The sequence below is a fragment of the Sinocyclocheilus grahami genome, unplaced genomic scaffold (genome assembly GCF_001515645.1).
Source record: "Sinocyclocheilus grahami isolate Dianchi unplaced genomic scaffold, SAMN03320097.WGS_v1.1 scaffold410.1, whole genome shotgun sequence".
NCBI lineage: Eukaryota > Metazoa > Chordata > Actinopteri > Cypriniformes > Cyprinidae > Sinocyclocheilus > Sinocyclocheilus grahami.
The window spans coordinates 1,676,963-1,748,387 of NW_015505589.1; the positions used below are offsets into that span (position 1 = coordinate 1,676,963).

At 38.5% G+C, this 71,425-nt stretch overlaps 5 protein-coding genes and 1 pseudogene across 9 annotated transcripts; 4 read left to right on the plus strand and 2 right to left on the minus strand.

Moving 5' to 3' along the window:
* The first annotated feature begins 11,094 nt into the window (after positions 1-11,094).
* On the plus strand, positions 11,095-13,089 carry aplnra (apelin receptor a). Its single transcript, XM_016232446.1, has one exon. The coding sequence runs from the start codon at positions 11,267-11,269 to the stop codon at positions 12,350-12,352; it is 1,086 nt and encodes a 361-aa protein (XP_016087932.1). The 5' UTR covers positions 11,095-11,266; the 3' UTR covers positions 12,353-13,089.
* Positions 13,090-27,680: 14,591 nt separating this feature from the next.
* On the minus strand, positions 27,681-31,438 carry orai1a (ORAI calcium release-activated calcium modulator 1a). The gene is made up of 2 exons (XM_016232448.1): positions 31,148-31,438; positions 27,681-28,498 (listed from the first exon to the last, which is right to left on the minus strand). Exons 1-2 carry the CDS (start codon positions 31,259-31,261, stop codon positions 27,917-27,919), a joined length of 696 nt encoding a protein of 231 aa, XP_016087934.1. The 5' UTR covers positions 31,262-31,438; the 3' UTR covers positions 27,681-27,916.
* kdm2ba (lysine (K)-specific demethylase 2Ba) lies at positions 31,037-50,589 on the plus strand. Of its 5 annotated transcripts, none has more exons than XM_016232443.1 (14): positions 31,134-31,210; positions 31,449-31,590; positions 31,750-31,797; positions 33,691-34,043; positions 39,163-39,429; positions 39,954-40,097; positions 40,346-40,453; positions 40,977-41,285; positions 41,371-41,946; positions 43,128-43,555; positions 46,215-46,378; positions 46,478-46,639; positions 46,765-46,983; positions 48,048-50,589. In XM_016232443.1, the coding sequence occupies exons 4-14, from the start codon at positions 33,987-33,989 to the stop codon at positions 48,236-48,238; spliced, it is 2,625 nt and encodes an 874-aa protein (XP_016087929.1). In that variant the 5' UTR covers positions 31,134-31,210; positions 31,449-31,590; positions 31,750-31,797; positions 33,691-33,986; the 3' UTR covers positions 48,239-50,589. The 5 variants fall into 5 exon arrangements, with proteins under 5 accessions (XP_016087927.1, XP_016087929.1, XP_016087926.1 ...); XM_016232440.1 differs by having other exon boundaries at positions 33,981-34,043; XM_016232442.1 differs by having other exon boundaries at positions 33,981-34,043; positions 40,986-41,285.
* A 440-nt stretch (positions 50,590-51,029) lies between these two features.
* Positions 51,030-60,533, minus strand: LOC107550922 (E3 ubiquitin-protein ligase RNF34-like). Its single transcript, XM_016232370.1, has 5 exons — positions 60,330-60,533; positions 54,827-55,045; positions 53,866-54,053; positions 53,566-53,767; positions 51,030-51,038 (listed from the first exon to the last, which is right to left on the minus strand). Exons 1-5 carry the CDS (start codon positions 60,333-60,335, stop codon positions 51,030-51,032), a joined length of 624 nt encoding a protein of 207 aa, XP_016087856.1. The 5' UTR covers positions 60,336-60,533.
* A 1,974-nt stretch (positions 60,534-62,507) lies between these two features.
* On the plus strand, positions 62,508-66,936 carry LOC107550976 (anaphase-promoting complex subunit 5-like). Its single transcript, XM_016232445.1, has 10 exons — positions 62,508-62,761; positions 62,855-62,958; positions 63,355-63,568; positions 63,668-63,728; positions 64,206-64,307; positions 64,381-64,571; positions 64,692-64,773; positions 65,307-65,399; positions 66,052-66,233; positions 66,372-66,936. Exons 1-10 carry the CDS (start codon positions 62,739-62,741, stop codon positions 66,544-66,546), a joined length of 1,227 nt encoding a protein of 408 aa, XP_016087931.1. The 5' UTR covers positions 62,508-62,738; the 3' UTR covers positions 66,547-66,936.
* Positions 66,937-67,995: 1,059 nt separating this feature from the next.
* The window catches only part of LOC107550978 (probable glutathione peroxidase 8), a 13,424-nt pseudogene continuing 9,994 nt past the window's right edge, over positions 67,996-71,425 (plus strand).

Sequence of the window (71,425 nt, forward strand, 5' to 3'; positions counted from 1 at the left end):
AAAAGTTATTATATTGCTTTTATATCTTGAACCCCAAAAACAGAAACATTAGTTAATCTCAATAGAACATCTTGTTTGTGTTTGTCTGTTTGTTTGTGTGTGTGTGTGTGTGTGTGTGTGTGTGTATGTGTGTGTGTGTGTGTGTGTGTGTGTGTGTGTGGTGGGATACAAGTGGGCATTTGTGATTTTATGATTTTAGTGCACATATGAGTTTGGACCAAAGACAACATTATGTTCTATTAAACCCTTAAAATACCTATATTTGGGCCTACTTTATCAGCAAAACTTTCCATAACAAAAACTCTAAATGTTATTTATGTTGAAGTAGACCCCACATTTGTTTGTTTGTTTGTGTGTGTGTGTGTGTGTGTGTGTGTGTGTGTATGTGTGTGTGTGTGTGTGTGTGTGTGTGTGTGTGGTGGGATACAAGTGGGCATTTGTGATTTTAACCTTGCAGTGCACATATGAGTTTGGACCAAAGACAACATTATGTTCTATTAAACCCTTAAAATACCTATATTTGGGCCTACTTTATCAGCAAAACTTTCCATAACAAAAACTCTAAATGTTATTTATGTTGAAGTAGACCCCACACAAAAACACACACAGCATCTTCCATTATCCATAGTCCAGAGCGCTTCCTGCTTTGCTTGCTGCTTTATCCATTCTGGGGACGAAGGGCAAGGGAGAGAGCTGGGGTCAGAGGTCACCAAGTCCTCAGTGCAAGCAGGGAAACACCTTGCAAACCCTCTTTGTTCCTGATTCATATTTAGAGAGAGTGTTTATGATGTAGAATGGTTTATAGATGATTCGGTTAACGATAATTTGAGATATAAGACAGAAAGACATTCCCAGATGACAATAGTCAATGGTTAAATATTAGGAAGAAAAAAAACTAATTTCTGGAGACATTAGTAGTTTTGGTATCAGTGATACTCACCTTCAGTCATAAAAAAAGATGCCATTAAAAAATATATAAAAAAATATGCTGTCTTTATGTTGTTTCTACATTAATTTGAAGATTGAATGTGAACTTATTGCAATATAAAAGTATATTTGTGACCTGTGGTGACAAAATGAGTAACAATGAGCACTTTTTTTTAATGAGTTATTTTTATTACTTACTTTTATTATTACAAGAATGACTGAGCCGTTTGAAGTCGACAAAGTAAGCAAAGTAACTTCTGAGAAAAAAACAAGTTGAAGTTTTCTGAAGGTTCCAAAGCAAAATCACCTCCACTTCCTTTCTTAATATTAATTACTATATTAAAAATCACAAAATAGTCATTTTTTATTTTATCTTTGTTATTAAAAATAAGACCAGATGTAAAAAAAATAAAAATTGTGCATTACTTTTTTCATTTTGTAACTGTAATTCTGTGTATACAGCATGTGTATGCATTGTGATTGCGTGCTGACAGAAGCACCTTTATGTGCGCGATTCATATGTCAGTCAGCGGCAATGACATTTCATTAATGAATTAATTTTGTTTTTTAACAAATCGTTTGAGTGAATGATTGAATGAACTATTCATAAAAAGGTCACTTGCTTTGTTCTGGAATGAATCAGCCATTTGAATGAATCGGTTGAGTGAATGATTAAATAACTCACTAATTAACAGTCACTTGGCAGTTTCAGATTAATGTTTAAAAGTACAGTATTATTTCAATATTTCCATATTTCTGTATTCAAAGTTTTATATTTAAAATAATCTTAACATTATTTATGCAATTGTAGCTGCAGAGTAAATGTATTCATGTCACCTCTGAGCTGCATTAAACTGTCTGTTTAGATCCATCTAAATGTAACTTCAGATGCAGCTTCTGTGCCACCTCTGAAGTGCAAAAATGGATTCGGCTGATAATGAATTTGATGGGATAATGCACACATTTACAAAAATTTGCCCTTATACGGGTAAATGAAAACAAAAATGCCATAAGTGGGCAAATATATCCCCTTAATGGAAAAGCTCCTTAGTGTCACTAGTGTGTATTTATAGTGGGGCTATCCAGCCTCTCATAGAGAATGTGTGTATAATGGTGTAATTTCCAGTACCACCCTGCTGCACCCTGCTATCACTGTACAATGCCATATACAGTAGAAACAGGTACCAGCAATAATCGATTGCTTGATGCAATAGCTTCCTCCATAACAATGGTCTTAGTTGATCCAGTGCTCCACATTCACACAGGTCTGTACTGTGTGCGGCCACTTGAGGACAAGTCTGTCAGCTCTCTGCATGTGTTCATGCACCAGCATGTGTGTCCATTCAAGATGAGCTATTTATGAGCCACATAATTTATGGATGATTCTCAGGAAATAGTGCCATTTGTGTCTTATGTGTGTGTCTCTCTCTATTTCCTACTACTGATATATTTAGCAGGATACAGAACTCAGTCAGGATACTTGAAATCATTTTGGTGTGTAACAATGAAAAAATGGTTACATTTTTAAGGTGTCATTGTTACATTTTATTATTTTAAGGCAAATATCATAAATTTGCTTGTCCCCATTCACCTGTATTGTTCAGTATTTTATTATGATTCTAATTACATTGGCCTTGTCAAGCTCAGTATAAGCTCTGTTATGGGGAAATTGTTTTCTAATTTTTTACAGAAAAGACTATTATTGTTAGAGAGCACAAGCTTACTCTCATAACATTCACCCCGTAACATACTGAATGTAACTGTTGGCACAAAACTGTCATTGTCATTTTTTCTCAATTATAATGCTTAAATTATGGCAATGTACAGCAGAACTGATTATATTTACTCAGTTATTGTTACTTTTTGACACTGTAACCACATTTTGGGATTTGGATAATGGAACTAGCCATTGAAAAAACTATATTCAATAATATTTGTTGAGAGACAACATAAAACGTGGATAAGAAAATAAAGAAATGCTTCAAACTCACATCATCCATATGAGCAGCATGGCCCAATGTACATACACTTGTACAGTAAATGATGTGGCAATACTGCTTTTGTCGAAGTTTGAAAAGTCTAGTTTACTCAAACCAGTCTTTTTCACATGCATAAAAAACATGAGGCATGTTTTACCATAAGGTAAGTCCACATGGCATTTTCATTATGGCCTGAGATTTAAGGGTGAGAAACCACTAAAAGAAACACTATTTTAAAAGTCCCTTGGCTATGTCCAGGTGAGCGTGTGCTATCAGACTCATCAGCCAGGGCAGTCTCAGGGTAAAGAGTCAAAGAGTCAGGCGGCTGCCCGCAGGCACCATATTTCAAACATGCCTTCAATAATGAGCTGGGCTGGACCGACCCAGAGCTACAGAATGGCAACTCACTTAAGAGGAGGTGAAAAAACACATTCATTGACAGAACAAGTTGTCGGTATCCTCCACTCTGTGATTACTGAGTACACATGAGAGTGAGGGGGTGAACAGACACATGTTTTGAGGGATTTCAAAGACTCACAGGACTGTCTACATCAAATCAGAAGTGAATGCTAACATGCTAAGCTAAAAGGCAAACAAAGACACATGATTGCCTTTTCAATCTCAATGAATTAGCTCACAGGCCTAAATCAACAGAAAGCTGGTGATGGTGTGTGTGTGTGTGTGTGTGTGTTGAGGACAGAAGTGGGGTGTTGAGTGGCACATGGGTGTGATATCACCTGAGGAGCATTCTTGGTGTTTAGCATACCCATATGAACACTCGGGACGGTGCTTTTACAACAGAGAGTCCAAACAACCAATACACAACATATTATCCGCTATATATTGGGAACAGTCCCTTGAAACTCACTATCCTTCCTCAACATTGCCTGAAGCGCATATGGTGACCTGCAACAGCAGAGAATCACACACACCTTGTGTGATTTGTGGGGTTTGAAGTTCCACAAATCAAGTCGTGAGATCAAATCTGACATGTTAGGAGCCTGACAGCTGTATACTTCAAACAATCCCCAGATTACAGCTAACACCCCTCTTGTAGCTTCACCTCTGCTGGCTTCAGCCCGAGCCAGACCGCTTGGTCTGTGTGTGAATGTAAGTGTGTATGCATTCAGGTGTGTGTGTGTGTGTGTGTGTGTGTTTAAATGAAATATGGCAACTCGGGAGGACCACTCTACACTCTTAAAAATAAAGGTGCTTCACGATGCCATAGAAGAACCTTTTTTGTCTAAATGGTTCCATAAAGAACCTTTAACATCTGAAGAACCTTTCTGTTTCACAAAAGGTTCTTTGTGGCGAAAGAAGGTTCTTCAGATTATAAAAAGGTGAGAAAGAGGTGGTTCTTTAAAAAACCTTTGACTGAATGGTTCTTTGTGGAACCAAAAATGGTTCTTCTATGGCATCGCTGGGAAGAACCTTTTAAGCGCCTTTATTTTTAAGAGTGCCTGCTATTTAGCAGCGGTGCAGTCAGCTGGACAGGGCAAAAAACAACACAGCTGCTATAGGTCTCACACATGCACACACTCGCTCACAGGCAAAGTTACTATTTCTTGTGTGGTCTTACTCTTCACAGCTCACAACAATGATCATGCTTATCAGAAAACTTGCATTCAGTTTAACTGCATTTTTGCCAGAACAATAATATATACACATTTCCATTCAAGAGTTTTATTCAGCAAGGATGCATTAAAGTTTATATTCATCAAAGAATCCTAAAAATATATATATCGGGGGTTTTTCACAAAATATTTAGTGGCACAATGGTTACAACATTGATATTAAAGATATGTTTCTTTAGCACCAAATCATCATATTAGAATGATTTCTGAAGGATGATGTGACACTGAAGACTGGAGTAATGATGCTGAAAATTCAGTTCCCTGTCGATACTACACTCGTACTGCATCTACTTAAGACGCTATGGGAAAAAGCCTTTTTTCTCCTAAACTGAAGCCTTTTTCAATCACGCAGTGAAACTGCACGGCCATTGGTTCGTGCAGTATATAAAAAACAAATCAATGGCTTGGCAGCGGAGCTGCACGAGCCTATGGCGACAAAGCCGCCAGAGCTCGCCAGAATGGGCGGAGCCATCTGGCTATATAAGCGGGCGTTCGCCACAGGATTCTCAGATTTCTTCTCCTTCAGCGACGACTACGGTCTACACTGATCCGAAGCCTGCTCGCCATTGACACACCTTCGCAGCTGGAACTGGGACCTCTCAGCACAGCTGACCTGCTCCTTTGCCACCTCATCGACGCAGCAGTTCCGGTCCATTTCCCCTGCCGCCATTCGGCGATTCTTAAAGAGCTTACTAAAAGAGCTTGGCGTTGTTGCAATTGCCGTGCCGCTACTGCGGCTCGTGCGGGTCTCCCCTGCACGCCGATGACAGCCACACCGAATGTGTTTCCTGCTTGGGGAAATGCGGAAGCTGCGAAATGAGTGTTCTCACTGCGAGAATGTCATTCGGCTTTCTTTTCAAAGAGCGACTCCGCACCTCGCGCCCGCCCGTTTTCTTCCTCCCGTGAGGAAAAAACAGTGGGGCAGAGGACTTGAGCGTCCCGCTGCGAGCGAGCTCACGTCGGCCCGGATCCCACGTGCCTCGCCCCAGAGAGAGAGTTCTCCTGTCCTTTTCTCCTAGTCTGACCAGAGTCTCTCTGCCGGCGCAAGCGATCTGGTCTCATTTGGAGGAAGTGAGGACGAGCTGCTGGATGACAGCATGTCATTGACAGCCTCGGACGTAGAGGAGCTGTTGGGCTCGGTGACCGACCCCACCCCCTTGCCATCATCCACGCCCAGCGCCGCCAAAGACGGAATGGATGCCGAGCTTCTCTGTATCCTCTCGAAAGCGGTCGAAGAGCTGGGTTTGGAGTGGTCTCCACCAGAGGAGCCCTCTCGCAGCCATCTGGATGAATGGTTCTTGCCGGGGCACCGCCAGGCCCCTCGTCAGTGTTCCTCTCCATTCTTCCCGGAGGTCCACGACGAGCTCACCAGATCATGGCACGCTCCCTACTCCGCCCGCATCGGTACTTCTGCTTCATCCGCCCTCACTTCTATCGTCCTAGATGAGTCAGTGGCCGCTCACCTCTGCCCGTCCATGGCTATCGGCTGGAGAGCAAAGGCCGCTCATCCGTCCAAGCCTTGTAGGGCCACTTCAGCTCTCGCTGGACGTGCCTACACTTCAGCTGGACAGGCGGCTTTGGCGCTTCATTCAATGGTGGTTCTGCAGGTCTTTCAGGCCAAGATCCTCTCATCTTCAGATGAGTCTGGCCTGAACCCCGCAACACTCAGGGAGCTGAGGAGCACAACCGACCTGGCTCTGCGCACCCCCAAGCCCACCGCTCAGGCGATCGGGACATCGATGGCCAGCCTTGTGTTGCTCGAGCGCCATTTATGGCTGACACTAATGGAAATCAAGGACACGGATAAAGTCCCCTTCCTTGACGCTCCGGTCTCTCCCAAGGGTCTCTTCGGACCTGCGGTCGAAGGATTCGCCGAGTGCTTCATGGAAGCACAGAAATAGTCATAAGGTATGCAACATTTTCTGCCAAAGCACTCCAGCTCTGCTACGCTGACTAAGCAGCCTGTGAATTCAGCACCTGCCACCCCGCTGTTCAGCCCGCTAAGGCCCAGCAGACGCAAGGACGTTCCCGCTCGGCCAGACGCTACCCTCTTCATAAGTGCCAGGGACCCCAACCCAAGATTGCGTTGGACCCGGCTCCTCAGGTGTCTTCCTGATCTGTGGAACAGGAAGAGGATGGGGCCAGGTCTCGCTACGGCCGGACCACCTCCCAAGCAGCCTCCCTTAGACGTCCTGACACCCCGTTCAACTCCAGGTACAGAGGAAAATGTGTTTGTTGCAAACAATGGGTCTGTTCAAGCGCCCAAGCAATCAGCTGCTGTTATAGCGGTAAAAATAAAACACAAACATTTTCAAAAAGAGAGCAAATTTCTTCTTTCATTTCTCATGAGTGTTCTGCCCCCGTGCGGCCAGTCACTCGAGTTAATCCAGCCCCTCGTCACGTGGGCCAAGGCCTGGCAGGCCATCCCCGGAGTGTCGAGATGGGTCATGGGGATAATAAAACGAGGATATTCACTCCAATTCGCTCGAAGACCCCCGCGCTTCAGTGGCGTGGTCCCCACCTTAGTGCAAAGCAAGGACGCTCACGTCACAGACGATTCTTGAGATTTGCTTTCGAGGGAGTGGCTTATCAATACACGGTCCTTCCCTTCGGGCTATCCCTGGCCCCCCGCACTTTTACGAAGTGCATAGATGCGGCTCTCTCCCCTCTGAGACAGATGAGAATCTGCATTCTCAACTATCTCGACGACTGGCTTGTTCTGGCCCAGTCGGAGGCAGAACTACTATCACACAGGACCCTCCTTCTCAGCCACCTAGAGCGCCTGGGACTCAGGGTAAATTTTGCCAAGAGCATGTTGTTCCCCAGCCAGTGAACATCATTCCTGGGAACAGTTTTTGACTCAACTCAAATGAGAGCTGTAGTCGTGCCGGAACGCGCTCTGGCCATACGGAGACTGGCGGCCTCCTTCGAGATTGGTACCACTCGCCCTCTCAAAACGTTTCAGAGGATGCTAGGCCTCATGGCTTCCAAACCATGGGTTCCATCCCATGCGTGGCGTCATGGACGCCTGCAGGTCAGGGTGAATCAGGCCTGTATAACAGCCCTGGCCCCCTGGAAGAGCTCTCACTGGATGGAACAGGGCGAGACCATGGGAATCTGGGGACAATATGGCACCCTCGGCCTGATCTGTGGGCTCTACACCTCTGGCCGCTCAACGGGAGCCTTCAAGCCTCCCAGAGCGAGTCTTAAACACAATTTCGGAGGCTAGAGACCCATCTACGAGACGCCTCTACGCCCTTAAGTAGTTTATTTTCTCTGCTTGGTGTCTAAACCACGGCAAAGACCCTCCTACTTCCGATCTGTCAGAGGTGTTGTCATTCCTGCAAGAGCTGTTGGATAAGGGACTGCTGGGTGCAGCTCCGCTGCCGAGCCATTGGTTCATTTTTTATATACTGCAAGAACCAATGGCCATGCAGTTTCACTGCGTGATTGAAAAAGGCTTCAGTTCAGGAGAAAAAAGGCTTTTTCCCATGGCGTTTTAAGCAGACGCAGTACTCGTTCCCGTATCTCAGGGAACCAAGGTTTACGTTAGTAACCGAGTACGTTTTGCACCACGAGAATAAATTTAATTTTAATGCATAACATTTTTATTATAAAAATAGAAAAGACTAATTTTAAATTGTAATAACATTTCAGTATTACTGTTTGTACTATATTTTTAAAACAAACAAAATGCAGTCTTGGTAAACATGTGAAATTTTCAAACAAAACGTAATGACCCCAAACCTTTGAATATGTATCTTATGTAAGCTTGTTTGCACCACAGGGTAGTAAAAGTTAATTGCAACTTTTTATCTCACAATTCTGACTTTCATTCTTGCAATTCTGAGAAAAAGATTATTTCAAGACATAAAGTCAGAATTGTATAAAATCTGAGAAAAACGAGTCAGAATTGTGAGATATAAAGTCAAAATTTTCATATATAAACTTGCCATTTAAAAAAAAAAGTCAGCATTGCCAGAATAAAAATAAAAATTGTAAGATAAAAAGTCGCAATTAGTTTTGTTTTTTTTATCCTGTGGTAAAAACAGGCTTCTATAGTACATACTTTTATATCCATGGTTTTAAAGGACATCCAAAATCATATACTCAATAACACAATACTTAAACTCAAGATTATCTTTTTATTACATTTTACTTTGGTAAAAAAGCTCTAGTGTCCTTCATGGCAGTTTGTATGCTTCATATGCTTCACTTTTGTATTAAATTCAACTTTTGACCTCTAAACCCCAATTTACCCCCTCTCCTGTTTGGCTTCACAAATCATGAACGAGTACAGTATTATCAATGTGATAAAATGTCCATGAGTCAATCACGCTCAAACAAAGCTTTCACTAAAATAGTTTGATTTGTTACAACAAAGGGCTTTTTGGTGAAGATCTCAAATTCATCTGTCTAATCTCCCAATTAGAGGTGTGTGCTGAGTGTTTGAAAGTCGTCTGGCTAATCTGACCATCTGCTTCTTATCAGCGTTTCTTTTATTTTTTAAATGTGTGGATTTATTTATTTATCTAAAGGATCTATTAGAGCAGCAGGCAGCCACATCTCTCCACAGTCAATCAGATAGCAGCCTACCAACCTGTGTGTGTGTGTGTGGGTGTGTGTGTGTTGTCTTTTTAGAAATCCACTAGAGGGTGCAGTCTCATCTGAGGGCCTGCCAGCTTGATTTAAGCAGGAACTGTCTGTTGTTTTTGTCAGGCTGTCTGCTGTGGGTGTGGGTGTGGAGTGTTTCAGTTTCTCCCGATAGGAAGCACTGAGGTCCAACAAAAACAACATGCAGAGGAAGGGGTGAGGGGCAGACTGGGGCAGGGCAAAGGATTACGGGGGCATGAAGAGCAACCTAGTCGCCTCATGTGCACAGCAGGAGCTTGTCACTGACTTTATGCAAACTTCAAATTCATACGATAATTTATGACTACAAGTAATATTCCAACAAATATAAATGGTGTGAGTAATAATGCCAAAATATGAACCATGACTTTGCTTATTATAGCTTGCCTTTAAAGTACTTTTTCAGTGAGCCAGTGAATGAATCATTTAACAGGTGCTTTGAGGAATATTCAAAACACTTCCCATGAGGAATCTGATTTAGTATATAATTTAAAAAATAAAGGTTGCAAAAGGCAGTTTTGCAGTGATGCCATAGAAGAACCAATTTGAAACAGTTCTTAACAACTGAAGAACATTTTAATAATCTAAAAAACAATGTTCTATTCACTATAAAGAACATTTTGTGCTGTGGAAATCTTCCCTAGATATTAAAGGTTCTTCCTGGAACCATCAATGCAAAAAATATATATTTTATTATATTTTATTTTATTATTTATTTATTTATCTGAACCTTTATTTTAAGAGTGTATGTAAAACAACACTATGTGTGTCAGTCTGTTTGATATATCAACATTCATTTATTTCTAATAACCAAGACCACCTGAAAGATTTTGGTTAGTATTATTCAAAGTGAGTATACTAAATCTAAATATGTTTAAGAACCGAAAAAATAAAGATCATACCACAGATGCAGTGGTCTAGAAAGCTCTGATGCCAAAACTGATCCCACAAGATTTTATTCTCATGGACATGTGCAGACAGTATCCTCAGAATAAAAAGTGAACATCCATTTATTCAAATACATGCTTTGCCATAAGTGGCACTATTCACACATTTTTTATCTAATCTGATGCATTTAAACAAATTGGTCAGAGGTGCATTACATGCCTCTGTTGTCTTTACATTAGTCCTCAGTCACACATTTACTTCACACTGTCAGTGTTATATAAGCTATAATTCATATTATTCCTTCAAAATGGTTACAATCCTGTAGTACTTGAATAGAAGACACTGGCTCATTAAGTGACTGAGAAGATCTGCAGATGATCTCATCATTGTTGTGGAGAGTGACACTCTGATAGGTTTTGATTAATGGATTTGCACACTGATCCCCCTAAATGTGATTGCACATTAATTTATGGAGTTCAGTGTGTGAAACAAGATTTGTATGTGTAAACAGTGATGAAGATATTTATGAAAACCGATTTAACACAGAGCTCATGAGAACTTCGTCTGTAGAGCATCTCAGATGTATAAGTTAGGTGTAGCCTGTTTGTTTTGAATGTGAATTGCTCCCTATTCAGCCTACGCCATTTCTCTTTAACTGCCTTTTTTCAGGTGCTGCAAATTGGGTGTAACGCGTGAATTTTTTATTAAAAAAGTTCCGTAAATGAGACGTGACGTAAAAACATTTTTTTGTCAGACAATTTAAGTTAAATCTAACTTGAAAGACGAGCGGGCCATTACTTTTTCATTAAGAAGAAAAACAAGGGTTAAGCTCACTTTGTTGACACACTCGCTCCTGCCGACTGCGTGGCCCAAGGGGGGAGGGGGGTGCCGTGGTGGGTGGGAGTGTGTGTGTGTGTGTGTGTGTGTGTGTGTGTGTGTGTGTGTGTATGGGGGCTGGCTGGAGATAAGGGGTCCGATATATGGGTCCAATGGGAGGGGTGAGAAGTCTGGAGTTTAAAAAGACAGGGCGCTTCTCTCCCTCACACAGACGCGCTTCAGCTTCCAGTGAGGGAAACTTACCTCAGACTCCTGTTTCTGACAGAAAAATCCAAACATTCCCACTGAACTCTATCAAATTAAGACCAGAAATTCGGATAAAACTGCACAAGGAAACTGACGGACTCCAAACTAAAGCGCCCTCACCAAATGGAGCCAATAACGTCGGAATACGTCGACTCCTACGACTACTATGAAGATAACGAGACTGCGTGCGACTACTCCGAGTGGGAGCCGTCTTATTCTCTCATTCCCGTGCTGTACATGCTCATTTTCATCCTCGGGCTCTCCGGGAACGGCGTGGTTATCTTCACCGTCTGGCGCGCCAAATCCAAACGGCGCGCGGCAGATGTTTACATCGGTAACCTGGCGCTCGCGGACCTGACGTTCGTCATCACGCTGCCGCTGTGGGCTGTGTACACCGCGCTGGGCTACCACTGGCCGTTCGGCGTGGCTCTCTGCAAGATCAGCAGCTATGTGGTGCTAGTCAACATGTACGCAAGCGTCTTCTGCCTGACCTGCCTGAGTTTTGACCGCTACCTTGCCATCGTCCACTCTCTGTCCAGCGGGCGGCTCCGGTCCCGGGCCACCATGCTGGCGTCGCTGGGTGCCATCTGGTTCCTCTCGTGCCTGCTGGCCGTGCCAACTCTCCTGTTCCGCACTACGGTGGACGACGCCGGGAACAACCGCACCACCTGTGCGATGGACTTCAGCCTGGTCACTCTCAATCAGCATCACGAATCCCTTTGGATTGCAGGTCTGAGCCTTTCGTCCTCCGCTCTTGGTTTTCTCCTGCCTTTCTTGGCCATGACCATCTGCTACTGCTTCATCGGCTGCACGGTCACCCGGCATTTCAGCCACCTGCGCAAGGAAGACCAGAAGAAGCGTCGTCTCCTGAAGATCATCACTACCTTGGTGGTGGTTTTTGCTTTCTGCTGGACACCTTTCCATGTGCTGAAGAGCATGGATGCGCTGTCATATCTAGACCTGGCGCCCACCTCATGCGGCTTCCTAAACTTTCTGCTTCTGGCTCATCCGTACGCCACATGCCTGGCGTATGTCAACAGCTGCCTCAACCCATTCCTCTATGCCTTCTTTGACCTGCGCTTCCGCTCGCAGTGCCTGTGTCTGCTGAACCTGAAGAAGGCCATGCATGGGCACATGAGCTCCATGTCTTCAACCCTCAGCGCCCAGACTCAAAAGTCGGAGGTGCAGTCGCTGGCCACCAAAGTGTGAGGGAACGAAATGAGAAGAACAGAAAATATGAAGTTGAAGAAAAAAAAAGCATTGGGTTAAGGGGTTAAAAAGGTGGGAATCTATTGACGGCTGGTCCGTTCTGATGTGGTGAACTGATGGACTTATGATGGAGAACATATTGCTCTATGTTTGTAAATAACACTCATAGTTTTGTGTACTCTACTGTATTCATGGATGAATTGCTGGAATGATGTGACTTTGTGTGTATGCATGTGTGAATTTATGTTCGCTGACATCTATTCGTCGACTTTGACATGCTCAAAATAAGCACACAGAACTATTCAAGCAAACAGGAGGTCAGTTTTCTCGAAAAACATTCAAACTGACCACAACGATGCTGCACTGAGGATGAACTTGCTTGTGCTGCTGTAAGAGTGTGTGACTGTGTTGAAGCCTATATACACTGGTGTAGAGATGCAAATTGTACAGTATTTTCATACTATTTTTTCTGCTAATTTGCAATGTTCACAAATGTGTTCAGTATTTGTAGCACTTGTTAAGAGGAGATATAAAAATGATAATTTCTGCTAAACTCCCTGATGTGAATGTGTGTGTTTTTGATCAGTGTGTGTGTGAGAGTGTGTTCCAGTGCAAAGGTGATGCTGCTTGATTAGATAGTTTAAAGCGCAGACAGAGAGTCGGGGTTTGGGGGGGGGGGCAGACAGACAGATGGCTGGTGACAAATGTCTCTGGGGGAAATGGAAGAGGGGGACAAATTTGGGGGTGTAAATGGATTTATATTCATGAAAATATGTTATATTTTTTGAAATTTCTGTAACTAACTACTGCTACTGTATTAAATATGTCCCTTAAATACAATACTGTCTTAGCATCATTACACATGATTATGGGTATGCATTGGTGTGTTTTAAAGGGATTTTCATTAATAGCCCATCCATCTATTTTCCAAACCACTTGTGAAAAAGAAGTGTTTAGAATTGTATTGAATGTGCACTTGTAGTGTACTTCAAATCTTAAAAGTCTAAATATCGGCAGGTTGTTTTTGGCAGACTGTCTGAAATACGCACTGTCTGGAACAAAGATATGATGAGGTAATCTCATTAACTGGATAAACCGGACTAATGATGTAATCTCAAAAAAACGTAAACCGTAGAATCCCAATGTGCTCTTTTTCCACACACACACACAAAATGCTAAGCAGCTATTTCACATTTCTGTGACATTTTACTGTAACTGTAATAGTATAAAGCAAATTAAGATTTATTAAAGTACAATTACATTTAATCAATGCTTTTATCCACAGCAATTAAAAAAAAGAGGAACATCAAAACAATTTATCTTAAGAACAAACAATATTTGCAGTGCACAATGTCAAGTGTAAGCTAGAGTTTTACACAAGCTTAAGCAAAACTGAAATGCACATCAAAAGAACATCAAGTGATGTGGTAAAAATGCATAGAAAAATTCTGTAAACGCAGGGTAATATTTTTTAAGTTTAATCAATAATAACTTAAAAAATAATCAATCTTTAAAAATGTAAATGATTATGTGTTGGAGGTTCTCAGTTTCCATCAGTTTGAATGGGAATCTCAAGTTTCAGGGTCTTTGTGCCAAACATAACAACCAAGCTTTCCAAAAGACATTTCAAATGAAAAGGAACGTGCTCATTTCATCCTGCCAATCACAACACATTTTTCTTCACTCCTTCAACAAGTCTTCCGGCACCCCTTAACCACCCCAACTACACCTCTCCTTCATTAATTAGGTCCAAAGGGAAAGAAGTCTTATGCTTCTGCCCTTAGAGACTACAAGACAAACTAGTGGATTATTATTTTCCCATAGAATAAACAATATGAATGTGTGGCCATGAGAAAAGTCTTTGATAAATCATGTCATGCTGGGCATTTGGATGATTTTGCAGTGGCTTTTTGGTCAAATGCAGAAATGTAATCACACTCAAACAGCTTCTCTGTGAAAACAGCAGCAGGTGCTGAACTAGAGTGTTGGAGTGTATAGCTACCCTTACCAAAAAGAAGTATACTTCAAGTTTATTTTATATAAAGTTCAAGTATATTTTTAAGTATACTTTATGAAGTAAGTATACAAATATCAGTGTACTAGTAGTATACTTGTAAGTGTACTATTTCAAAACTCCTTGGGACTAAATTGGCCCACTTTCTAGTATATAAAAGTATACTTTTAAGTGTACGTTAAGTATAACAGTTGTCAACTTTGAGTACACAACTAGTTTACCTCTATGTTTTTAGTTTGTACTGCGACTATACTAAAAGTGAACTTATAGGTATACTGATAGTTTACTAAATAAATGCATTTTTAGTACACTTTGAAGTATAGTCTCAGTAAACTACTAGTTTAGTAGTTTTATACTGCAAGTATACTCGTAAGTTTTCTTTAAGTGAACTTTAGATCATACTTTAAGTATACTACTATGTCCCTATTTAGGTATTAATTTGTATATATTTTGTTACATGAATATCTGAACATGCAAAACATCAAAAGAACAGGGTATCTGCTTGTAAACAAAAACGTTTTATTCTAGCTTCATGCATTCTTTTTTAGAAACACTCGAATGTGGGTAGGTTTCATAAAAAAAATAAAAAATAAAAAAAAATTTAAACAAAAAGCTGAAAAAAGACAATGAATTGGATTCAGAATGATAATCAAAACGTAGATAAAGTCAATCAACACCCCAAAGCTTAACAGTTATTATTACCTCTTCATTGGTCGACATTTGATTCCATAACGTTACACAGTTTTGATGCTGTTTTATGTCTGATGATCGTGTTAGAATACATGTGGAAGCATCTGTTGTTTCGGTTTCTTCTTCTTCTTCCGTTTTTTTGGCGTGTTACATCCTGTGTGCATATCGCCACCTAGTTTTGCTGTTATGCAGTCATGGTTTATTTTTATCAATTTATTCCTTGTTTTTGCTTTTCCTGTTCTTACACACGTATATACACAAATACTCCTACTTAAATAATTATTCGATGCTCCATCCCATTCCTTCTCCCCAGGCTCCACCTGGCGCTGCGTGTTCGTTCGGTTTCTTCTTCGCTGTTTCCCTGTTTTGGAAATTCTGTACAGAAGATGTGTAATAGCGCCCCCTACCATATAACTATGAAAACATTTGCGGAGCACAAGCATAGCTCAAATAAATCTAGACTTTTTCTAAGTATAAGTCAAGTATACTTAAATGTCATTTTAAGTATATTTCTGAGAAGTGCATAAAGCACATTTCTGAGAAGTACATAAAAAGTAGACTGAAAGTATACTTTCCTATTTGTTTAGTTTAAAAGAAGTATACTAATAGCACACTTGAATGAACTTCTTTTTCGTAAGGGCAGAGCTGTTATAAACCATTAACATTGTCACAAAGTAGATTATGATATACATGCATGTATGTGTCCCAGCTGCTAAATTTCATATAAAGAGCTGCAGTGCATACCCTCTGTCATCACTACTCACCCTCGCTAACATCCCCCAGTCCTCGACAGGTGTGGTTCCTCACTGGCTTCTGCAATCACTTGGGCATCCTTGTGTCATGCCTTCAAACTCACACTGAACAACTGTCCAAATGCACCGCAATGCACAGACCTCAAGAGGATTGGTGCACTTTATCTGACCATATTCTCATTCCAGAAAAAAAATGTTAACTAGATAAAGTCACTGTGATCCAAGGTCATTAAATGTAGGTGTGTCAATATGTTTTATATCAAAATGTTTCCTCCATGTTGTGTCAAACTATGGAAACTATTTTTGCTTCATAGTAAAAAAAAAGAAAAAAATCTCTAAAACAATCTTTAAATCTCATAATTGCAGTTTTATCACAACTTTTTTTGTCTTATAGCTTTATATTTCCCATTGTGACTCCACATGTTTCAATGACTTTGCTTTCTGACTTTCTGACTTATGATTGTTTGGTTGTTTGGAGTTCAATTGCTCCCTCCTCCACCATGATCCTGCAATATCGGAGACTGCAGTTTCAGGACAACATTTTTTAGAACTGCATTTATAGGACCTGGATTTTTTTATTTTTATGTATTGGCAGTTACTATTTTATGGCACTTGATATTCAAGTCTGTATTTGCATTGTTAGGAATGATTTACTGTTTTAATTGTCTAAATTTAAATGACATATTCTTCTAGCCAAGCCCTGGCCATAACTTTTGGTAACCCTCTTAAAAATTTGAACTAATTTGTTTAAATATATGATCTATATTCTGGTTTTAAATTCAGATGGAATAACAGTGGCTGAAATGTTTAAAATGGCCATGCTTACTCTTTTTTTATGCCTTTTTAATTATTGAGATAGGACAGTAGAGAGATGACAGAAAAGCACTGGGTGGAGAGAAGGGAGCGGGATAGGCAAAGGGATGGGAATGGAAGTTTGGTCGCCACGTGAGCACAGTTGCGATGTATGTCGACGCACTACCACGAGGCTATTGGCGCCGACAGCCATGCTTACTCTTATGTTAAAAACGAATGTTGAACGACAATAAAAATTTAATTGTTTGCTTGTTTACTGAGTTGAAGTAAAATAGGTGTCTAGACATCACTGTCGCAAAAAAAAGAGGGTCCTAGAAATATGTTCCTGAAACTGCTGTCTTTGGTATTGCAGGATTATACTATTGCCTCTATCTGCTTCCATTGGATCCCACTGGCCTTATTTTTTTATTTTTATTTTTTTTTATTTTGTTTAGTTGACAGGGACATTGTACATTAATAAAACATTCCTGTAAATGTACCAGAATAGCCAAAGGCTATTTTAAATCCGTAGTCCCTGGACAAGATGTTACAAGTCACCCTAAAATAAAATGTAATTAAAAATACATACTAAAAAGAAGTATAATTACATAGTTCAAATCATACAGTATTCTATTAAAAAACAATGGGATCAAATAAAGACAATGCAAACAAGATACAATCAATAATAGGATAGCTAGCAAATATACAATTCTAGTGTTGACAAATCTGAGTACGAATTAACCAATTCTTCAACTGAACCCTAAATAAAGCATATGTGTCTAGATTTCGTATAGTTGTCGGAATAGTATTCCATTCTCGTGCAGCTTTGACAGAAAAAGCAGACTGACTAAAATTACTTTGTCTAAGCGGTATGATACAGTCTCCTCTTAATGCACCTCTTGTAGAACGATAATCAGTTGTTCTAATACTAACTAACTGACTAAGAGGGGGAGAAGATAAACCATAAATAATTGTATACATCAACCATACATTTGCATACTTAATCATGTTTTCCCAACTTAACAAATTATATTTTTTCAGTATTAGACAATGATGATAATGTACCGATTTCTTATAGAAGACTTTAAGTGTACGTTTGTATAAGGACTGGTTTTAGAGTCACAGAACTCGCCTGAGACCAGGTGGTTAAACAGTAAGTCATGTGAGAAATAGAATACATATACATCTTAGCTGCCTCTAAATGACATATAATCTCTAATAAACTTAAAATGATAGAGATTAAACTTAACCTGCTTACAAACCTTTTTAACTTTAGCTTTAAATGTAAATTTAGAATCAATCAGTATTACCAGATATTTATATTGAGGCACTACCTGCAGCCTCACCCCTGACACGTAAACATCCGGCTCTTTAATAATACTGTTAGACTTAGAGAAAAACATACATACTGTCTTGGACACATTTAGTTGTAAGCAATTCTCTTTTAGCCATGCTGACACATTAACCATAGAATTCGTGAGTTCATTTGCAACTTGTGCTAGACTATTACCATGTATATAAATTACTGTGTCCACATACATTTGTATATTAATGCCTGGACATGCAAAATGAAAATAATTTATATATATAGCAAAAAGCAATGGACCCAAGATAGATCCTTGCGGAACACCAGTTGATGTACAGTACCTAAATCATTGGATTGGTGATTTTGTACTCTAACACATTGAAATATATCTGATAGATATGACTCTATCCAGTTAAGTGTATGTAATGAGAAATTAAAACAAGATAACTTAGACATAAGGATTCTATGATTAACGGTGTCAAAGGCTTTCTTTAAATCAAGGAACACAGCTCCAACTACACCACCTTTATCTAAGAAAGTTTTAATATTTTCTATAAAAAAAAACAATTTGCGGTTTCCGTTGAGTATTTTGCTCTAAAACCAAACTGCATTGGATGCAATGAAAATTAACTTTACTCAAGTACCTGCTTATCTGTTTTGCAACTAATTTCTCCATAACCTTAGAAACAGTGGGTAAAATACTAATTGGCCTATAATTATCAATAGAAATGGGATCTCCACTTTTGAATATTGGAACAACAATCGCATTACCCTCTTACACCCTCTGTTTAAAAAAATCCAAATATTAAATTTTTTTACATATAGTTCTATATTCATTCTTGTTTTATTGTCAGACCTAATGCTGCTGTCATACTGATTTCTCTTCCTGTTTTAAGGACAGACATATACCAATGCTCTCATAATTTACCCGCACACACTCACATATACAGAACACAGACAGACAGAGTGTGAAGTTAATAATGAAATTTGTCTGGCCTAACTGAACACCAGACCAGACTTGACAATGGTACCTCTCATCTATCAAAACACTGAGGCCATCTTTGAACAGAGCTTTGCTGAAGGACACACAGTCATGCAGGAGAACATCCTCGTGAGATAAAAAAAAACAATGTCAGGAGAGTCGTGGTGTCTGATGGAGCGCAGAGCTTGCTGAGAATGTGTATCACATTAGCTCCTGAATTTGCTTTGGCTGTGAGAATTACACAGCTGTCTATATGACAGACGAGAGTGATGTCTACACTGGGAATTTCTATGTTTGAGTGGTTTTCCCAGATAAATCACATTTGGCGTTTGGCATCAGATCAAGTCTCTAAACTAAGCCAGATGGGTCTTATTTAAGTCTTTTTGATATTGCAGGTTCATTATTTGTTTAGTCAAAAAATCATCCTTTTGGCCTCCCTCTGTTGTGATTTTTTCTCATCTATGGATAAAGTTTAAACTTCCTTCCATTCTAAAACCACCCTGTCTGCTATCGCATGTTCCATTATTCATGATTTCATAATCTCTGTTTATACCTTGAAACTCTCGTGAAACTTTTTACCCAATTTTCTCTCATATACTCTTTGTTCACCCCTGTGGTTTGGGCTCTTTTGAAGTTTAATGTGATTTCTCCTCCTCCTCTGTTTAGGCAGTAATGAGCTCTGGGAGAAAAAGAAAGTATTAGCCTAAGGATAAACATTTCACTAAAGAGAGGTTATTCACAAATAATGTATATATCTAGGATTAGTGGTTTTATAGTGCACCCATCCATTACTAAAGCCAATTTCAGATCCTTAAAAGATGAACATTTTAACTCTCTGGATTTATTGTGAATAATTCATTGAATTTAATAATTATTAGAACATGTTATTTTAAACAACTTTGCCAAAGGACCAGAGGTGAAAATCTGAGGTAAAAAAAGTCTACACAGTAAAAACAAATAATAATAATAATAATAATAATAATAATAATAATAATAAATTAAATTAATTAATTAATTAATTAAAAATTAAAAATTAAAAAATAAATAAAGATTATTGGAGTATTGAATTACAAGAAAATACTAATTCAGGCTTTCTACAACCAAATTTCACATTTAAATCAATGTGTTACATGCTATTTCTTTAAAAAATAAATTGTGTTTAATTGTTTAATAATCTATACCAAAGCCTGAAATTTGTTCATTTTACAGCTATTTTGTAGTGTTTATGTCTAAATGTTGTGTTTAATTTGATTCAGGGAAATCTATATGACTTGAGCATTTGAAAAAAAGCTTTGCATGTGAGTTTGCAGTGTTGTGTGACACAGGATGTGTATTAAACTGGTTTTTAACAGATGACATAAGAAGTTACATTCAAGTCAGAAACACGCACGCACTCTTTACACAGGTGTCTGTGATCTTTCATTCATGAATTCATATTTGGCTCCAGCTACAGATGCTGTTTACTGTCTACGCTTGTATGGCAAGTCTAAGGGGTCAAACCTGCTTTATGACGTTTCTCAGGGTCCCATCCACTACTAAAGCCAATTTCAGATCCTTAAAAGATGAACATTTTAACTCTCTGGATTTATTGTGAATAATTCATTGAATTGAATAATTATTAGAGCATGTTATTTTAAACAACTTTGCCAAAGGACCAGAGGTGAAAATCTGAGGTAAAAAAAAGTCTACACAGTAAAAACAAATAATAATAATAATAATAATAATAAATTAAATTAATTAATTAATTAATTAAAAATTAAAAAATAAATAAAGATTATTGGAGTATTGAATTACAAGAAAATACAAATTCAGGCTTTCTACAACCAAATTTCACATTTAAATCAATGTGTTACATGCTATTTCTTTAAAAAATAAATTGTGTTTAATTGTTTAATAATCTATACCAAAGCCTGAAATTTGTTCATTTTACAGCTATTTTGTAGTGTTTATGTCTAAATGTTGTGTTTAATTTGATTCAGGGAAATCTATATGACTTGAGCATTTGAAAAAAAGCTTTGCATGTGAGTTTGCAGTGTTGTGTGACACAGGATGTGTATTAAACTGGTTTTTAACAGATGACATAAGAAGTTACATTCAAGTCAGAAACACGCACGCACTCTTTACACAGGTGTCTGTGATCTTTCATTCATGAATTCATATTTGGCTCCAGCTACAGATGCTGTTTACTGTCTACGCTTGTATGGCAAGTCTAAGGGGTCAAACCTGCTTTATGACGTTTCTCAGGGTGAGACTGCTTTTCCTTTCTGCGAGATTGTATTTTGAGCGCCCACTGCAGCTATTCAGACAAATCTTGCAATTGAAGAAATGGTGATTTGGATGAGTGATATCCATAATAATGGAGGAGACAAGCAATACACACAGCTGCTGTTGATGATTCTGTTACAAAATGTCAAAACCAAAGTAAAGCATGCTGTTGAATGTGTATATTCTTTACAACTCCCGGTGACCACACCCAGAGAGGACCAAACCTGTCCGTGTGGGAATTCACATCAGACAAAGACTAAAGTGGCCCCTCCATTCAAGTGCTGACAAAAGCTAACTAAACTTGTTTGCATTGACTTTCATTCAAGTTCAGTGTATTTTCCGAGCAACATTTGAGGGTCTCATTGTATGTGCCTATATGTTTGTAAGTTTGGACAAAAGAAAAGATAATATATAGTACCAGCAAGCCAAACAGTAACCATATTGCACAGCACAATCACCATTCATTCATCCTTTATTCAGTTTCATTTGTGTTGCATGCAAGAGGGAAAAAAACTGTGGTTCTGGGTGACATAAACTGCGTTAAATCGTTAATTTAAGCAATAAGAAATTACATAATTAATTGGAAAATATGTAGATGTAAATTTGGTAACATTTAGTAACATTTTGTAACATTTTTCAAGAATCCATTCTTAAATATAAATAGACTAAAGATGCAAATCCTCCCAAAAAAGCAAAAGCAAATTTACAATTCTATCATTTAACTTATGTTTTGAACAAAATATCTCATAATTGTTCCAACATTTTTTTTATAATACTAGGATTTATTCCTAAATAACACATATCTGCAATTCCACAACAGGATATTGTGGAGGCTAAAGTTATGCATCATCTTCCAATAAAGTTAAAGGAAGCACTGATAAGTTAAGATGGAGATTTTTCTAAGAAGGAGATTGATGCCTCGTAATATTGAAATATTGCTCCAAGCAGTATCATTTTAGATACTGAAGCAAGATATTTTAGATACATTTTCCAGTGTTGCAGATTATTTTACAAATTAAAAGAACAGTGTAACCTACATTTAATTTTTTAAGAGAAATTAAATAAGCATATCTTTAATCAAATAAAATGCTTGTGTTTTCATGGCAGTATTGCAGTATTTCTAAAGTTTCTAAAATTGTTTGCATCTTTCTGTTAAACTGCATGTGTATGTCTTCATTTGTAAAATCTATATTATTACAAACTTATTTGTAATTGATTTGGGATTTGTAACTTTTTTAATTATTTAACATAAGTGGCAACAATGCTGATTATGATGGTGGCACAACAGTTTTTCTAGTTTGTTTTCATAGTTTTCTAGTTTGTATTTGCACTATTATACACAATACAAAAACCACATCAGCTTCCAAGAAGATGTTTTTGGGCTGTGTGTGTGCATACGTGTCTCTGTGTTTGTGATAAGACCAGGAGGGGGGAGTCTCGGACTGCTCTGAGAACAGGCAGGTATTCCTCTCACATTGTGCTTCTTAATGGATTAAACATGCTGTTTCCCCAGGATGCTACAACTGGGTCAGGATTTGACCAGTTAAACTTAATGTGCAAGAAATGCACACTGCAGTCGCAACGCATTCATAATTCCATCATGCACCCACAATGAGAAGTAAACAAATCTGCAAAAAGTATTAATAATTATTATGAAACAATATTACGAAAGATTGCACATAAGTGTCTGTCTGTCTTTCACTGGAGGGCGATGTGGCTGTATCTGATGGTGATTTTGGCGGGAGGATGTGGTGTTTTTATATGAGTGTGTCTGTATGAGTGGCCAGCTGGACTGGCAGTGAGAGCAGAATCATTTAGCTCTCTAACGGGCAGCCAGGGATGGTCGGCCCGCACAATGCCATCCTCTCACGAGCACCTAAACGGCCTCTTTGTAGCTCCAGGAGGAAGGATGAGTCGTCTCTGCATCCAGATCCGGCCTTAAACACTCCAACACACACTCACATACAGGTGTTCAAACAGACTAAATTTGTGCTATTGCATTCCACTCGTCTCCTCTTGTTTGCTAACAAAAATTGGGTCAACACCTTTAATAAACTTTTTAACAAAATAAACATTTCAAAGGTAAGTTTTAACAAAGATGCATCAGAAGAACCATTCTGGGTTCCCCAAAAACAGTGTTAAAATAACCTCTTTTTTTTTCTTTGTGTGAATAAAGATTTTATCATTCTTAAGAGCCTTTCCACTATAAAGAACCATTTGTTTTAAAAATTAAAGATTTGATGGATGTTAAAGGTTCTTCATGGAACTATAATAGATGTCAGTAAAGAACCTTAATTTTTAACAGTGTAGATGAACAGTATGGGAGTATATTTTATTATATTGCATTATTTTCATACCAAGAATCACCAAGACTTAATTTTTCACATCTAATTTTACGATAATTATTTAACACTGATTATGCACCATTTAACTAAATATTCGACCAGTTTATCTGGCCAAAATCTCAAAAAGAGCAAATAATAGAATTATACAAATCATCAAAGTCTAATGCAAATTAAAATGAAGTCAAAGATTTTAATATCATGTATGTATCATGTATGTAGATATTAATAAAGTACAATAGCAGATAATATAATAATAAAAAAATTACAGCCCTAATTTACACATTTGATATTTTGACAAATTTGTACCTAGAAGTGAGCTAAATCTGAACATTTGTAAATCTGCTTGTCCTAATTTAGAAAAAAATAGATAAATATTATATTTAATATTATATATGTCAGGGGTTTTCAGTCTTTAAATACCACGGACCCCCAAATATGATCATGGTGTAAGGGACCCCATACTAAAATTTAAAAGCAGATATATATATAGTAAGTTTATACTGTGAAAAATATTACAATTATTTGGAAAATATTTTGTTTCTAGTATGGTGCATTATTATTATTATTATTATTTACTTACTCTGGTACTGTACTCTTAGATTAATTATTTCTTTATTTAAATTTCTTTATTTATTTTTGTGTATTTTATTTAAATGATCAATTTATTTGGAATGTTAGGTAGTTTAATCTTTTTATTATCTATTTATTTTTCATTATTTAAAAAAAGAATTCTCCAAACTTTTCCTGGACCCCCTAGCACTCACTTGCAGCCCCATGGGGGTCCATGGACTCCAGTTTGAAAACCCCTGGCCTATGGAATGTCCCCATTTAAAAAAGCGTGTGTGTTTGCATCTTCTTGTTCTGTTTAAATTCAGTCAAAACCACCAACACACAAAACTGCGTCCAAACTGACTGGAGCTCTTTTGCAGTCTTTTACCCTCCACTTCTCACCTCTCTTTCTTCATCTGTCACCAAGCAGACATCTCTTTCCCTTCACACACACACAAATAGACACACACTTCTGCCTCATCTGGCCATTGCTGTCAATTCCCTGCCTGTAACAACAAACCGCCATTCCCTACTTCCTCCCGACAGGTGCTCCCAATGAAAAGACCTCCAGTGTGAGAGATACATGGCACCCCATCAAAGCTATAGAGTGACGGGAAGTGAGCAGAAACAGAGCGAGAGAGAGAGAGAGAGAGAGAGAAAGAGAAAGATAGGGGGAGAGAGAGATGACCCTCTTTGAATGTCTTGAGAAGCAAAGCAGCATACCAACACAGTCACGCTTAAGATAACAGAGACATCACTGATCACCCTGAGCATCGTTTCAGGGTCGATACGCAACCGAACAAACACAATGAAGCAGTCATGAACTCAGGCTCACCTGCACCTCCAGCAGAAAGACCCAGAAAATCAGCCAGGAGCCAAAGAATAAGCTAAATGCCCATCATTATTTCACTGTAGAAATGTCACATATAGCATGACAGCAGCACAAGGCTCTCGGAAACAAATACGTATCATTAATATCCATGAAACATAGGAATAGAGGTTGCAACTAGCTATTAAGGTAGCTCTTGAGGTATATTTTCCAGCTTTCCTAATCAGCTGTAGTTCAAATACACAAGGTACTGAAGCCTTTTGGAGGTCTTGCTCTTCATGAACCTGGTCAACACTGCCATCTGCTGATGAAAGCAATGCGTTACAAGTTGTAGCCTATTTTATAATCGGTCAAGAAGACTTGCATCTTGAACAGCATTCTTTTTTATATGCATTTAATGAACGTTGAGATCGAAGCAGTGTTCATTTAGTATCATTTTGTTATTATCTTGAATAAGACTATATTTTTATAATTTCTGTTTTCGTTTTATGTTGTTTTTGTCTATGCAATGTCTGTATAGTTTTAATCACGTACACACATACATCCACACACACACGCGCACGCACACATATGTGTACAAAATATTTTGTCTTCCTGGATAATTTTCCAGTAATCACTGATATCTTCAATCTTTATTTTCTTTTTCATAGTCTCAGTAAGTGTAATCGCAGCATTGTCTCCCTGCATTTAACAAAAAATATATATAGTATATATATATATATATATATATATATATATATATATATATATATATATATATATATATATATATATATATATGTAGTACGTACGTACGATGGAGAAAGAAGCGTTTATAACTTTAGATGTTCAGTTGTCTTCCTCAAGGGGGCGCACGGATCTCACAAATTCAAATCCTATGGCCATTTAGTATTTTTTCTTGTTCAATGCGCATTGTGCACTAGTAGCATGACTTGATCAAAATAAGGGTTTACTGACCAGCAAAAACACGCCTGTGTGGCATGGAGCTCTGGTTGCCCTATCAAGAGTGAATCTAATGCGAGACAAGATTCAAAAGGGCACCTGGTATATTTTTCTTGGTAATGTTTGAAACAGTTAGCCTACTGGAAGAAAAATAAAATAAAATTCTACTCAGCTAACCCTCTTAAAACGGTTCTTACACAAGAAACAGTCAGCACTTTTTCACTTACACATTTTTATTTGGCAAATGCACATTTTCTACTTGACAAATACTTTTGACAAAAAAGTACCATAATATAAAACATCATCTCCCAACTCTAGCATCTTATAAAATCAAGAAATATGCACATTAGGTTTCATTTAACCTTCATTAAGTGGGGATATTAATAGGTTTACAAAGAATAGCAGCCCAGATGCTCACAGGGTAAAAATGTATCTGTATATAAAATATGAAAACAATGCACTGATTTCTTTTCTTTATAAACGCAATCCATAACTGTCACAACATCAGAGGTACTTTCTTATGAAATGGCACAGAAACAAAAGGTGTCTGCCAGTAAAACACTACCAGCAAAATGTATCTAGTTATAAAAATTGTGAATAGTACCTTGTTGTCACAAGCGCAAAAATTGACTTTTCAAAGATGTACTATCAAACAAGTCAATGAGCAACTGTTGTAATATCAGAAGATATATGATGTATACAAACAAGGTGGCCTGAAAAATTTAAATATCTTCTAAATAGTCTAAAAATGACTGCTCATCTTTTATTTTATTATAACTTTAAAGTAGGTGTGCAAAATACCTATTAGATATCTTTCTCTTAATACAAGACTATATATGTAAACAAATTATACCAGTATAATTCAAAAGGCTCTTCACAGCAAAAGGCTTTTTAAAATATCTGTTTTAAAAGTCCACATTTTGTGTTCACACAACCAAAACATGCTGAACAAACAGAGAAAAAGAAAACATACACTATTTATAATATACATTTTAGCTGTTTGTAACCTCAGTCAAAGCAAGACAAACCTTCCAGAAAAGCATTATTTCTGGTCTTAAAGGGGTCATATGATGTGATTTCAAGTTTTCCTTTCTCTTTGGAGTGTCACAAGCTCTTTGGCAAAAACAGCAGCAATGTCAATATGTTTTCATATGGCCTGAGCACATAAATTATTGAAATGAAGCCACCCGCACGCAACATACAAATTGACTGAATCACAAAATATAATTTACAAAAATTCCAGCAATTTTTAAGTGAGTTTATGAAAACGAGTCTACAAAATGTTATACCAAATGTTATTTTCAATTACACTTTCACGCACGCAAGTATGACATTTTGTCAAAAGGTAAAATTCTAATTGCACAATGTCGAAAAAATATTTAGACTTTATGCAGTTAAACTGAACAAAAAAGAAAATGAACTGATTACCATAACGCTGGAAAACTTTCTATGCATTTGGGTGTAATAATTTGGCCTAACAGTAAAAGGAAATACTGAACTGAAACAAACAAACAGCTCTGGCAAAGACAAACAGCTGGTGTCCCTATACAATCAACTACCGAATCAGAATGTAAAAAAAAAAGGCCTAAATCTTTATTATTTTGCTTTTGAATCCTGCAGCTATATAAATTTTCTAAGCTGGCAGCATCCAAACCGCTGAAAACAAAGTGAAAAATTGAGCAAGACAAGGAAGGGAGGGAATCAAAACAGTATATTTAATTTTTGAATGTTATGCTTAAATGTTATTTTAACCTTAAATTGAATAAATTCAGTGATGCCAATCATCATATCATATTCTTATTTTTAATGGAATAGTGCACTATTTATTATTAAAAAAAATTATTTCTAAAATTCATGTGCCCTCAAGTGCCATTAAAATATACTGGCAAAATATATATGCCGGCAAAATTTCAGATTTCCCATCTATATAAATGTTTGTATGGACACTAAAAAAATCTAACGAGAAAAACATAAGGCATCACAATACTGTGATACTACCATATTGCAGAATCCCTGATTCCCATCATCTAGTGTCTATTAATGACAACAGTCCATATTTTGTTTGGTATGAGAACAAGGTAACAACTAAGTGCATCAACTAGGCGAAATGTGCTGAAGAGGACAGGTTGGACGCGTCTCCCCTGTGATCCAGTTGGTTTTGCATCTGTGTGATTTTGTCCAGAACCTCCAACTCCCGATGCTGCCGTTCCGTTTTGTGGCTGACCAGCGAACGGTAGAAATGCACAGCGAAAACAATGAACACCAAGCCAAAGGGCACCATAATGGAGGTAGAGGTGATCGCTGCAGCTTCCCCCGGGCTTATCCCTGGAGATTCAGTTACATTCCCTGTCGGAGAAGAATCTTTATTTTTATTCTTCAGAGGGAGAAACTTCACCCAGCAGAGAAGAACCACCTCTGCAAGAAAGAGGAGGGTGCCTATGACGGTGGAGAAGGCCCAAGCCAGCTCGATGTGGCGGTGCATGCGCTCGTGTGGCGATTCCTTTATGGAGTTGAGGTTGTGGACGTTGCTCACGGCCTCCAGGTTGGGCAGGATACATGTGCTGATCATCAAGGCAAAGAGATGGACGGCCACCAGCACTGTTGTGCAGGCACTGAAAGCAATCAATAAGCCTCGAGGGTATTCGTGATCATCCTCCAGCTGGACCTCCACCATCGCCACCTGAGAACACATTCATTGGTAACATAAGACTGAAAACAGAAAATCACAGGTAATACAGGCAAAAACCTCATTATTTTTGTTACAGTAGATTGACGATTAAAACTTACAAAAAATACATTAAACATACAATGAAATAGACATTCAAATAACTAAACTGAGAAAAACATGCACAGCTGTGCTCCTCCGATGAAGTTACTTTACTGAAAAATACTCCTATAACTTTTAATTCGTTTTTTTAAACCAATCATTGGCTATTGATAGTTTAATTTTGGCATACAACTAGAAATAAGTAGATTATTAAATTAAACTACATGGTAGTGCTATTTTAGCATCATTGAGATACTATTCGTTTTTAGTGATATTTTAAATAATTGTACAATTTTTCATTATAATTTGTGTTAAAAGTTTTAGTAATTTTGTGTTTTTGTTATTTTTTTACCTTTTTGTTTTAAGCATGTCCATGCAGTTTAAAAAAAAAATTTATTTTTGTTTTAGTTTAGTTACTTTAGTGCATCCACAGTAAAACTAGCAAACTAAAGTAAAAAAATATATATATATGGTTTTTTATGGTTTTAGTTTAGTTTATATTATAACCTTTCTACAAGGACATATATTGTTTGATTAAAACAATTAATGCTTGCTTCCAATCAATGTGTCTGTCTGAAATTGAATATGTATTTAGGTGTGGCAGAGCAAATGGATTAAATAAACTTCCATTTGATCAATTTAAATTCATTGTATGCAATTAAAATCGTGACAAAATGTTCAAGAATAGTTTAGCATTAGCTCATTGTAACTAAACTGAGCAAGCCGTAAAAAAAAAAAAAAAAGATTCCTTATTCCCTGCAAACAAGTCTCAATATCTTAATCTATTTGTAATTACGTAATTAAATATGTAATTTTACTGGACTTGTTTTATTAATGTTCAAATGTATTTATTGAAAAACAAGACACAGATTTTGATTAAGAAAATAACTCTTTGCAGTGTGGCCGACACATTTTAATTTGGTAGACAAACTGTTTTTCTCAAGCTTTTGAAAACGCCACAGATCATATGTTCTCTGATTAATGAGGCCTGAAGGGAGCCCTACATGTGTTACATAGTGCCACAGATATGAAAATGAGTTTGGAAGTCAATAGTAGGTTACAAAAGAAGTGCACTACTTTTGTAACAGTCAGTGCAACTAAATACAAACACTACCCCTGAAATGTGTAATTATGTCGCATGTTCACACTGATCCCTAAGAGAGAGGAGTTTATGAAATGCAGTTTCCTCATGCCACTCATATTCAGCTCACTTCCTGTGCTGCACTTATTGCTCATAGACTAACCTCAAGCACAATAACCACCCTCTGAAAGAACATTACACCTTTTTCCAGTCCCTTACTCTTATTTCCGGAAACTTATAACACATTTCTGGTTCTTAGGTTAGTCGTGGGTCTATTCAACAGCGAAACTGTAGTTACAAAAACTAAATAAATAGGCTTATCAACTTTTAAAGGAGAGGAAACAATGCTTCCCGTATCTGTTGTTGTTGAAATCAAAGGCTGTGCGTTCTAACTTTCCACATTTAGCAGTTTATTTTACACCCATCACTGAAAGTAATTTTATGTAAAAGATAACAGGTATATGTGATTCTATTTCACGTTTATAATGTAATGGACTTATAGCCTATCATTTCTTAACATGGCACAGTCAAAGGAAGTGCATTTCCTCTGAGCAAGTAAACGGAAACATGTCACAGTGATGATACTGAGGCCCTTACTAATTTAATCATGACTGCAGCTGCTGCCAAAATAATGGTTAACACAGTTAATGCTACTATACAATTATAATTAATAATAATAAAAGACCTTCTCTCAACACAGTAAGATACTTTAAAAAAATTATATTAATGGGGGTCAATACAAGCTCACTGTAAAAACAATTACTGCAGTAATAATATTTAATTTATTTAGTATTTAAACAATTTAATTGAGCACGGTTTAGGTGTTAATTGGTTTTTTTAAGTGAACGAATCGCTCTACTTTACTCCCACGCAAGTGTTTCCGTTCACTGAAGGCATTTAGGCAGAGTGCATTACTTCCATCAATGACAGACCACAGCATAAACCAATAGCATTCGAGTCTGTGTTGTGAAGGACCATTTCATTGGTTGCGCCTGCTGAACGAACACGCCCCCTTCACTGAACGAGTCGCTGTTTTGCGGGAGAAGATTCGTTTTCGCGCTGAAAGAGGTGACTCTTTCGTAAAACTAACTGAATGAACTCCGGAAAATAATTATTAAATGAGAATCTACAGACAGACTAAAGGACAGGGGGAGTCGGAATTTGTAACTAATCTACTGAGTGAATTATTCAATGATTCATAAGACACAAAAATACACTCTTGTCGCCCCCTACTGGCGTGTACATGCAGAATCAAAATACCCACCACTAACACTTCTGAGAGTTACATCGAAGAAGGACTTAAGTACAATGCTAGTGTAAGAGGCTAAATCCATGGCAGGTGTCGTTTGCACATCAAAGTGACTGACATGTCATGTTACAAGGCTCTAACGTTAACTCCGAAAGCTTGCCAGGCTTCGAGCAATGTAAGTTTCTCTTTTGCATACAGAGTGTTAAGTACGTTAATTACTTCATTAACTCACCATAGCAAAGCCGGAGAGCAGAGCAGAGGTTCTGCTGGTCGCTTTGAGTTTAGCTCGACTCAAGTAAAGTTTTCTCCAGGACAAAGCTTGAAGCGAGTGCTCGTTTGAACTCATTGCGCTTGTTTCCGTATACGTTCAGAAGTTTTGAAACTTTATGCTTTAATCCCGAGATCGCCTTTGTATCTTCTTGATTACCCTTCGTATGTTTGCCGAAGCCCTTCAACCCGCTGTGACATGCTCGGATTGTAAAGTGACTAACCCCAGTAACTCGCTCTGTGCTCAGTAACAGTGTGTTCATCAGAAACTACAAGTCGAGTTACCCACAATGCACCGCTGACGGTCACTGCGCGGATGACGCATTGTGGGATTTGTGGTCCACAACATTTTTTTTCTGTCTCTACGCGGGCTCTGTTTGAAACGTCATGTCCTGGAATTGTTTTTATGTTGCTGCAGTTAATATATTTTGTATGCCCTACTCTCATTCTCATTTGCAAGCTTAATTCTCGACCCAACATAATTTATTTGCTTAGTGAAACCTACCAAAGGTCTAAATTCATCTTAAACCCCCCCCCTTCTTGTTGTCTTCTTTTTTTCTTTAACAGTTGCAGAATCTGAACTGGCATTGGGAATCTGTATGATGAATGAATAAGGTAATCTCTCTACCTCAAATTTGGTGGGTTTTTGTTTTGTTTATAGCTGGTTTACAACTGATGAGGAGGTTCACAGCCAAATATAGATGGGTGCTGAGATGAGGTTTTATATGTAATTATATCTGTTTTTTTTATTTACTGTAGGTTTTACATCATAACCAATACTGTGGTATTTGTTATAAGCCCATAATAACCACAGGTCAAACCATGAATGGACCCCAATTACAATGGTTAAATCAATGTAACCGTAGTTTCTACAAACTAGGTCATTTGTTAATAAAAATAGCTGCATATACAAATGCAGATTTTATAATTACATTGCCATAATTGTAGGCCTAATAAAATGGTTGCATTAATTGTTTGCATGAATTAGCATTATCACTAGAATTCCATAGTTACTGTAGTTAGTGTTACTATATAAAGCTATGGCAAGTTTTTATTAGCCATTATGAAATTTCGCAATTATTTTTGCAATTTCCTGAGAAGACAGTCATGGAAGTGCAGGGTAGATAAGCAAGGAACTTGGTTAGTTAGCACAGTGAATAAATAAGGTTATTTTCTTAGGGACTTACCTATAAAGTATTGACTTTTGAAAAAGTGGGATTTTTTTCCACCAAATCAGGGTTAAGCTCAAACCACGCCCTGCAGGGAACTGTAAAGGTTTCATTGGTCAGGGCAATCATAGAACCTATTTATAACGCTTAAACAAAGACTGAGTTGAGCAATTAAATCAGTGGTTTGGGGGGGGGGTGATTTATGTGGCTTCAAAGAAATTATAAAATATAAATTAATAATAATATTAATAATGGTACAGCAAAAATTTAGCATACAAAAATACCTAAGCATCGTTTTGGCCACTAAATATTGTAATTAAAATTACAAAATTCAAAGCTGGCATGAAATTAGAATTAACCCTTTATTTTCAAATTATTCATCTATTCAAGATGAAAAAAAAATATTGTTGTGTAATTGGACTTTTGGCCAGGGTAATTATAGCTAAATAAACCATTAAAAAAAAACATTTTTGTTACTTGAAATAAAATAAACGTTAACTGAAACCAAATAAAATATGAATTAAAATATTTTCAGCTAGTTGCAAAGTCCGCATTTCTCATTTTTGTTTAGCCTAACTTGAGGTACTACAATAACAAAAAGTAAAACTGAAATAAAAAGTAATACAAAGTATATACACAGGGAAAAAACAATAAAAATGACAAATACACTAAAATTACTAAAGCTTTAACTAAAAATGTATAAAAAACTGCAGTAGTATCACAGTGATACTAAAATGGCATTACTTTGTAGTCAAAACCTTACAGTTTTAAATTAACATTGTATTAACATGATTGCATATCTGTGTGGCATCTTCTTCTTTTTCTAAATAGATGCAAATGGTTCTGGAGATTTCAGCCTTTTGATTTTAATCTTAACATTGTTAAAACTTAACTGATTTATTTTAGTTCAGACAACTTTCCAAATGTGGATGCCCAAATCTGCCATTCACCAGAATGGGTTATGTAACAAAGCCCACTTCCTTAAATCTGACTCATGTGAGAGTTCCTAAAAAACATAAAGGCACCTAAATGCGACATATCTGGTCATTCAAATGAGCACCCCAGCTTGATACACTATACTGTACTGTATGAGCCTTTCATGCACTGATGCTTGCAGAAAACAGCACAGCAACACATTAGACAAAAACTATCAAACCCAGATCAACTGCTAACTTCCTGTACTTGTAAGAAGAAGGCAACATCAGACCCTCTGAATCACTCACAGAGCTAGACCTTGCTCTCGCATGGTAATGTCAGTAGTTCTTTGTGTGCAGCAGTGCTGCCCTTCCCCCCCTCCATCTCCCACCCAGACCAACAGTACAATGTGTGCTCTTTGTAGGCAAGCCTGTAACTGGACGCCAGGTGGTTTGTGATTGGCTGAGCCGAGGCCCCCTCTCCCCCGTCTTCATTTTCTGGTGCATATGCATGAGATAGCAGGCTGGTGTGTTCCTGTGCAGCTGCCTGTTCCAGACAGAAAAAGAGAGGGAGAGAAACAGGAGCGAGACATTGGGGAAGGTTAGAGGAAGAGGAATAGAGAAAGGAAATCGGGTGAGGAGACGGCGGGCGACTGTGATTAGGGGGGTTGTAATCATGTCTATGTTCTGTTTGTCTGGCTGGCTATGAGATCAGGTAGCCATGGCCATGTCACTGAGTGCCGACGATGAGGATTACGACTCGGATACAGCCGAACAGGTCAGTACACACTCTCTCTCTCCTCATACACACCACACAAACAATTAGCCATCTTCTCTGGTTCCCTTCCTCGTAGCACCATGGCTCTCAAACAAGGCATGTGTTTTCTCCACCACCTCCTGCTTTCTTCACCCTCCTCACATCTCTCTTTCTGAAACAGTTTCTGGGTTTTGTTTTATTGCAATAGTATACGAACGAGAGGTTTCTATGCGACAGGAAGGGGAAAAAACTCATACAACAGAGAAGAGTGGCTCTGTCTTATTGTTTGTCTCCATTGAGTTTCAGCTATCAGTTGTGATTGGTTTGAGTCATGTGTGCCTCTTTCAGGAAGGCTTGTTCAAGGGAAAAAAGCATGTTCCCGTTGCTTTACCATTGTGTTTTGGTGTGGTTTATATTGGGTTGACTCCTTTGTATTGTTGGGAGAACTTAAATGTAGTAGTTAGTAAGTAGTAAAATGTAGTAGTTAGACTTTTTTGGGTGTGATGTACTCCGACTTTCACACATGTGGAGGGGAATAAATACTGTATTAAAGGAGGACTTAAGTTCCTCAAAGCAACAGCATGACTGGACATGTGTTGCCCTTAAGTTCCCTTCCCAAGATGCACTACTGTTTTCTAGGAAATAGAACAACATGCTCGGTTTGTTGTTTTTAAGTGAGGACAAAATCTAGACTGCACTGTAAAAATGATTTAACTAAATTACTTTTCCAGTTTTTCTCCTTCAAAAATTCAAGTTTAATTGAATGTGTTGCTTGACATTTATGTGTAAATGATTGTGAAATTTACAAGCAATTTGTGACTGAAAATTGTTTGTACACCAACTGTTTTTTTTGTTTTTTTTGCATCCATTTGAACTGAAAGGTTAAAAAATAACTAAGAACAGTTGTAGGTTAGGTATTTTCTAAGAGAGCATAACATACAGACTTTTGCAACAGGCACCTGTGCATTTGCTAACAAATTCTTGAATTTACTAAGAAACATATTAGTTGCGGCACAGTACATGTTGGTGTGAGGTTGCATGTGAATGTCACTGAACCAAGTAAGCCACATGTGCTCACTGCTCACCAACAACACAAATAATGCGTGCATTTCAAATCTCGTAATCCCTATTGTGATGTATAACAGGGTCCCATATCTTTAAAAAACTGTTTCTATGTTGAAGACTGGGGGGAGGGGTGAAGAAAATTGTGGGGGGAACAAAAGGAGGGCCCGGCTGCTCTCAGGCCCCCTGTTTGAGTTAATCTTGGGTAGTCTATAAGTCATAAGGTATATTTGGTAAGACTCTTTAGACATATGTTTGGTCTAAATATATGGTCACATTAGCAGAATTTCGGCAAAATTGTGCGTGACTAGCTTGAACTCGTTGCAAAAACCACATAGGGAAGATATTCCCCTCACACAAAATTCTTTATTGAATTCAGATGAATTCCTATTGAAATGAATTAATTTCTGCAAAATTTTGCTAGCAAAAAAGTTCCAGTGTCAGTTGTGAATAGTGTAGCAATATATATGAAGCACCGTTCACAAAGAAGTCTCTTTCAAACCAAGCGGCTTTCTGTTGGTCAGTGTGGTAAATTCACGTTATCAACTTGAACCCGTTGCAAAATCTTTGTGTGGAAATCTTTCGCCTTCCTGATCGCAAAATGACCAAATTGATATTTGTAATATATGTATATATAATACATTTTGTCATTGACTTGTTCCTCACTCTTGTGCAGAGGCGGTAGCTTTAATTCTTCTAGATTGCAATGAAGCCTTATGACTCATTGGGTCTTTTTACTTGTGTCATGGCGTGGGCACAATAAAGTGCCAGAGATTAGACATAAACTCTCACCCATGACCATGAGCAAACATATTCACGCAGACTGTAATTATGCTTCTGTTGGAGTGTACACGAGATGACGGGGATGATCCTGTCTACAACATGAATGAGTGTTTTAGGAGAATGCTTAGTTTGTAAGTGATGCGTTCAAGTCAGAAATGTCAGAAATGATCTTATGTGTTGAGCATGAATGAATTGGCTTTAAATTTGGGGGCATGTCAATAAATAACTATAGTATTGAGCCTTATAGTATACAGTGCCGATCCTAGACTTCTGGGGGCCCTACGCAAACCCCACGGGGGTGGGTTGGGTATGAGTGGTTATGAACGAATGAATGAAACGCATTTGTCTGTGTTTCACTCCGTCTCGAATCATGCTCGTGGAAAGCGCTTGAAACAGTGTCTCTTCCGCGGCTCGGTACACTTTCAACTAGTTTTTTTAGTCTCATCATTTATCACATGATTTGACTGATTTTTACGTCGAAAGGGCGACGGCGCACCGCATTAAAAGAAATGATCATTCATGTTTTCATAACCGCTGGCCAAATTCAAAACAAAACTAAAATGAAATCATCTTTGAGAGAAGGGGGGCCCCCTAGCATATAGGGAGGATCAGCTCTGATAGTATAGTATATACCCATGTTGTATTATAAGATGGTAAGATCGTTGAAGAATAACAATAAAGCCAGGCAAGCTTAATTTCCCATCATTCTCTGTGGATGCACAAGAATGATAAAATACACATGTAAAGCATCATTTACACACCTAAAGTGCATCTTTTCTCTTCATTTTGCTGCATTTACGCTAAAAGCACTCCTCTTTGTCAGGAAGTGGACAGTCGAGAAAGGAACATGAAATTGCCCAACATGTAGATTTTATTGAGACTAAATCAAATGGACATCACAGCACAATTATTATTTCCAAACTCACAAGCAGGGCTTGAGCGCAACCACAAAAGAAGATGATGCATGTGGATTTTTTCAGAAAAGAGAATAATTATGTGTGACTTAGTCTGGAAAATGCGTGTCTCTAGGTGTAATTGCATGATGATAGGAATAAGGATCCTGGCTGATGTAACTTGATGTTTCTAGATGTAGGTTGTAGAGCACTGGGATGTAATGATTACTTCTTGACCCAATAGCTGATCATTGATTGGTTGAACATTACAGGTAACCTGCAGAAGACATTAAATGGAATGAGCCTCCTCAGAAAGTACAGTCTGTGCTGTTTGTTTATTTATTTATTTTGCTGGACTCACAGGTATCACATCCTTTATATCCACTGATGGTGCAGTGTATAATAGAAGAGTAACTGGAGAACTTCTGGTGTTGTGCTGTGTTCAAAAGGTCTGATCTAGGATCGGCTTCATCAGTCCAAACAGTCATTTGTTTGAGCTGGAGATTACATCTTAGGTCCTCACACATGTGTAGCCTTTGGACAGCTGATGAATACTGGCTGTGATGCAGCATTCATTTTGAAACAACTATCTCTCATATTGGGTTCCACACTTGGACAGTGGGTCACAGCTGTGGTGCATCACTCCAAAGCACAAAAACACTGTTGTGCGCTATAGTAAGCATTCTTACAGTCAGCAGCCTGCACCGCTCTGCAGCTCCCTGAATCTGTTATAATGAAACATAGCGCTTGGGAATGGTTGTGTTCCAATTGTTCTGTTGTAAGGAAATTATGTCCCACGGGATTTTGCAAGGGCAGGAATAGCTCTACAACAGCATTTGATCTCAATGTCTGAAACATCCCATTAAGAAGATGAAAATAATACCATTGATCTTGAGTATATTTCAGTATTACAGTGCTACTATTTAGTCTCTCAGAGGAACTGTCTGCAATGGGAATCTGACGTTAAACCCAATCGTCAACCACTTCCCCCTTCTGAGCCAGTTAAATGTTGAATAGAAGTATTCCTTCATTCCACCAGTCAGCAAGAACTGCTGTGTTGCTATGGTTACATTGCAGAAGGACAGACTTCCAGTACTGCACTGCAGTTTTGTGCATGCGTTGTAATGTATTCATTATCTGAGCTGGAAGGCAAGATAGGATTCTTCTGGAGAGGGTGATGATTATAAGGATTGCATTGATGCTAATATAAGACATGGTTACATCTTAGCTTTACTGTACGGTGTGAAAGAAAAATGCAAGTTGATGTAATAAAGAACTAATTGTTCACATGCACATGCATCTGTAGCACCTGGTACCAGTGAAAACGGCTTTTTCCCCTTCATAATACCAGTTACAAACAGTGCCATATTGCTAATTATGTCAATCGCATATTAAACATGACCAAGAAAATGTAAATGTTAACCTATGTTATGCTATATATTATAATGGGATAACTGGAATTACATTTTTTATTTTGATTTGACCTTGTTGCAAGTTTCATTTAAAGATATAGTAGGTATTGCACCAGAGTTTATGTAGTAATGCTAGATTTGAGCCCTGAACTTTACTTTCTACTTGCAACTAGCCTGTTTTGAACATTATTACATTTCCAAAGTATTGCTGTACATGATCCCATGTGTAACCAGAACTAATTTGCTGGAATCCACCATTTCTGCTGCTTATTACTACATTAGAGAGCAATCACAATGATCCCAATCACAGAGAGGCATAATTGAGGTTCCTAAATAGGTTATATTCCAACAGCTGAGCTAGCAAGAGAGGTGCATAGTCGAGTTAGAAGAGATGATAAACAATAGCAATCAAATGTTGTAAATCGCAAGGGTGAAAGAATAAAGGATATGAGCATAGATTATTTTGAAGCATAGTGCATAAATCAAGCAGGAGAGTCATACAGGGATTGTGGGTGGGTAAACAGACAATAAGAGGCACTGAGCTTTGAACCATGGAGAGCTGTATAATGTACAGAATAAAGTCATTAGAGAAGAGCACCTATGATTCTCGACACTTAATTTTTTACCAGTGAGCTAATCACATGTGAACCAGGTGCCTGTGCCATTTTTTTCTGTCAAACAAATGGTAAAAAAAACATGTGGGCTAAAAGTACACATTTTACATGCTAGTTTTAATGGAAACATTAAACTAACAGCAAGTTTAGCTTATTAACATCCACAAATACAGCTAAATTACATTTTACCGTCAAATCTCATACAGAAACCGTTTATAACAAAAATCTGAACTAATATACTGACAACATCAATAGCTTTTCACTTCTGTTCCCAGATGCCTAGTGAGGATGTTTTATTGGCAACAGTTTGTTGTACATGGCTGTAATCTATTATTATATTATTTTAATTTCCATTCTTCATTTTTTTCCCCATTAGCAACGGCTACCCAACAGATCCAAGCCCAAAATGGCTGCATCAACAGCAACAACTCCGGCAGCGACTACTTCTTCATCCACTGCAACAGCGGTCAAGCTGCCTTCCAATCGAACCTCCTCTGGAGCTCGACGTAGACGCACACGATGTCGAAAATGCGAGGCATGTGTGCGGACAGAATGTGGAGAGTGTCACTTCTGTAAGGACATGAAGAAGTTTGGAGGACCTGGTCGAATGAAACAGTCTTGCATTATGAGACAATGTATAGCGGTAAGAAACTAAATTCCAGCAGACACTGAGATGATTCATGAACCAAATGTCACACAGCCAATACATAAAATAACAGCATTTTTTACATGAGAGAGACCCATTTTAAGACCAAAAATTTGAGTTTGAAACGTAGAAGCAGTCTTTGAGGAATCCACTTTAGCCGTACTCTGGGCTGTTAACCTAAATTTCATTGAAAGTAAGGAATTGGAATTCCTCCAGAATTCTCCTTCACCACTTCATTGAGCCTGATCAAATGTATGAGGAACTGGCAGAATTCCATGTAGATGTAGCAATGTAAATGTATCAATACAGACATTTAATCATTTATCAAACTGAGATTCACAATGTTTGACTGTACAACTAAAGGTTGTAATGATGTCAGATGAATGTTCCATTTATTTTTAACAATAACCTTAAAGTGTTTTTTTTTAATCATATTTTATTGTGTATGTGTATTTTGTAACCACACATTTTCCAAATTGTTGATATTCTGGATATTAAATTGTTGGCATGTGGTTCCACAGCCCGTGTTACCACATACAGCAGTATGTGTAGTGTGCGGTGAAGCTGGTAAAGAAGACACACTTGATGATGAAGATGAAAAATTTAATGCCATGCTCATGGAGTGCTCCATCTGCAATGAAATTATCCATCCAAACTGCCTCAAGGTCAGACTGACTGAACTCTAACCTAACCACTAGCCTAAGAATATAGTTCTAAAGTAAATGCAAAGCAGTGTATACTGCGCTCTCTTTTGTTTTGTGTGGGCACAGAAGAAGGAAGTGATTGGGCTGAAGTGCATGTTTGTGGGCGGCTCTGACGTATTTTAACACCCTTAAGTTCCTTTAGTGGTGGTGTAGAGCATTCACATACTTAGCGAGAGTGTTTTCATAAACAATCTCTTTTCTGCTCTAAGTCCGGTCTCTTGCCTATACAGGTGAAGGATGCAGCTGGGGTAGTAAATGATGAGCTTCCTAACTGCTGGGAATGTCCAAAATGCAATTACGCTGGGAAGACTGGAAAAGTGAGTATTTGGGGAACAGTGGTAGAGTGGTTTGATAGCATACAAAAAAGATTTGCATTTGCATTTGAAAAGAGATACTATTTAAGAAAGTAGTGGAGACAATGAAGATGAAATGTGGTTTACAGTAAAGCGGTGATATGTATACGTTTTTGTAATTTTCCAAATTCATTTTACCTTTTGAACTTTTGTTAACTCACATATTTAGTTCCCGTTTAGTTTTTGACAAAAAGCATTAAAGGGCCTGTGTTTCTCATTTAGTATGACAAGCCCATAAGGAAACTGTCAAACCAGATCTTGATGCAAATATAATGCAAATAGACATGTGTTGTGATCATTTTAATTCAGTTCAGTTACTGACAGGCTGTCAAGCTATTTCCCTTAATGCAAACGTTGAAATACGTTTACAGTAAAATATGATACATGACATACATAGGACGTATATCATAGCAATATATGCTTGGCGAACAATGTATAACATTCATAAGGTATAAAGTTGTCTTTTGTATTTTCTTGCCACTCTTTGGCCTGCAAGCAAAAACGGGGCCCAGGCTTTAAGTATGCATCCAACCTGCCAGGCTCCCTGCTGAGGGAGCAGAAAGCAGGAAGAGAGGAAGGAGACCAGACATCCACATGTGCTTCATCCATTAAGAGGAAGAGTGAAAGGGAGGAAACTCCCAGACTGAAGACTGAAGATCTACCATCCCGTCTTCCCCCACTCTTGAGCCCTAGTGGCCTGCCAAGACCACGATCTGAAGTGCCCAACTTCTTAAGGAAGAAGAGGAAGTTATTTGACGATGATGAAGAGGAAGACGAGGCTAGTGCTAAAAAGAAGGTAACATTTACACAGACATGCATTATTTGCATACACAGATCTGCTGTAGCTTTTTCATTCAGTAACTTTATTGATATATTTTCAGCCGAAGAAACCCTGGAGGCCTGAAGAGCCTTTGATTCCTAAACTCTCTCACATGAAAACAGAAGAAGAGGAAGACAACTCTGACGAGGAGGAAGAGAGGCAAGAGAAGCGAGAACCGCCTCGTCGTTCATTTAAGAAAGACTACAGCACAGTAAGAAAAGAGGAAGAGCATGAGAAAGAGAGGAGGGAGGAGAGAGATCCACCTTTCAGATCCCTAAAGGACTTTAACAACCTCCGGAAAGAGGAAGACCAAGAGGAAGAAAAGGAGGATGATTATGAGGAAGAGGAGGAGGACAATAATGGCAAACGAGGCAGGGACAGCAGCCCTGCACTGAAGAACATCTCCTTATCGCTTGAGAGTGATGCTTCACGGTGCAGCTCCCCAAGAGCAGGGCCAAGCAGCGAAGGTAGTGAGACTCAAGAGAAGGCACCACGTGCTCGGGCAAAGCGACACCGGCGCAAGCCCCCTAACCGCCAGCTCAGCGCAGAACTCAGCAAGCAGCTCAACATGGAGATCCGTCGCACAGAGCATTCACTGGCCAATGAGAACCAGCAGCCACTCAAGAGTGAACCCGAGGACAGTGAGAACGAGGAACCAAAGAGAGGCTTACGGAACGGGACTGCAGGGAATGGAGGAGGAGGTGGAGGTGTTGAAAGAGGAGCAGGTGGAGAGGGAGGAGGGGAGCGTCCACACTTAAGAGCAAGGGAGATGAATGGGACATCTTGGGAGCTGCGGCACTTTTACCCTCCTCAGATTACCCCGCTTGGCTTGAACCGCAGTTCACCTACAATCAGACCACTTCCTGCACGTTCTCCTCCCAAGTGTGTTCAGATGGAGCGCCATGTGATCCGGCCACCTCCAATCTGCCCTCCACCTGATAGGCTACCACTAGCTGATGGACGCAATCACATCGCTCCCAGAGAAGCATGGTTGAATATTTTCAGTCACCTGAGCCATCGTGAACTCTGTGTGTGCATGCGAGTGTGCCGAACATGGAATCGCTGGTAAGAAAAACCTAAAGACTTATCTGTGAGCCTGTCCCAGATGCCACCCTCAATCCTTGTGGTCCATCTCAATTAGTTTACACCAGGGGTGCAGAACTTAGTTCCTGCCATTTCTACACAGCCCTGCAGAGTTTAACTTCAACCCTAATTATACACACTTGATGCAGCTAATCAGGTCCTTCAGGCCTATTTGAAAACTACTTGGTATTTGTTGGAGCAGGGTTGGAACGAAACTCTGCAGGGTTGCGGCCCTCCAGAAATTGAGTTCTGCACCCCTGGTTTACACTGGCTACGTTTACATGCAACCAAATAATCCATTTGTAATCGGATTGACAGCTCAATCAGACTGAAAAGTAATGTAATGTAAACATCTTAATCAATCCGATTGAGCTCGATCGGAATGAAATTTCGATCGGATTGAAGGGGGTGGTTTATTCCTTTTCTAATACGATTGAGCATGCATGTAAACACTCGATCGGATCGAACCCCGAAACTGAAAGGACTGCGCATGTGCATATGCAGAAATAGCATAATGACGCTTGACGCGTGGAACGAACAGCTCTTCCTTTTGAATAAAGTGTTGTATAAATGCATGTCCTGTCATTATAAAACTCTCCTTTCACTCGGAAACTGTGAAGTGGAGCAGGACAACCTCCCACCAGTCCTGGTTTTGGATTCTCATTCACAGGCAACCCGTTTTGGGCGTGGGGAGGGGCCAATGAGAACCAGCAGCCACTCAAGAGTGAACCCGAGGACAGTGAGAACGAGGAACCAAAGAGAGGCTTACGGAACGGGACTGCAGGGAATGGAGGAGGAGGTGGAGGTGTTGAAAGAGGAGCAGGTGGAGAGGGAGGAGGGGAGCGTCCACACTTAAGAGCAAGGGAGATGAATGGGACATCTTGGGAGCTGCGGCACTTTTACCCTCCTCAGATTACCCCGCTTGGCTTGAACCGCAGTTCACCTACAATCAGACCACTTCCTGCACGTTCTCCTCCCAAGTGTGTTCAGATGGAGCGCCATGTGATCCGGCCACCTCCAATCTGCCCTCCACCTGATAGGCTACCACTAGCTGATGGACGCAATCACATCGCTCCCAGAGAAGCATGGTTGAATATTTTCAGTCACCTGAGCCATCGTGAACTCTGTGTGTGCATGCGAGTGTGCCGAACATGGAATCGCTGGTAAGAAAAACCTAAAGACTTATCTGTGAGCCTGTCCCAGATGCCACCCTCAATCCTTGTGGTCCATCTCAATTAGTTTACACCAGGGGTGCAGAACTTAGTTCCTGCCATTTCTACACAGCCCTGCAAAGTTTAACTTCAACCCTAATTATACACACTTGATGCAGCTAATCAGGTCCTTCAGGCCTATTTGAAAACTACTTGGTATTTGTTGGAGCAGGGTTGGAACGAAACTCTGCAGGGTTGCGGCCCTCCAGAAATTGAGTTCTGCACCCCTGGTTTACACTGGCTACGTTTACATGCAACCAAATAATCCATTTGTAATCGGATTGACAGCTCAATCAGACTGAAAAGTAATGTAATGTAAACATCTTAATCAATCCGATTGAGCTCGATCGGAATGAAATTTCGATCGGATTGAAGGGGGTGGTTTATTCCTTTTCTAATACGATTGAGCATGCATGTAAACACTCGATCGGATCGAACCCCGAAACTGAAAGGACTGCGCATGTGCATATGCAGAAATAGCATAATGACGCTTGACGCGTGGAACGAACAGCTCTTCCTTTTGAATAAAGTGTTGTATAAATGCATGTCCTGTCATTATAAAACTCTCCTTTCACTCGGAAACTGTGAAGTGGAGCAGGACAACCTCCCACCAGTCCTGGTTTTGGATTCTCATTCACAGGCAACCCGTTTTGGGCGTGGGGAGGAGCATTTTTACTGCGTGATAAATATGAGCAGCACGGCACAGCGGTTTATATGTATATTTATCCATAAATTAATAAATATCATCATGTAAACATGTACAATTCATGTAAACACTACATTCAGATTCATCAATCAGAATTAATTCAGTCCGATTGAACCAAAAATTGTGCATGTAAATGTAGCCACTTTGTTTCTGGAGTATCCCCAACACTGCACATTTTGCATGTCTCCTTAATCAAACACACCTCATTCAGGTCATCAGCTCATTTGTAGAAACTCCCAAGACCTGAAATGAGCATGTGAGAAAAAGGAGACATTCAAAATGTGTAGTGTTGGGGGTACTCCAGGAACAGGGTTCAAAACCTGTTCATGGGTTATAGGAACTTAATTTACCCCCAACACTACACATTTTCAAACTCTTTCTAACCAAACACAACTGATTCAACTTATCTCATTAAAAGGGACTCCCGGACCTAAAGTGAATGGGTCAAATAAGGAACACATCCAAAATGTGAACAGGATTGGGAAATACTGGGGATGTAGACTAGTGATGCAAAGTCCGATTCATTTCCGCAAACCGGTACTTTTCGGACAGATCGGCTCATTGAACCGGTTCAAAAAGCCTGTTCATCGGTTCCTGACGTCATCAAGCAATAACGTCTCTACGCATTTCTTTTCTAACAACTCATTGCCATGTTGTATCAATGAAAATTTCAAATAAGTCATTTGTGTCAACGCATATTGAAACATTCAAAAATAAAGTTATTTGTGTGAAAGCATATTGCTGATTATTGCCATATAATTCACTTAAGTTAATGGTGTTTGTGGTCACAGTTTCATTCGCGGATCCTCAGATACAACTGACTGACCAATATTCACTAGCCTACAACTTGGATAAGATTCCTAAAAGTTTCACACCTACAGCACACATTACAGACATTGATGCACAAACGCGGATATGTTCTACATGTCTACCGTATAAAGAATGAATAAACCAGTCTTATAAACGCCTTGTTTTCGCTTAAGCAACTTTAAATATAATATGCATGCACAATAAACTATTGTAAAATTTATTTACATCACTCGACAGAAAGGTTTTTGCGGGTTTTAATAAAATGTAAATTAATAACAGTCATAATAAACAAGCATATTTCCAGTACGCGCCTCAGGCTTGCACAGTATCGTCAACTCACTCATCAGAATCTTCGGTAATCCTCTGCAAACTTCACCACGGCTCATTCGGTTCTTGTTGAGTCCTCGGTAATCCTCTGCAAACTTCGACAGTCAGTTGAACCGGCTCATTCGGTTCTTTTTGAGTTGGACGTGCTACTTCGGCTGTGCGTCCTGCGTCATCAACCCGGAACTAAAGTTCGATTCAGTTCGATTTGTGAACTGGCTCAACCGGTTACTTCCTGAGAACCGGCTCAAAAGAACGATTCGTTCAAGAACCTAACATCACTATTGTAGACCATGGCTAAATCCTCAAAACCTTGATTAGCTGGTTGAGGTGTGTTTAATTAGGTTGAAGGTAAACTCTGCAGGAACATGGCCCTTGAACAGAAGGACTGGACACCCCTGTGGTAGGGTATCTGATTTGCCATTTAATGGTTGAAATGGGATTTCGTAATAGTCTACAACAGGTCTGGGCAACTTCGGTTCTGGAGGGCCACTGTCCTGCAGAGTTTAGCTCCAACTCTTAGGTGTGTTTAATTGTCGAGGTAATTAAACACACCTCAACCAACTAATCAAGGTTTTGAGGACAACTAAAACTTCCAGGCAGTTATGTTGGAGCAGACTAGAGCTAAACTCTGTAGGTATTTGTCCCTCCAGCAGCAGGATTAGACATTCTTGCCCTACAGTCTTGTGGACTTTACAGACATGCACAAAGTGCCATTTTGGGATGGGGCCTATATGTGATTATTAGAATGACATTTTGTTGTTGGTTTAGGTGCTGTGACAAGAGATTATGGACTCATATCGATTTAAAGCGTTGTAAGTCCATCACCCCACTGATGCTAAGTGGGATAATTCGCAGACAGCCCATCACTTTGGATCTGAGCTGGACCAACATCTCCAAGAAGCAATTAAGCTGGCTTATTAACCGATTACCAGGTCAGTGTTCATGTGAGCATGTATGTGGATCCACATCATCTTAATTTACAGTATGTACTTGTTTCTAATCACACATCTAACCTGTGTGTTTGGTTGCAGGACTAAGGGTGCTTCTCCTATCAGGCTGTTCATGGGTGGCCGTTTCAGCTCTCTGCACATCCAGCTGTCCTCTGCTGCGTACTCTAGACCTGCAATGGGTGGAGGGGCTCAAAGACCCCCAGATGAGGGACCTACTATCTCCTCCGACTGACAACAGGCCAGGTAATATACAGTAATCTAGATTGATTTGCACACCAAAGATCCACCTCACTCAACTCCGAAATGAATTCCTACAAGACAGTTACTTATTCAGATGGTGTATTCTCTACTTGGGCTTTCTCTAACAGGTCAGATGGACACACGCAGCAAACTTCGGAATGTTACTGACCTGCGTCTGGCTGGTTTGGACATCACGGACAGCTCTCTGCGTCTCATCATTAAAAATATGCCTGTACTCTCCCGTCTGGACTTGAGTTACTGCAACCATATCAATGACCAGTCAGTAAACCTGCTGACTGCTGCAGGGACCACCACTAGAGACTCCTTAACTGATGTCAACCTTTCTGGTAATTGCACTGTTTAATGCCATTTGTAATATTACAACAAATGCTTTTAAACCATTCAGATTCCTCCTGAGTTAATACCCTTTTTCACCAACACAGTGCTGGTACCAAAGCTAAACCAGTGCCCAACCTTGCCTGTTGTTTCCACCAAAGGAAATTGACTCCTTACTGGCCCATAAACCTTCTGGTCTCAAATCATAACCATTAGGGGCTTGTGGGCAGGAAAATGTCATCACCACTTAAAATTTCCAAAGCAACTCCGTTTGGTGAGACTGACACAAAAAATGCTCTCGTTTTAATCAGAGAAGCTGTCAATACAGGAAGCATTTAGTGTGGGCAGGTTACATCACTTGGTTCTTGAGTCAGTGGAATTGTGGTTTGGTTCAGAGAGAGACCTACAGATCCCCAGGCATTTCAGTGAAAAAGGCATATCAGTAATTCTTGATTCGACCTATGAAAAAAAAATGTTAAGGCCGGGACACACCAAGTCGATGGTCGGCCACCGGCTAACGTCAGGCCGACGGTCGGGCGAGTTTGTTTGGTGTGTTCTACTCATCAGCTCTCGTCGGCGGCAGTTTGCCTGATTCAACGTGAAGTTATCAATGTTACTGATATTCAAAATGGTAGGCAAGCGCTGCTTTGTTTACGTTTCGCATATCTGCGTTTATCTTGTATATCTTTGTTTCGGTTTCTCCTTTTGAATGACGAATATATACTATTGATAGCCGCTGATATAGACAGTTATTTCCTCTCACGAATGCGCAGAACGCACGTGTTAGTTTGCTGTCGGTTGTAGTCTGTGCGGTGTGTTCGAGCGCAGCTTTTTGGTCCGACACTGCCTACGTGAGGCGACAACACACCGGCTTTCGTCGCTGCTAGTTATTTGAAGTCGGCTTGGTGTGTCACGGCCTTTAGACCATGTTAGACCACAGGAATTGCTGTGGTTTACTTTGGACTACTAAGTAGTTTAAATAACTTTCCTTTTTGAAGGGTTCACTGAGTCTAATGTTTAAAACTGTTAATTCCCCCTCACTGATTACTGATCTCTCCTTTCTTGTTCTCTTTAGTGTGTAACAGGGTCACTGATCAGTCGCTGATCTACTTCAAACGCTGCGGAAGCATCTGCCGCATTGACCTGCGATTTTGCAAGCAGGTGAACCGGCAGGCATGTGAGCGCTTCATTGCTGAGATGTCGGTCATCGTTCCCTTCCAACTGCAAGAGGATAAACTTCTCCAAAAACTTCACAGCACCCCCTAGTGTCTGGGAGGAATTGAACGCCAATCTAAAATGATACCATGTATCAGATGCACTCGTGTTTGGATTGAAACTGGATTCACACATTTGAAAAAAAGCACTGCAACACATATGTGGACAAAGTGTTTGTCAGCTCCTTTCAAACTGGAAAAAAGAGCAGACATATTGTACTTAAAGGCACATAATTCTGCTCCTATTCGAAATGGTGTATTCTGAAGATGGATTTCTTCCAGCAAATTCTGTTAATCTTTGAGATTATACATGTTATTAGCAAGCGATTGTATTTAATAGGTGGTGTGGTAAAAAGCAGTGAAAGCAGTGGACATGTATGTATGTGTATATATATATATATATATATATATATATATATATATATATATATATACACACACCATCTACATACTCACTGAATACTACAAACACTTATTCCATGAGTAAGCATGATTGTACATTGTTATTCAAAACCCTCCAAAGTTTTTTTTTTGTATAAAAGATGTATCAATTCAGATTTGTGCTGTATTTGGTTCAGTACTAGGTATATGTATTGTTCTCTATTTTTTTTCTTTTTAATATAATGGAATTTTTAAATATATCTGTCCATTTTATGTCATCAGTTTTGGAATATTCCAATCTGATCAGCATTTTTCAGTCACGAGTTTTGACTGATTTGAATTTCAAGTACTTGCTGTTCGAATCTCAGAGCAGATATAGAAGTGAAATTTGTTATTTTGAGGTCTATTTATAAAACAGTGCCATATTCCATCTGTGTTGTTTTACACTGCTGTAACAGGCAAAACTTCAGCTATCAGTATGACTTTGTAGAGCATGGTTCTACACGTGTTGGACCAAACAAATTGCTGAATACATATTCCAGCTAGCTCAGTAATTGTTTTGTTCAACACAATCAGGTAGTTCTGCATTTTTTCCCCCCATGAGGTCAAAAAAGACTTCACTGAACATCAATGCAGTATTTGTCTATGAAAGTCGTCATGTGATTTTATTCCTTCCACAGTGATTATTATTGTAAAATGGTAACTGTGATGATGACAGATGATTTTAATAGTGTATTGTGAGTTTGTCTCAGGATGGTGACTATCAGAAAGAGGGAGTGTGCCATCTGATCTAAGCCACCATACTTGTACCACTATAAATTAAGGCATTGTTCGCCATCTAAAACACTCTTAATGTACATTCGGCTATTTATATTTGTATGTAATTAAAAGAAATGATTTTACTGTGAGACATCTGAAAAGTGAAATTATTTTCCCAAAAAATGTACATCATTATATGCATACATGTACCTGTATTAGATTAAATATACAATTTTAAAATGCTGCTTAAAGCAGGGAACATTTTCAATGTTAAGAGCCATTGGTAAGCAATATTACTTTCATAATCTTACATATAAGTGCAAAAGTAGAAATGTTCAAAAAGAAAACTGGTTTCATACTGACTTAATGAAACAGTACAGCAATTTGACATTTAAGAATCACAATCCAGTACAAATCTTTCTTAGCACTTTTAAGCATCACAAGGGTAACTAAGAACATACATACTGCTTTGTCTTGTTTGTTAATTCTATATTATAGTAACAGAGCAACTGACCAAACGAAGCAAATACCAAGTTATTTTTTGTTAAGAAAAATAAACTTATCTGAATAGGCATATACATAGGAATAAACGGTATGTCAGGTTAAACAAGGATTTAATGAATCTGAATATATAGCTTAGCATTACATGAATCCCTTATAATCTAAAATGCCACACAAAAAGAGAGGCTGGTATTGCTGTGGTGTCTGAATAAAGCATTAATTTGTGCAGCTGATGCTTGTCAGCGCTATGCAATGTGCCATGATGCAACATTTAATAAGGTTTATCACACAAGTTAGTAAATGGCTACAAAATATGGGTAGATCATTTGTATGGGAAGTGAAGTCCTTATTTTCATTTCATTTTTTTTTTGTTTTCCGACTTAAACACATCAATTCAAGTACTAACAATATCTGAAAAGCAACTGTAGTAGTGCACTGAAGACAGAGAAAGGCATCTTTTGGCACCTTAATCATCCCTCTTGTTTTACACTGTGCATTTTGATTAAGTTATTGTTACTTTGCACATACATAAAATGCACATTTTCGAATTATATTGACACTCAGTTACACTGTGCCCATTTATGGTCCTACTTTGCATACAAAACAGTTCTATCCCTTCTCATTTATCACCACTTACACTGATTTAACAACAGGTTTCTAGGCTGCTTTTCCAGTCACATACTCAAAAGAACAGTGGTGACTGAGAAACTAGCAAATGTTCTTAAGACATCTGACAAAGAAAGGAAGTCATATGATAAAAAACTGCTGAATCCAGAGAATGACCACAAAACATGTTCATTATGCCACTTATGAAATCACTGACCGAATGGTACCAGTGTCAAGTTATAAGGAGGTATAATGTAACATGTAGATCAATTCAAGTACTAACAATATCTGAAAAGCAACTGTAGTAGTGCACTGAAGACAGAGAAAGGCATCTTTTGGCACCTTAATCATCCCTCTTGTTTTACACTGCATTTTGATTAAGTTATTGTTACTTTGCACATACATAAAATGCACATTTTCGAATTATATTGACACTCAGTTACACTGTGCCCATTTATGGTCCTACTTTGCATACAAAACAGTTCTATCCCTTCTCATTTATCACCACTTACACTGATTTAACAACAGGTTTCTAGGCTGCTTTTCCAGTCACATACTCAAAAGAACAGTGGTGACTGAGAAACTAGCAAATGTTCTTAAGACATCTGACAAAGAAAGGAAGTCATATGATAAAAAACTGCTGAATCCAGAGAATGACCACAAAACATGTTCATTATGCCACTTATGAAATCACTGACCGAATGGTACCAGTGTCAAGTTATAAGGAGGTATAATGTAACATGTAGAAACTCCAAAACTTTGTTCAAAAATCTTAAGAGGCTACACAATCCAAACGGGAAACAAAAGCCCATACACAGATGTTGCAACAAAAATGGAAATAAAAGAACAACAGGAACATTCAGATCCTTCCATCCTGAGTTATGGCGCATGATGATGAACACACATGAGTAATTCTCAATATTTTGAGTTTCTCACAGTGCTTGCATGTGACAGGTGAGCAGAATGTCTTCAAAGCTGTAGGACATCAAATCAAGGCTGTGAGGTGTTGCTGCTGAACAATTGCATATTATTACAGAGCCTCTTTGAAGAGCTTGCGGAAAGTTTTTATTGAAGCATTTATGGACAAAGCCATTGCGGACCACTGTCTGAAGGCTTCCTGAAACTTCATGAAAAATTAAGCAGAGAATTTTATCTTACGCACTGATCCAATGTAAAGACGGGGCACTTGCTGTGCACATCCTCACCGAGTCTCTAATGCAAAACGGTCCGCAGGTGGAGCGGGATGTTCTCCCAGCAGTATTAAGACTTGAAAACATGCACAGCCCTGATAACGTATTGTCTGCAGATAGGGCATTCGCTCATGCGCTTCCCGCACTTAGTGCAGGTGACCATGTGACCGCACTCCAGCAGCACGCAGTCTATTATTGCGTCCATGCAGATGCGACACAGGCTGTCGTCATTTGATAACTGGGTTTTGCAACCATCTGCAGTGAGAAAAAAAAGATGTTTCAATACTACAGGTGCCAATCTCTCTGTAAGGACAGGATCTTGAATAAAGCCCAAAGTATACTTTGGTTTTTACACATACGTTTTGCGCTTTGATTTTTCTTTTTTGCACTAAATATTTTTAGTTTTTACAATCGGAAAAGAAACAGAGGACACAGAACAAGAAGAACAACAAACTACTCAAGACGTCAAAAACAATAGATGCCCGTGTTGACGAATGCTTGTGTTAGCGGATTAAAAAAAAAAAAAAAACTCTAATTTTAACGTGTATAAAGACATATTTATCACTTTTAGAGAGAAAAAGCACTGACACTGGACAAGGCTGAATCTTTGTAGCGCACATGTCGAGCGTTTGCGTTCACGCGCGCGCTGTCAAATGGAGTACTATGAAAGGCTGAGCATTTGACTGTGTGCCTAAAAAAACCCGAAGTATACTTTGGACTTTAATCAATGAGTTTATTTCCTGTATGATGAACCAAACACAACCAAAGATGGCCACCATTTAAAATGAATACCTCCAACTAGTGATGCACCCAAATTATGGCAACAAAAATATTCGGCCGAAATGGCTATAAAAACTAAAATTTTTCGTCAGTAGTCGTTTTGGTGGACAGAAACCATTATTTGAAACAGTTAGCGTTTCTCCAATGATGTGTTAGCTGTTTCATACACAAAATGTGTATAAGAAAAAAGTGTGGGCACACTTTACCATGGCCAAAAATTATGCTTGAGTATGTATGTAAAAATGTATGTGAAATAATCATAACATTCTGAATAGCATACAGAGTTCACTGACTAAATTGCCAAAATTTTATTACCAAAATGTTATTTTCCGTATCGGTTTCGGTCAACAAAAAAAAAAATCATTTTGGTGCATCACTACATCCCAACTCTTGCATTATGCAGTTTATTTGAACCCTGGTTATATAATACATAATGACGGGCACAGATGGAATGGGATAATGGGGGTAAAACATCACAGAAGATACATTTTTATGACCCTTAACCCTACCAGTAAAATGCATTATTAATCATTACTAGGGCTGGGTGATATGTGAAAAAAAATTATTTGATCAATAATCACCATACAGAATATCCGATATCTGATTATGTTGTCTACCCACTCTGCTCACACTGTGACTGTGTTTCTGTTATCAAATCTGTTTGAAATTATATGAATTTAATTTTGTGAGGAGAAGAAAATCAAATTTTAGATTCACGATGAACGTGGACATTTTTATCGTGATTCTAAAAATTATAAACAGTGCACAGAATTTAAGCCTCTTCATTAAATTATTTTTTTCATAAGGTCCAATGTTTCTCTCTGATTTTCTTTGTGCAATTATCACCAAGTTAGTCATATTTAATTTTGTCTTTCAGTTTAATTTCTTTAATTATAACAATTCACTGTTTTTTTTAAACCTGCAGTCAAGCTATAATGTATATGAAATATTTAATTTAATGGAGCTGCCAACACTGGAAACTCTGACAGTGCTTAATTCAACAAATATTCAGAAACAGGTGCAGTTATACATTTAATTTTTCTATTACTATATAACTTTTGCTATGCAAGTACTCCTTTTACTGTAAGACTGCATATCGAAATACTTGAAGTTTTTAAAATAAGACAAATCACTACCTATTCCAAATGTATACAGGACACACCTGATTGGTGGACTCTGAGCTGTTGCTCCTACTGATTGGTTCTCCTTGAGTTGGAGAGAGTGCTGAGAGAGGGGAAGTGGGCTCTTCTGTTGAAGGCGGTGGGCTATACAGGGGGCGTGACTGTAGAGAGGGTGTGTCTGGATCATCCTCACTTTCTGCCCCTTGATGGCAAAGCACCAAGTCTACAAGGTCCTCCTTCTCCCTAAGAAAGCATTCAAACAACTCAAAAACACTAACAATATTGTAATAATATACCCTATTATTAATAATGCTCAGTTTCTCATGTCTGTGCAAAAGTACCTGCAGGTATCAGTGTTAATGTTGCGTAATGTGAGGTACTGCCGCAAGTCTTTAACACGCAGACGCATGAGCTGTGGACGCTGGAATGCAGTGCCTTTTAGCAGATGACAAGTTGTGCATCTGCGCAGGTTTTCCTGAAGTACTGAGCACAGCGAACAAAAACTCTTCTTACAGTCACAACAGATGTGCTACAGTGGAGAAAAAGAGAGAGTCTGTGCTGAATCAAAAGGACAAAATGCAGGGTTATAAGTGTAACGTAATTGTAGTGTGTTATTCAATATTACATTTAAAGTAAATATTTAAAATGTAGTCAAATGCAACTTCATTATTACAAATGTGTAATTACAAATACATTTAAATACATGACAGACAATTGAAATTACATCAAATTTTAGTTTACTATAAATGCTCGATATAGTCATCAGTACATTTAAACCATATTTCAAAGATATACTTAAGTCTTTTTTATGGGAAAAAATTATTTTGATCTAGAATGCATTTTCATTTAATTAAAAAAGGTAAATAAATTGTGCATTTTAGTCCATGTAAGTTAGATCTGAGGTCATCTAATATGTGTTACCATATTCCTAAAATTGACCAACAAACTTTTAATAGATTTTAAAAATTTAGTCTTTCTATTCTTTGGAAAATAGGCCAAAAATATTGAGGACTCATCTTGCATGCAGGGTAGTATAAAAATGTTTGTCAAATCAACTGATATACAGAATGAATACCACCCACTAACCATTATTGTCAGGCTGTGACTCCAATTTTGTTTAAAACAAGTAAATGCCTGTTAACATGGGCCAAACTTCCTGATTCAGTAGGACATATGTCAACATGACAAAGAAAATTGTGTTTGTCAAAGTGTTTCATGCCGTCTTTAAACTAAGAAATGTTTTTAGGTTTAATATGCATAACAAAGATGGAATGGCAGTGGCAGGTGTGCAGGTCTACCTACCCTCCTTCTAAAGACAGAGAAGGCTTGTCCACAGGCCTGACACACCAGACTGGTGCTGGTGGAGTTGGTGGGCGGGTATGTGGAGTATCCTGCAGTGGGAGCGAAACGAAACGGCCCCGCACCTGCCCCAAATCCTGGCTGCTGCCCTCTCACGGCTCCAGTCCCCATCACCTCATTCAGCAGACCACAGCACGATGCCCACATGGACGAGGCCCCCGCCTGCAAAGAAAACAAAAGACTTTAAAAACATACAAAGACAATGATCTTCAAAAGTATTTTTCAAACCTCTGAGCTTGTATTAAGAGTAGGAGTGTCATATTCAATACACAATACTGACCTCACCATACAATACTCTCATGACATTTTAAAGGAGTCATATGATGCGATTTCAAGTTTTCCTTTCTCTTTGGAGTGTTACAAGCTGTTCGTGAATAGATAAAATCCCTGAAGTTGCAAAGACTAAAGTCTCAAAAACAAATTTTGTGTAGATCAGAATCAGAATTGTTGTTTAGTGATATAAATGTGTTGCCAAACTGTAAGCTGAAGTTTTGTTTGACCCTCTTTTAGTGCTTGTGAACAGATCAAAAAAACCCCAAGCTGTATTAACATGACCGAGTTCCTTCCGGTTAAGTGTGAACCCAGCTAGCAACACTGCTCTACTCTCTTACCTGTACACAGACCTACCATGTGAACATCTTATTTTCAGACAACTGTCTGTAGCACCATGTCATGCAACATATATATTCTGAACATTGGCGACCTCTAAGTTACCGTATGTAATATCACAATAACTTTCTTCATTATTTACACACCCCTGATTCAACCATTAAACAAGATGAGCGTATTTGTCTCAGGAATATTGATACAATGATCTGAGTTATAACTTAAGTATGTAAAACTATAATAAGCTATATGCTGACAAATAAATAAAACGCTGTTGTCAGAGCTTGTTCTCACGGGAATCGATGTATCGGCGCTCTGCATCGCGTACTAAAACGTGACAGCAGTGTTGCCAAGTCCCCGGTTTTCCCGGATTTCTAATTGGGCTTCTTAACACTGTTGCCGCGGGTTGAAGCGATCCCAATAACGTGATATTATCCTCTGGAATGCATATTTTACCAGGGGAACTCCGCCAAAACATGATGTGATATTGTATGTGTTGTGTGTACTGTATTGTTTGTGACTTAATATTGTAATTTTGTAACAACATCCTGCCCAGGGACTGCAGATGCAAAGCCAAAACGGAGTTAAAATTATACTTTTTCAGAAATGATTACTTAACCAGTAAACAAAAGGTACTGTTTGTTAACCAGAATAGAAATATCCATGATTCTGCACAGCTAAAAATGCAGAATTGTGTTAGACACGTTGTCCCTGACTACATACATTGAAAATCTTTATTTTCTTGTCATTTATTTATGCATTTTATTTGTAATTTATTAATAATAATTAAAGTCACTGTGAAATCAAAATTGACTATAGATGATTGCAGTGTTTATTATTCTAAATTATACGTGCACGTTTTTTTAAATTCATGTGCCCTCAGAATCTTTACTCAAAATAATTTATCATAAATAGGAGAAAGAAAAGGTGATTAGAACTTCCGTTTCATACCAAATTTAATAAACAAGGGGACTCAAACGTGTGAGCGTCTAGGTTTATCATATTTGATGCGCTCTTTGTATGTGCATTGATCTTTATTTACATATGAATAAAGGCCTAAATTAAATCGGTCTAAACTAAATTGGCCTATAAATTTGTCGACGATACATGATGCATATTGCTGCTATCCACAATACATATTATTGCATTGTTGTATTGTGACGCAATATATTGTTACACCTCTAATTAAGACTCCAATGTGTAAAAATTGCAATTGTGAGTGTATGTGCAAGATAACAATAGTAAATCTGAGCTGCTGTGCCTTATTATCCCACATTTTCTGGGTCATTCAGAATGTCCTGCCCAGAAATAGTTCCCATTGACTGGGATCAATCCCATTAGAGACGGATGGGAATAGGGCTAAGCCATAACAAGAGATTAGTGAGCTTTAAATGACTTATGACTGCAGCCAGAGCTCTTAGTGACACTCAACAGAGAGTAACCATGGTGTTTTTATTTTCATAGGGAGCCAACATGATAATCAACTCCCAATTGTGTCATTGTGTGGCACAGTGAAGGCTCGGTCCTGTTGCTGGGTCTCACCTCCCAACAAATGAAAACATGAGAGCAGAAGAGTTCAAAACAAACAGCCACATTAATGAGCAATGCATTTAACACTTGGGACACTGATATTAAACACATAAATGATATTAACTGCTAGATGCTGATTGATACACGTTTATTTAAGACATGTCATCAATGCACAAAATCACACAACGCAAATATGCATGAAATGCTAAACTGGAAATCAGTAGTTACTAATCGAGCTGATAGCAAATGCAGCAGATTAGTAATGCTAGCAAAAGAAGCATGTTCAAAACTAAACGAGTATGAGGAGAAATGACTGTACCTTCATAGCAACTCCAGGACACCGCGGGGAGTCACCCAGCTGTATGTAAAGGCGGCCTGGCCGTTGCTCGTGAACGGCTAACTCTTCATTTTAGTCGCTGTCCACAGCCGCACCAGGATCGCTATGCAACCGTGATGAAGCGTTTCCAGCCAATCACAGCGGTGGAAACCCTGTGACGCACTATCAAACAGCCAATCATCTCTTACCTCCAATAGTGCAGCGGAAGTTCGTGCATTGGGATGAGAGTAGTTTATGCTATATTTATTACACTTAAATATAATGAATGGAGTTGCTTTGTTTTTATGAGGTTTAATAATTTTAGCATGATTGTTTGATCCCAGGTGAAGTTAGTTTGCCTCTTAGAACCATTCCCCCCCCCTCGATATTATTATCCTAAAAGTTATTAACCTAAATAATTAACATTGTAAGCATAAGAAGTTGTGATCAAATATAATTAGTGTTAAATATGAATTTAGTTATAGTAATGTTTGTTATTAATAGATAAAGCGATCCTGGATAATTGAGTCGCAGGTCACTGACTGTTGCTGTTCTAACAGATGACAAGCAGACATCGATCAGTAGTTTCAGATCAACTTAAGTCAAAATAAAAGGTTTTGTGTAGATCAGAATCAGAATTGTTGTTTAGTGATATAAATGTGTTGCCAAACTGTAAGCTGAAGTTTTGTTTGACCCTCTTTTAGTGCTTGTGAACAGATCAAAAAAACCCCAAGCTGTATTAACATGACCGAGTTCCTTCCGGTTAAGTGTGAACCCAGCTAGCAACACTGCTCTACTCTCTTACCTGTACACAGACCTACCATGTGAACATCTTATTTTCAGACAACTGTCTGTAGCACCATGTCATGCAACATATATATTCTGAACATTGGCGACCTCTAAGTTACCGTATGTATTATCACAATAACTTTCTTCATTATTTACACACCCCTGATTCAACCATTAAACAAGATGAGCGTATTTGTCTCAGGAATATTGATACAATGATCTGAGTTATAACTTAAGTATGTAAAACTATAATAAGCTATATGCTGACAAATAAATAAAACGCTGTTGTCAGAGCTTGTTCTCACGGGAATCGATGTATCGGCGCTCTGCATCGCGTACTAAAACGTGACAGCAGTGTTGCCAAGTCCCCGGTTTTCCCGGATTTCTAATTGGGCTTCTTAACACTGTTGCCGCGGGTTGAAGCGATCCCAATAACGTGATATTATCCTCTGGAATGCATATTTTACCAGGGGAACTCCGCCAAAACATGATGTGATATTGTATGTGTTGTGTGTACTGTATTGTTTGTGACTTAATATTGTAATTTTGTAACAACATCCTGCCCAGGGACTGCAGATGCAAATTAGCTTTATAGCTAACTCTGGCACAACACTGTTGTTGTGCGTTGTCCCTGTACAAATAAATTGAACAAAGAAAAGAAAAAACTTGTGTTTTCCCTCCGGAAGGCGATTTTTACCAGGTGTCGGGGTAGTTTTGAGTAGCAATTGGGTGGGTTTTGTTGTGACAACCTGGCAACCCTGCGTAACAGTCCCGATTCGTGAATGAATTGTTCTTTTGAGTCGGATTTTTCTATCATTCTGATATGATACACATCGGACTAAATCGGTCTCGAGTTTCATTTAACCGTGAACTGCATTTTTCGCACATATCCGACTCGCAACGATCCGCGATAACAGCGAACTGATTCGTAGAGCTGAACCGCACTAAAACACAATCGATTCGTCTGTGCTCTGCGCCGCGCCCTGAAACGTAACCGGAACTGGAGGGTATTTTGAAGAAACGTCTCCGTCAGGTTGTTAGCAAATGCTCCTTATGAATATGTTCACTGTGATTACTAACCTAGCGCATCAAACATAGTGGCTATTATTATAGATTTCCACATGCAAGACAGGTTTCAAATTGCCATTATTGTACCTGAAACGCCATTTAATCGATGTATCGGCGCTCTGCATCGCGTACTAAAACGTGACAGCAGTGTTGCCAAGTCCCCGGTTTTCCCGGATTTCTAATTGGGCTTCTTAACACTGTTGCCGCGGGTTGAAGCGATCCCAATAACGTGATATTATCCTCTGGAATGCATATTTTACCAGGGGAACTCCGCCAAAACATGATGTGATATTGTATGTGTTGTGTGTACTGTATTGTTTGTGACTTAATATTGTAATTTTGTAACAACATCCTGCCCAGGGACTGCAGATGCAAATTAGCTTTATAGCTAACTCTGGCACAACACTGTTGTTGTGCGTTGTCCCTGTACAAATAAATTGAACAAAGAAAAGAAAAAACTTGTGTTTTCCCTCCGGAAGGCGATTTTTACCAGGTGTCGGGGTAGTTTTGAGTAGCAATTGGGTGGGTTTTGTTGTGACAACCTGGCAACCCTGCGTAACAGTCCCGATTCGTGAATGAATTGTTCTTTTGAGTCGGATTTTTCTATCATTCTGATATGATACACATCGGACTAAATCGGTCTCGAGTTTCATTTAACCGTGAACTGCATTTTTCGCACATATCCGACTCGCAACGATCCGCGATAACAGCGAACTGATTCGTAGAGCTGAACCGCACTAAAACACAATCGATTCGTCTGTGCTCTGCGCCGCGCCCTGAAACGTAACCGGTGTTCCGGCGAATTCAGTTCCCCTGTTCCCCCTCACAGCGCCTGCGCAACTTCGCAGTGTTGCCAAGTCCGCGGTTTTCCAGCGGTAGTTTTTAGCAGCAATTGGGCGTTTCTTTTTTAAATATCCTGGCAACCCTCAAACTTCAGAACTAAAATCATGACTTCATGATTTCGCCCGGGCTAAGCAAGTCAGCTTATGGTGGTTTTGCTGTCTTTCTGCAAGTAACGTTCATTTCACCATGTTATTTAGATCTAGCAAATGCAGCAGATTAGTAATGCTAGCATGATACACAGCCACAAAAGAAGCATGTTCAAAACTAAACGAGTATGAGGAGAAATGACTGTACCTTCATAGCAACTCCAGGACACCGCGGGGAGTCACCCAGCTGTATGTAAAGGCGGCCTGGCCGTTGCTCGTGAACGGCTAACTCTTCATTTTAGTCGCTGTCCACAGCCGCACCAGGATCGCTATGCAACCGTGATGAAGCGTTTCCAGCCAATCACAGCGGTGGAAACCCTGTGACGCACTATCAAACAGCCAATCATCTCTTACCTCCAATAGTGCAGCGGAAGTTCGTGCATTGGGATGAGAGTAGTTTATGCTATATTTATTACACTTAAATATAATGAATGGAGTTGCTTTGTTTTTATGAGGTTTAATAATTTTAGCATGATTGTTTGATCCCAGGTGAAGTTAGTTTGCCTCTTAGAACCATTCCCCCCCCCTCGATATTATTATCCTAAAAGTTATTAACCTAAATAATTAACATTGTAAGCATAAGAAGTTGTGATCAAATATAATTAGTGTTAAATATGAATTTAGTTATAGTAATGTTTGTTATTAATAGATAAAGCGATCCTGGATAATTGAGTCGCAGGTCACTGACTGTTGCTGTTCTAACAGATGACAAGCAGACATCGATCAGTAGTTTCAGATCAACTTAAGTCAAAATAAAAGGTTTTGTGTAGATCAGAATCAGAATTGTTGTTTAGTGATATAAATGTGTTGCCAAACTGTAAGCTGAAGTTTTGTTTGACCCTCTTTTAGTGCTTGTGAACAGATCAAAAAAACCCCAAGCTGTATTAACATGACCGAGTTCCTTCCGGTTAAGTGTGAACCCAGCTAGCAACACTGCTCTACTCTCTTACCTGTACACAGACCTACCATGTGAACATCTTATTTTCAGACAACTGTCTGTAGCACCATGTCATGCAACATATATATTCTGAACATTGGCGACCTCTAAGTTACCGTATGTAATATCACAATAACTTTCTTCATTATTTACACACCCCTGATTCAACCATTAAACAAGATGAGCGTATTTGTCTCAGGAATATTGATACAATGATCTGAGTTATAACTTAAGTATGTAAAACTATAATAAGCTATATGCTGACAAATAAATAAAACGCTGTTGTCAGAGCTTGTTCTCACGGGAATCGATGTATCGGCGCTCTGCATCGCGTACTAAAACGTGACAGCAGTGTTGCCAAGTCCCCGGTTTTCCCGGATTTCTAATTGGGCTTCTTAACACTGTTGCCGCGGGTTGAAGCGATCCCAATAACGTGATATTATCCTCTGGAATGCATATTTTACCAGGGGAACTCCGCCAAAACATGATGTGATATTGTTTGTGACTTAATATTGTAATTTTGTAACAACATCCTGCCCAGGGACTGCAGATGCAAATTAGCTTTATAGCTAACTCTGGCACAACACTGTTGTTGTGCGTTGTCCCTGTACAAATAAATTGAACAAAGAAAAGAAAAAACTTGTGTTTTCCCTCCGGAAGGCGATTTTTACCAGGTGTCGGGGTAGTTTTGAGTAGCAATTGGGTGGATTTTGTTGTGACAACCTGGCAACCCTGCGTAACAGTCCCGATTCGTGAATGAATTGTTCTTTTGAGTCGGATTTTTCTATCATTCTGATATGATACACATCGGACTAAATCGGTCTCGAGTTTCATTTAACCGTGAACTGCATTTTTCGCAACGATCCGCGATAACAGCGAACTGATTCGTAGAGCTGAACCGCACTAAAACACAATCGATTCGTCTGTGCTCTGCGCCGCGCCCTGAAACGTAACCGGAACTGGAGGGTATTTTGAAGAAACGTCTCCGTCAGGTTGTTAGCAAATGCTCCTTATGAATATGTTCACTGTGATTACTAACCTAGCGCATCAAACATAGTGGCTATTATTATAGATTTCCACATGCAAGACAGGTTTCAAATTGCCATTATTGTACCTGAAACGCCATTTATGTTTTACCATATTATCAATATAATGTAGGCTAGATTATTTTATCTTATGCTATAACAGCAGAGTTATTGTCGTTATGAAATTATATAATTTACTGCACCGATATACTTGCTTTTGCTGTATCTTGAGGAATATAAGTCCAAAGAGGCCATGGCCAGTGTGCATGTTTAAAGTGCATTGCTGCATGTATTTACAAGCATTTATGTTAACTACTTTTCTATTGAATTATTTAAATATATTTGTGTTATACATTTGTAACGATGAAGTTGTACTGTAGTACATTTACAATGTATTTACTTGTAATATTAAATAACACCCAAAAGTTCCGAGTTCACATTCAATGCAATTAAGCACGCTTCATTTTTACAGGGGTACACACACACACATGTGGTGTGTTTTTCTAGATGACAATATATGAGCACATGTTTGATTTGTGTCTGAGATTTGACTCTAGAGCAGTTTCTGAAGATAGTAGAGGAGTGCTGTCTTCGCATGGTCAGTGCTGTGCAACTCAGGTACGTGTCTCTGTTAATAAACAACTGTTCAGCTTTGGTCAGATTTTATGTTATGAATATTTTATAAATAAACCAATGCCTTCTGTTTTTCAGGTTGTTTTTAATGGCTGATGGAGAATTGCAGGATATGGAGCACTTTTTTACTATACTGCCCGGTGCTTTCAGTGACTCAGAGGCCTTCAAAACTAGTGTTGTTGGTACGAATAAGTGTTTCTTTCAGGGCCATAACCACCATTCCTATCAAATATTGCCCAATTTTAGAGTTCTGTGGCCAGATGAAAATCTTAAGAAAAAAGTCTAGGAAGTTTTACTAGTTGTTCTAAATTATGCAGTATTTTCTTTAGCATTGTTTCATGAGATTTTACATTTTAAACCTTAATATATTTGTCCATTAACCCATTTTTAAGTAGAAAAAAAATCTCATAATGTAAAATGTGTGAGGTTAAAAGAAGAACAATTTTAAGGAGTATTTTGGAAAGGCAAAATATCTTTAATTATAATAAATGTTACAATATGAATATAGTAGTTAAGAAGAACTTTTTTTTTAAGACCACGGAACTGAATTCTTGATAACTTTCTCTCTGTGTTTCTAGGTCTGTTCATGCGTCAGATGCTGCTGGCCTACAATAACCTGTCCTTCAGTCAGGTGTATAAGCTGTACAAGTCCCTGCAGCAGTACTGCCGTCGTGGCAATCAGCCCGAACTGTCCGCTGAAGACATGGAGCTGACGAGCAATGAAGATCCCAGCGCTGACCGCATAGACAAAGACGAGCTGGACACAGCATCTCTTCACCAGTCCGAACTGAGGTCAGAGGAATAACGTGTTACTTGTGTTATTAGTGCAATCAGGGTTGTATTAATTAAATAGGAATGGACATAAATGTTTTTTTTCCCTGTTTTCATCAGATCTGATGAGACCTGGGGTCCTTTATCTCAGAAACAAGCAGAATACTTCCTTGCACGACAGGTTTGTTACAGAGTCAGGAATTATCTTTTCCGTTAAGGGTAATATTTGCACCCTGTTAATGATTTCCAGGGGCTTTTTTTTTTTTTTTCCTTCGTAAGGGCAATTTTTATAATTACCTTATTAAATGTGACTGTGTTGTCATAATCAATCTAGTTTATTACTTTTCCCTTAAGGGGAAATTTTGCCCCCTTTTAAATATTTCCCGGGGGTTTTTTTTTTTTTTTACCTTCGTAAGGGCAATTTTTATAATTACCTTATTAAATGTGACTGTGTTGTCATAATCAATCTAGTTTATTGTGCAGGTGCATTTTTTGCCCCAGTATCTTGAATTTGGGGGCCATTTTTGTTCATTTTGGTGGCATTTTTGCCCCAAACTCCCAATATTTCGGACCCTGGTTTGTTATAACGTATAAGAGACTTGACTTTCATTAACACAATTTACACCATTTAATTGTCACCATGTTTTTTTTTTCTCAGGCATACCTCCTTAAGAACGATGAAAACAAGGCCATGTCACCAGCTAAGCTACAGGACGAGCTTAACAACATTCTCAAATTCAATCCTGACTTTGCTGAAGCTGTAAGCTGCAATCCTTCCTTACAAGAAACAGATGATTAATCTGTTAACTGAGCCTCTCTCTGTTTTTCCACAGCATTACCTCAGCTATCTGAACAGCATGCGACTGCAGGATATCTACATCTCCACTCACAGCCTCCTGCACTACTTTGACCGCCTCATTCTTTCTGGTGGAGAGGGGAAGAGCAACGGAGATGAAGGCTATGGCCGCAGTTTGCGCTACGCTATCTTGAATCTGGCAACCTTGCACTGTCGCTTCGGACACTAGTGCGTATTAGTGCATTAGTTTTTGCTGGAATAAAGGGAGCAGACAGAATCTTAGTTTCTAAACTGAACATTTCTGTCATTATATCAGTGTAACTGCTTTCTGTGCTTGTGTTTGTGCAGTCAACAGGCTGATTTGGCTCTGCAGGAATCAATCCGCATTGCACAGGAAGCAAATGACCACGTGTGTCTTCAACACTGTCTGGTAGGAGCAGTTTCTCTGTTCTTTTTCATCATTAATATACGCAGTAAGGATGCATCAGTATTAAAATTCGGGCTGATACTGATAAGCTGATAATTATTTTCATGGCCAGTAACCAGTAAATGATCAGTATTCAATTTATGTACAGTTGTCTAAATAAATTTAAAGTAAAACACTAAACACTAAAATCAGTTGTTTAAAATGTGACAAGTGAATCACAGCAGTATAATGTAAAGTATGTAAAATTGTGTATTTAAATGAAATATTTAATATAAAATTATATATTTAGCAGCGGTTTTAAGTTATTAAATTAAATTAAATTACACTTTAATTGAGCATTAGATGACAGCAAAGGTACTGGAAATCTAAATATAAGAAGAGGGGATATGAGCAGCATGAACAGTTAAAAATAACTGATACTGAAAACTTTTGTTACTATGCATCCCTATTATGTATGTCCTATATATATATATATATATATATGTATATATATATACCCTTTATTCAGAATTGTTCTCTTTTTTTCTGGGTTTTAGAGTTGGCTCTACACACTGGAACAGATGAAAGGATCTGAAAGTGTGGTATTAACTGAAGACTCTGTGAAAATTGCAGCTCACTTTTGTCTCCCTGTAAGTAACTATTTAAAATGTAAACCCCTTTTAAACTCGTTGTGATGTCTTCTTTCCCAAATCAAATGTGAATGTGAAACAAGGAGACAATAATAAATGGTACCTGGCACATTAAACCAGTGCATATTAATCTCTCGCAAGGTCATTATACCATGAAGTTAGGGCTGCACGATTATGACAAAAATCATAATTGTCGATTATTCCCTTGAAATTGTAATTGCGATTATTAATTGCGATTATCACAGTTTACATTGAATGATGTTTATACCATTGTTTGATGCAACTGCATGCCGTATTTTTATATGAAAATAAACAAGCTGAAAAAACTTTTAGTGCTTTTCTATAGTATTAAGCCTCAAATGTCAACTATACATCAGATTGGTTTCTTCTTTAAATTATAAAAAAGTAAAAATATGAATGGTATTATAATGTTATACTAAAACTAAAATTTAAATAATGTGAAAAGCCCTTAAGATAACATGTAGAAAGAAAAACACGCACCTTAAGCACGCAGAATAACATAAGTGGACTTTGAACGATTAATTGGGTAACGTAATTGTGGCATCCATAATTGTAATCACAATTAGAAATTTGATTATTTGTGCAGCCCTACATGAAGTAAATAATTAACACTCCCTGTTGTGTTTTGCAGTATTTGGCATCTCTAGGCAGTCAGTCTCTGGTCCAGCAGGGAGCAAAACAGGGCATGCCGCCCAACAAGCTGCTGGACGCCCTGCGAGGAACCGACATCATGCACTGGAAGCAAAGCCTCTCTGAGCTGATAGAAATCAGCCTGGCACAGACCACCTCTATATGGAGGATGTATGGCAAAAGGTCAGAAAACACAGATTCTGGATACCATCAGTCTTTAAACAGACTGTAAGGTCATCCATTCTGCACTGATACTAGCGCCACTGTTAATTTTTTCAGGTTTGACGTAGTTTACGCTGAAATTATTTGTGTTCTCTGTAGCACTATGGCACGGCAGCAGGCTCAGCTCCTGTTGAACATGAACATTCTGGATCCGGTGAACTTTAGTGAGCAGCAGAACAACACTGAGGCCTTTGCTGTCGCTCTCTGCCATCTGGCTGAACTCCATGCTGAGCAGGTACCTGAACTCCCACACAACTACATGAATGCAGATTAGGGCTGGGCGAAAAAATCGATAAAACGATAATTATCGCGCGATATAAATTTCCTCGATAAACGATAACAAGAGGTCGATAAATTTTCGAGCAAAAGGCGGAAGGCGGAACGAAAGAGTGCAACTCATTTGAAGTTTGTCACTCGGATCGTTTATCCGCTCGGATCAAAGTTTAAACAGCGGCGTGAGCTTCACTAGAGCAGATGCGTTACTCGCTGATGAGTCTCAATCAAACGGTGCAGTGAGATCCAGTGTGAAGTGCTTGCATTCAGTGAAGAACACAAATAACTGTTTACAGCCAGATGAAACAGCGCTGACAAACAGGAGAAACACTGCGCAGTGATACAGTTAGAAGACTTTTTAATCTACAAATTGCCATCATTTACCATAGATTTACTGTAGTAGCACTAACTGCACCATGGTATTGTGTCAGAAATGTGGGTATTTGTGTCGAATTTATATTATTAATGTAGACATTAGGGCTGGACAATAATTCAAAATCAATATGTATCGCGATATAATTTTTTTTTCAATAACGGTGATATGATTTTTAAACACATTTCCGATATTTCGATATACATTACCAGTGTTTCCCATACATTGATTTATTTGTGACGTTTGACTTCGTTGAATAAACATGAGCACTGCACGTTTCAAAATCAAAACGCCTCGCGGGTGTTTTATATGAATGTATCTCTGAAGGGAACCGACTGTCTTCAGAATAGTTTAGATGGCATTTTTATCTGCTAATGTACTGTTTATGAGCAGAGCTGCTTTGATTACAGCCGTTACTGTAGAAACCGCTAGTTCTACTGCTCTCACAGCGCCTCCTGCTGGCAGAGAATGAGTTTGCATTTTCAATAATAAGCCCGTCTCCAGCAACATGTTTTTGTTGTTGCTAAATTGTTTTGTTTTCTGCAGCAACTCAGAGCACTTTTCATATATGAATGTGAAAAAGAAGACAATAAGAAATGGTATCTGGCACATTAAACCAGTGCATATTAATCTCTTGCAAGGTCATTATACCGTGAAGTAAATAATTAACACCTCCCTGTTGTGTTTGGCAGTATTTGGCATCTCTAGGCATTCAGTCTCTGGTCAAGCAGGGAGCAAAACAGGGCATGCCGGCCAACAAGCTGCTGGACGCCCTGCGAGGAACCGACATCATGCACTGGAAGCAAAGCCTCTCTGAGCTGATAGAAATCAGTCTGGCACAAACCACCTCTATATGGAGGATGTATGGCAAAAGGTCAGAAAACACAGATTCTGGATACCATCAGTCTTTAAACAGACTGTAAGGTCATCCATTCTGCACTGATACTAGCGCCACTGTTAATTTTTTCAGGTTTGACGTAGTTTACGCTGAAATTATTTGTGTTCTCTGTAGCACTATGGCACGGCAGCAGGCTCAGCTCCTGTTGAACATGAACATTCTGGATCCGGTGAACTTTAGTGAGCAGCAGAACAACACTGAGGCCTTTGCTGTCGCTCTCTGCCATCTGGCTGAACTCCATGATGAGCAGGTACCTGAACTCCCACACAACTACATGAATGCAGATTAGGGCTGGGCGAAAAAATCGATAAAACGATAATTATCGCGCGATATAAATTTCCTCGATAAACGATAACAAGAGGTCGATAAATTTTCGAGCAAAAGGCGGAAGGCGGAACGAAAGAGTGCAACTCATTTGAAGTTTGTCACTCGGATCGTTTATCCGCTCGGATCAAAGTTTAAACAGCGGCGTGAGCTTCACTAGAGCAGATGCGTTACTCGCTGATGAGTCTCAATCAAACGGTGCAGTGAGATCCAGTGTGAAGTGCTTGCATTCAGTGAAGAACACAAATAACTGTTTACAGCCAGATGAAACAGCGCTGACAAACAGGAGAAACACTGCGCAGTGATACAGTTAGAAGACTTTTTAATCTACAAATTGCCATCATTTACCATAGATTTACTGTAGTAGCACTAACTGCACCATGGTATTGTGTCAGAAATGTGGGTATTTGTGTCGAATTTATATTATTAATGTAGACATTAGGGCTGGACAATAATTCAAAATCAATATGTATCGCGATATAATTTTTTTTTCAATAACGGTGATATGATTTTTAAACACATTTCCGATATTTCGATATACATTACCAGTGTTTCCCATACATTGATTTATTTGTGACGTTTGACTTCGTTGAATAAACATGAGCACTGCACGTTTCAAAATCAAAACGCCTCGCGGGTGTTTTATATATTTTTTAGCAAGGATGCTTTAAATTGATCAAAAGTGATGATAAAGACATTTATAATGTTACAAAAGATTTCTACACGCGACACGACAAAACCCGACATTAAACTGATACCTTGTTCTATTTATGACGTACTGACACAAAGTTAAAATGATTTGCACCGGCATTTTTATCTGCTAATGTACTGTTTATGAGCAGAGCTGCTTTGATTACAGCCGTTACTGTAGAAACCGCTAGTTCTACTGCTCTCACAGCGCCTCCTGCTGGCAGAGAATGAGTTTGCATTTTCAATAATAAGCCCGTCTCCAGCAACATGTTTTTGTTGTTGCTAAATTGTTTTGTTTTCTGCAGCAACTCAGAGCACTTTTCATACTCTTTATCCTGGCTAAAGCACATTTGTTTCAATCTAAAAGAATAATCAGTCTACACTACCAGTCAAAGGCTTTTTTAACAGTAAGATTTATTTTTTAATTTTTTAAGAACTTTTTTTTTTGTTGTAAGAATTCTCTTCTGCTCACCAAGCCTGCATTTATTTGAGCCAAAATACAGCAAAAACAGTAAAATTTTGAAATATGTTTTACTGTTTAAAATAACTGCTTTCTATTTGGAAATATTTTAAAGTGTAGTTTATTTCTGTGATCAAAGGTGAATTTTCAGCATCATTACTCCAGTCTATTATAGAAATAGGTTATAGAAATTAATACTATTATTTAGCAAGGATGCTTTAAATTGATCAAAAGTGATGATAAAGACATTTATAATGTTACAAAAGATTTCTACACGCGACACGACAAAACCCGACATTAAACTGATACCTTGTTCTATTTATGACGTACTGACACAAAGTTAAAATGATTTGCACCGGCATTTTTATCTGCTAATGTACTGTTTATGAGCAGAGCTGCTTTGATTACAGCCGTTACTGTAGAAACCGCTAGTTCTACTGCTCTCACAGCGCCTCCTGCTGGCAGAGAATGAGTTTGCATTTTCAATAATAAGCCCGTCTCCAGCAACATGTTTTTGTTGTTGCTAAATTGTTTTGTTTTCTGCAGCAACTCAGAGCACTTTTCATACTCTTTATCCTGGCTAAAGCACATTTGTTTCAATCTAAAAGAATAATCAGTCTACACTACCAGTCAAAGGCTTTTTTAACAGTAAGATTTATTTTTTAATTTTTTAAGAACTTTTTTTTTTGTTGTAAGAATTCTCTTCTGCTCACCAAGCCTGCATTTATTTGAGCCAAAATACAGCAAAAACAGTAAAATTTTGAAATATGTTTTACTGTTTAAAATAACTGCTTTCTATTTGGAAATATTTTAAAGTGTAGTTTATTTCTGTGATCAAAGGTGAATTTTCAGCATCATTACTCCAGTCTATTATAGAAATAGGTTATAGAAATTAATACTATTATTTAGCAAGGATGCTTTAAATTGATCAAAAGTGATGATAAAGACATTTATAATGTTACAAAAGATTTCTACACGCGACACGACAAAACCCGACATTAAACTGATACCTTGTTCTATTTATGACGTACTGACACAAAGTTAAAATGATTTGCACCGGTCGCTTTGTCGCGTCCAGTGTAGAGCTGTTGCGGCACGGCGTCCGGTATAGACACAGTGAAGCCGAGAGCAAGATATGCCTCATCATATTTTCTGCATTTAGCTTTTAAATGACCAGCACCTGCCTGGGTCTGTGCGACTTCATCTTTGGCTTTTCTCTTCGCTTTCACAAACCGATCCATCTCCCATTCTAAGTTACGTCCTTTGGCTGTTTACTGTTTTATTTATTTTCTTTTTCTGCTGATGGCCCGCGCTCGACTTGAAGCAGCGCTGCTTAGACCGATGGGTGTGTGTCATCAAAGTACTGCGAGAGCTATAAGAGAGCACGGACGTCTCCTTATGCTTTCTCTCCGTACTTAGATGTTATACACTGATCGATCTTCAAGTGGAACACACCTCTTCACTCTCGCCTGTCACGTGACCGAGTGTAATCGCAGCCTCTGCGATTGAAAAATCACGTTTTTTCATATCGCGATATTATCGCAAATGCAATTAATCGTTCAGCCCTAATTTTAAATAGTCAAAATATTTCAAAATGTTACTGATTTTGCTGTATTTTGGATCAAATAAATGCAGGCTTGGTGAGCAGAAGAGAATTCTTAAAAAAATATAAAAAATCTTACTGTTTAAAAACTTTTGACTGGTAGTGTATGTTAGCATATAGTTTGAAGTTAAAGATATTAATAATTAATAAAGTGAGACTGAGATGTTTATTTGACAGTGATTTCATATTTCTTGTTTGTATGAAGGCTAAATACAAATAAAAGGTGAACATTAATTTATTTGTGCTGGGGTTTTTTTCTAAAAAATTAAATCGTTTTATAGGAAGAGGTTTCATAGACTTGGCAAATTAATTTTTCATAAGTTTGTAGGTAAAGACATCTGTTGTGGGTGTTCTTGGCAGTTTTTATGAGGCTTTTTTTAACAATGTTCATATCGATATCGGAATTATATTGTATCGACCAAACTTAAGAAATATATCGTGATATGAATTTTGACCATATTGTCCAGCCCTAGTAGAGATGTTTTAAATGTATTGAAGGAGGAGTAATGGAATACAATTACAGTATTTTTTT

Bases quoted from the DNA above. Each gene is read 5' to 3' on its own strand.
- kdm2ba (XM_016232441.1), top strand. The intron at 34,044-39,162 runs GTCAGTACACAC...TTTCCCCATTAG, and splicing joins ACTCGGATACAGCCGAACAG to CAACGGCTACCCAACAGATC. The intron at 40,098-40,345 runs GTCAGACTGACT...TTCTGCTCTAAG, and splicing joins TCCATCCAAACTGCCTCAAG to TCCGGTCTCTTGCCTATACA.
- LOC107550922 (XM_016232370.1), bottom strand. The intron at 54,054-54,826 runs GTAGGTAGACCT...TCTCCACTGTAG, and splicing joins TCTCTGTCTTTAGAAGGAGG to CACATCTGTTGTGACTGTAA. The intron at 53,768-53,865 runs GTACTTTTGCAC...ATGCTTTCTTAG, and splicing joins ATTAACACTGATACCTGCAG to GGAGAAGGAGGACCTTGTAG.
- orai1a (XM_016232448.1), bottom strand. From the start codon at position 31,261: ATGAGTTCAAACGAGCACTCGCTTCAAGCTTTGTCCTGGAGAAAACTT. The intron at 28,499-31,147 runs GTGAGTTAATGA...ATGTGTTCTCAG, and splicing joins TGCTCTCCGGCTTTGCTATG to GTGGCGATGGTGGAGGTCCA.
- aplnra (XM_016232446.1), top strand. From the start codon at position 11,267: ATGGAGCCAATAACGTCGGAATACGTCGACTCCTACGACTACTATGAA.
- LOC107550976 (XM_016232445.1), top strand. From the start codon at position 62,739: ATGGTCAGTGCTGTGCAACTCAG. The intron at 64,572-64,691 runs GTGCGTATTAGT...GTGTTTGTGCAG, and splicing joins CACTGTCGCTTCGGACACTA to TCAACAGGCTGATTTGGCTC. The intron at 64,774-65,306 runs GTAGGAGCAGTT...TCTGGGTTTTAG, and splicing joins TGTGTCTTCAACACTGTCTG to AGTTGGCTCTACACACTGGA.